The sequence below is a fragment of the Sapajus apella genome, unplaced genomic scaffold, assembly GCF_009761245.1.
Source record: "Sapajus apella isolate SASKATOON/1434 unplaced genomic scaffold, GSC_monkey_1.0 scaffold28, whole genome shotgun sequence".
NCBI classification, from domain to species: domain Eukaryota; kingdom Metazoa; phylum Chordata; class Mammalia; order Primates; family Cebidae; genus Sapajus; species Sapajus apella.
The window spans coordinates 13,302,692-13,374,780 of NW_022436968.1; the positions used below are offsets into that span (position 1 = coordinate 13,302,692).

The 72,089-nt window shown below is 38.3% G+C and overlaps 1 pseudogene; it reads right to left on the reverse strand.

Moving 5' to 3' along the window:
• Positions 1–23,748: 23,748 nt before the first annotated feature.
• Positions 23,749–23,858, reverse strand: LOC116561286 (annotated as a pseudogene).
• Between the last annotated feature and the right edge of the window lie 48,231 nt (positions 23,859–72,089).

A 72,089-nucleotide genomic window follows, 5' to 3' on the forward strand; every position in this document is an offset into this window, starting at 1 on the left:
CTTAAAGAAAAACATGTGGATCAGCGTTTGGGAAGTTAGGTGAGGTCCTGATCTTTTGCTTCTGTTTCCTTCCCCATACCCAGTTAAACCAGACAAGTAAGTTCATGGATACATGGAAAGGCAGAGTTAGGACCAGATTACTGAAATTGGTTTCTGTTTTGAATGACATATATGTCTGTTAGACTGGAGAAATTTCCATATACGAGTTATAATTTCCCCCTTTGGAGGTATCCAGTTTGACATGTATGTTTCCAGCCACAGATATCTTATTTGAGTTTCTGGCTTTTCCCCTGGAATAAATTTACTATAGTTTTGGGGGCTTGCAAGGGCAGGCATAAGGGAGTTGATCTGTAAGTGCAGAACTGACAGGAAGCCAGAAACACTGAAAGCTCCTTTATAAAGGATAAAATGGACATGATAAGGAAATTCAAACTTTATTGGATTTATTTAGTGGCTTTCCCCCAAAGAGCTAAGATACAGTTGTGACTATGTTTATTTGAAAGAAACAAAATTGTGAGTTACATAGATTGTCTTATCTTTTTAGAGTCAAAGTTAGATGTGCCTTCTTTCTCCTTACATGTATTTAACTGAGATTACTATAAAATTACTTTGTATAAAGATTCTAAGAAAATTGCAAATTGGAACAGGAAAAAAACAAGATTTACGATTTGTGCCCAGGAAAAAGGACTGTCCCTCCCTTCCCAGGAAAAATCAAACCTTTCAAATGAAACATGAGCTATGCCCTGGTCAACAGATTAGGGCTATATCTAGCAAGATAATGGGCTCTGTATGGAAACACCCCATTTCTGCTTTCACACAGTTCCTTTCTTGGAAGCCTATGCAGCAGTGTAAATACATGTTAACGCTTCAGAGAGTTCTAGCCAGCAACAAAGGTAACAGGTTTATAAATGGAACTCAGCGTTTGAATTCAGAACCACTGTGTATAGCCCACATCTGTCTGTGGCCTGCAAATTTGATCAATATTTTTTAATAAAAGAGAGATAGGAAAAAATAGTGTATTAAGGATAGTTATAATTTTGGTAAATATTCCTTGATCAGAGCCTAAATTCTGAATTTAAACATTTGTTTTCCAAATGCTTGGGGCAGTGGAACCAACAAAAGGCATTTTCAGGAAACATAATGAGGCTAATCTTCCTACAGTTACTCAATACCCAGCAAGGATGTTGAGTACTAAGGAGGTCATATGGCTTCCCCTTAAAACTTGTGGGACATGGATGCCATTTCAGCAGTGACACAAAGAAGCCAATATTAGCAACTTTTCTGAGGCCCCACAACCCAGTGTAGAGATTGTGCTGTCTCTCTTCTGATTCTTTCCTCCAAGCTATTACCAGGTTCATTTCAATTGCCTTCAATCACTTTCTAGGTTTCTTTCCCAGAAGCTGAGTTTTTACCTGCTTCCAGACCTGGACCTGGACACAGCTGGGGTTCTGTTTGTGGGTGACACTTTTCTTTCCACTTCAAAATTGCATTTTCAGTGTTAGTGCTATCCTAAAAACAAGTGGAACAAGTTTCTTAGCACTGGAAAAAAACAAATCTTAACTTAGTAGTTTCATGTACTCTCTTCTGATTTCCAAGATGACAACTAGTGGTTCCAATAAATTACACACAAAATTAAAACCAAGCCAAACCAAACAAAAATAAGAAAAAATATATATTAATATATATTGATTATTAATAGGTTTAGCGGAAGAGCGCTAGTCCTGATAGTTTTTCTTTTCTACTGACATGTTTTAATGTGAACCTCTTATAGGAACATTTTGGACACTGTCTTTTTTTTAAGTTTTATTTATGGCTTTCTAATAGGTTCTTCTTTTTTTAAAATATATATTTTATTGGGTTTTAGGTTTTGGGGTACATGTGAAGAACATGCAAGATTGTTGCATAGGTACATACATGGCAATGTGGTTTGCTGCCTCCATCCCCATCATCTGTATCTGACATTTCTCCCCATGTTATCCCTGCCCAACTCCCTACCCCCCACTGTCCCTCCCCTAGTTTCCCCCCCACAGACCCTGGTGTGTGATCCTCCCCTCCCTGTGTCCATGTGTTCTCATTGTTCAACACCCACCTATGAGTGAGAACATGCAGTGTTTGATTTTCTGTTCTTGTGTCAGTTTGCTGAAAATGATGGTTTCCAGGTTCATCCATGTCCCTGCAAAGGACACAAACTCATCATTTTTGATGGCTGCATAGTATTCCATGGCGTATGTGTGCCACATTTTCCCTGTCCAGTCTATCATTGATGGGCATTTGGGTTGGTTCCAAGTCTTTGTTATTGTAACCAGTGCCTCAATGTACATACATGTGCATGTGGACACTATGTCTTAATCCATAGAAATGTCTTAAGGGATATAAATTTTAGGTCCTTGAAGGAGACATTTTGGAGCAGGTAGATCTTGTATTGGTCTCCGTATGTAAACATTTGGCTATCTCTGTATCTGCCCACAATTAGAGCCAGTGTCTGATATTTTACAAAAGCAACATGAACCACAGGAAAAACTTCCGAATGAAGATTTGATAAAGGCACATCATGACCAATTTTTCAAAAATGTTGAGACTAAAAGGTACCTCTGAAGTTTCATAGAATGTTCATTCTGTATTCAGTTTCTGAAGGTAGCCTTGCCTGCAAGTTTTATATCCATCTTACCCTTTCAGAGTTGCACAGGAAACAAATTCATTCCATCCAAAGCTGCTACCAATACTTTCAGGGCTGTTTTACTCCTGTCATATCAATAGATACATCTGAAACTTAGTGGCCTGCCAAGATTGAGAACAATTAAGTTCTCAGATAATTTTATCTATTGTAACACATCATCAAATAGAAAGTATCAGTAATTTATCTTTGTTTTTGTATTCTTTCTCAACTCCCATTCTCAAGGAGAAATAAAGTGGAGTGTATAATAGCCATGCTGAATTTAAGAACATAGTATTTGAGATTCTCTTCACATCCTAGGAAGCATGGGCTTTGAGAATTCTCAGTCCACATACTGTACAAATTCTCTAAACAAAATGGGTCTTGACCCTGAACGGTTTCTTACAATGCTTCCATTGATAACGTAAGATGTCAACTACCAAAGCAAATGTGATGATGTCATTGCTGACAGTGTCCCACCAAATCACTTGCTCAATGAGACAAAATAAATCAGAATCACAGCACTCTGGTCAAAGAACACATTCCAGCAGTGATAAGATCAGAGGAAGTATTTAGATGCCAACCTCTGATCAAGAAGCGGCAGAGAAAACTACGTAAACTACATAAGCACCCTTCAAAGATAAATTATATTGTGGCTGAATCTTTTGGAGAAGAGAGTGTTGCTCTTATATAAGGCAGAAATGCCATGGAATGAAGCTTCAAGTTCTACCACGTGACTTAGCAGAAGGAAAAAAGTCTATTTATATTCATTCTACAATGCTCACAGTTTGAACTTGGGACATTCTCATCTTCATCAGCAATAATATATATGTACACATAATCCATGAAAGTTTCCCTAATAAAGGAATGAGCATTCCATTTTATATACCATGCCTAAAATAGGTTTCAGTAGCAGACAAGTAGGTAGATTTCCGGAAGCATGGTCATCTCTGAATACAAGAATTTCTTCCTATTTTAACCCTCAAATTCCTGAGCACAGTGTGGGGCAGTCTATGATTATTTGAACAGAAGTTAAAGGAAAACACCAAAAGTTATAAGGAGTGACAACTTTCATAGATTCCACTGAGAGACCAGCATTGAAAGAGGACAACTCCTAAGAACACCAAGTACTCAGGATACCGGGTTCTAGGATTTTTTTTTTTTTTTTAGATAGAATCTTGCTCTGTCACCCAGGCTGAAGTACAGTGGCATGATCTCAGCTCACTGCAACCTCTGCCTCCCAGGTTCAAGTGATTCTCTTGCCTCCGCCTCCCAGCCTCAGCCTCCCAAGTAGCTGGGATTACAGGCACCCACCACCACACCAGGCTAATTTTATATTTTTAGTAGAGACGGGGGTTTGCCGTGTTGGCCAGGCTGGTTTCGAGTTCATGACCTTAGGTGATCCACCTGCCTCAGCCTCCCAAAGTGCTGGGATTACAAGCATGAGCCATGCCTGGCCCAGCTCTAGGATATTTCTTTTTAACTCTACTGATGGCAGTGATACCCAAGGTGTATCAAAAATCCACAAATTTTACCATAGATTTATGTAACAACTATTAATTAGATGTGCATAGGACCATGATAAAGAATAGAGTCCTTGTCCTGAAGGTGCTAATTTATAGCTGGGGAGACATACAAGTAGACAGGCAGTTGCAGCATAGGTAGAAGAAAGACTAACATGGGTCACAGAGACACAGAAAATGGACACCTCCTTTAGTAATGGCTTCCTGAAGAAGAGCAGGCCTAACCTAATGCTGAATGATGAGTTCGAGTTAGTCATGGGAATGGCGAAGAGGACAAAAAGGCTTTCCAGGCAAAGGAGAAACATTCTATACAAAGGTACGGAAGCAACAAAACATGGCAGTTGGGAGAAATGAAAGCAATTCATAGTAGTAGGCATGTGGGAAGCTCTAGTGGAATAGCAAGAGAAACAGGCTGGAAATGTAGGCAGGAGTCAATCTTTGAAGCCTTCTTTTCCCACTTTCTTTTATTCCTATATAGACCTTGAAAGAATAGAATGTCTCAAAAATCAGGCTTTCTTTTGGTTTACATGGTTTACTTCCTTTATCATCAAAAAGAACCAAAGTTATAGAACTGATTGTGAATTTTCATAAAAATTTTTTCAATGATTCACTATCTAAAGCTCAAAAACAATAAAAAACAAAGGCAGAGATTCAGTTATAGTTGATTCTGTGAGCAGGTATGACTGAGGTTAAGTTAGAAAGGCCCTTTATTCAGAACTATGCCACATCCCTATAATCCTTCTAATTACTTGTCATGGAACCTGAAATTGTCATTAGAGATTTATTCTTTTATTCCTCTAAGAAGGAGTAAAACTAGAGTGTACCAGACAAACTTTTTGGAAAACTTTGTGCAATATATACTAATGTTGACCATATATACAACATATGACCTAGTTATTTCACTTCTAGGTATATACCTACAGAAATGAGTATATGTTCATCAAGGACATGTACATAAATAATCATGGGAGCACTATTTGTGATAGCACCAAACTGTGGAAATACCCATCACTAATAGAATCATTAAATTAAATGTGTTATATTCACACAAAGAAACACTGTATAGCTGGGTGGCTGGCAAGATGGCTGAATAGGAACAGCTCTGGTCTGCAGCTCCCAGTGAGATCAATGCAGAAGATGGGTGATTTCTGCATATCCAACTAAGGTACCGGCTCATCTCATTGGGACTGGCTGGACAGTAGGTGCAGCCCACGGAGAGTGAGCCAAAGCAGGGTGGGGTGTCACCTCACTCAGGAAGCAAAAGGGGGTCAGGGAACTCCTTCCCCTAACCAAGGGAAGCCCTGAGGGACAGTGCTGTGAGGAACAGTGCATTCTGGCCCAGATACTACACCTATTTCATGGTCTTTGCAACCCACAGACCGGGAGATTCCCTTGGGTGCTTACATCACCAGGGCCCTGGGTTTCAAGCACAAAACTGGGCAGCCATTTGGGCAGACACCAAGCTAACGGCAGCAGTATTTTTTCCTACCCCAAGGGCACCTGGAACAGCAGTGATACAGAACTGTTCACTCCCCTGGAAAGGGGGCTGAAGCCAGGAAGCTGAGTGATCTAGCTCAGCAGATTCTGTCCCCATGGAGCCCAGCAAGCTAAGATCCACTGGCTTGAAATTCTCATTGCCAGCACAGCTGTCTGAAGTCGACCTGAGATGCTTGAGCTTGGTATGGGGAGGGGCGTCCCCCATTAAGAGGATTAGTAGGTGGTTTTCCCCTCACAGTGTAAACAAAGCCACCAGAAAGTTCAAACTGGGCAGAGCCTGCCTACCACAGCTCAGCAAAGCTGCTGTAGCCAGGCTGCCTCTCTAGATTCCTCCTCCTTGGGCAGGGAATCTCTGAAAAAAAGGCAGCAGCCCCAGTCAGGGGCTTATAGGTAAAACTCCCATCTCCCTGGAACAGAGCACCTGGGGGAAGGGGCGACTGTGAGCACAGCTTCAGCAGATTTAAATGCTCCTGTTTGTTGGCCCTGAAGAGAGGAGCAGATCTCCCAGCATAGTGCTTGAGCTCTGCTAAGGATCAGACTGCCTCCTCAGATGGGTCCCTGACCCCCATGCCTCCTGACTGGGAGACACATTCCAGCAGGGGTTGATAGACACCTCATACAGAAGAGCTCTGGCTGGCATCTGGTGGGTGACCCTCTGGGATGAAGTTTCCAGAGGAAGGAACATGCAGCAATCTTTGCTGTTCTTCAGCCTCCACTGGTGATACCCAAGCAAACAGGGTCTGGAGTGGACCTCCAGCAAAATCCAGCAGACCTGCAGCAGAGGGACCTGACTGTTAGAAGAAAAACAAACAGAAAGGAATAGCATCAACATCAACAAAAACGATGCCCACACAAAAACCCCATTCAAAGTCACGAACATCAAAGACCAAAGGTAGATCAATCCACAAAGATGAGGAAAAACCAGTGAAAAAAAACTGAAAATTCCAAAAACCAGAATGCCTCTTCTTCTCTAAGGGATCACAACTCCTCGCCAGCAAGGGAACAATACTGGACGGAGAAAGAGTTTGACAATTTGGCAGAAGTAGGCTTCAGAAGGTGGGTAATAACACACTTCTCTGAGCTAAAGGAGCATGTTCTAACCCAGTGCAAGGAAGCTAAGAACCTTCAAAAAATGTTAGAGGAATTGCTAACTAGAATAACCAGTTTAGAGAAGTACATAGATGACCTGATGGAGCTGAAAAACACAGCATGAGAACTTTGTGAAGCATACATAAGTTCCAATAGCTGAATCAATCAAGTAGAAGAAAGGATATCAGATCAACTTAATGAAATAAAGCTTGAAGACAAGATTAGAGAAGAAAGAATGAAAAGGAATGAACAAAGCCTCCAAGAAATATGGGACTATGTGAAAAGAGCAAACCTACATTTGATTGGTGTACCTGAAAGTGATGGAAAGAATGGAACTAAGTTGGAAAACACTCATCAGCATATTATCCAGAAGAACTTCGCCAACCTAGCAAGACAGGCCAACATTCAAATTCAAGAAATACAGAAAACACCACAAAGATACTGCTTGAGAAGAGTAACCCCAATATATATAATTGTAAGATTCACCAAGGTTGAAATGAAGGAAAAAATGTTAACAGCCAGAAAGAAAGGTCGGATTACTCACAAAAAGAATCCCATCAGACTAACAGTGGATATCTCTGCAAAAACCCTACAAGTCAGAAAATAATTTTCAACCCAGAATTTCATATCCAGCTAAACTAAGCTTCATAAGCGAAGGAGAAATAAAATCCTTTACAGACAAGCAAACGCTTAGAGATTTTGTCACCACCAAGCCTGCCTTACAAGAGGTCCTGAAGGAAGCACTTAATATGAAAAGTAAAAACTGGTACCAGCCACTGAAAAAACATACTAAATTGTAAAGACCATCGACACTATGAAGAAACTGCATCAACTAAAAAGTAAAATAACCAACTAGCATTATAATGACAGGATCAAATTCACATATGACAATATTAACCTTAAATGTAAATGGAGTAAATGCCCTAATTAAAAGACACACACTGGAAAAATGGATAAAGAGTGAAGACCCATTGGTGCGCTGTATTCAGGAGACCAATCTCACGTGCAAAGACACATAGGCTCAAAATAAAGGGATGGAGAAATATTTACCAAGCAAAAGGAAAGCCCCCAAAAAAGGTGGGGGAGGCTTGCAATTCCAGTCTCTGATAAAACAGACTTTAAACCAACAAAGATCAAAAGAGACAAAGAAGGGCACTACATAATGGTAAAGGGATTAATGTAACAAGAAGAGCTAACTATCCTAAATATATATGCACCCAATACAGGAACACCCAGATTCATAAAGCAAGTTCTTAATGACCTACAAAGAGACTTAGACTCCCACACAATAATAATGGGAGACTTTAATACCCCATGTCAATATATGACAGATAAATGAGATAGAAAATTAACAAGGGTATTTGGGACTTGAACGCAGTTCTAAACCAAATTGACCTAATAGACATCTACAGAACTTCCCACCCCAAATCCACAGAATATACATTCTTCTCAGCACCACATTACACTTATTCTAAAATTGACCACATAATTGGAAGTAAAACATTCCTCAGAAAATGCAAAAGAACATAAATCATAACAAACAGTCTCTCAGACCACAGTGCAATTAAATAAGAACTCAGTGTTAAGAAACCCACTCAAAACTGCACAACTACATGGAAATTGAACCACCTGCTCCTGAATGACTACAGGGTAAATGATATTAAGACTGAAATAAATAAGTTCTTTGAAACCAATGAGAACAAAACACAATGTGCTGGAATCTCTGGGACACAGCTAACGCAGTGTTTAGAGGGAAATTTATAGCACTAAATGCCCACAGAAGAAGGTGGGAAAGATCTAAAATCAACACCTTAACATCACAATTTAAAGAACTAGAGTAGCAAGAGCAAACAAATTAAAAAGCTGGCAGAAGACAAGAAATAACTAAGCTCACAGGAAAACTAAAGGAGACAGAGACACAAAAAACCCTTCAAAAAACATCAATGAATCCAGGAGCTGGTTTTTTGAAAAGATTAACAAAATAGATAGACCACTAGCTAGACTAATAAAGAAGGAAAGATAAAAGAATCAAAATGACACAATAAAAAATGATAAAGGGGATAATACCACAGATCCCACAGAAATACAAACTACCATCAGAGAATACTATAAACACTTCTATACAAATAAACTAGAAAATCTAGAAGAAATGGATAAATTCCTGGACACATACACACTCCCAAGACTAAACCAGAAAGAGTTTGAACCCCTGAATAGACCAAAAACAAGGTCTGAAATTGATGCAGCAATTAATAGCCTACCAACCAAAAAAAAAAGCCCAGGACCAGATGGATTCAGAACCAAATTCTACCAGAGGTAAAAAGAGGAGCTGTTACTATTCCTTCTGAAACAATTCCAAACAATAGAAAAAGAGGGACTCCATCCTAACTCATTTTATGAGGCCAGCATCATCCTGATAACCAAAACCTGGCAGAGACACAACAAAAAAAATAAGAAAATTTCAGGCCAATATCCCTGATGAACATCGATGTGAAAATCCTCAGTAAAATACTAACAAACTGAATCCAGCAGCACATCAAAAAGCTTATCCACCACGATCAAGTTGGCTTCATCCCTGGGATGCAAGGCTAGTTCAACATACACAAATCAATAAACATCCATCACATAAACAGAACCAAGGACAAAAACTGCATGATTATCTTAATAGTTACAGAAAAGGCCTTGAATAAATTAAACACCCCTTCATGCCAAAAACTCTCAGTAAACTAGGTATTGGTGGAACATATGTCAAAATAATAAGAGCTATTTATGATAAATCCACAGCCAGTGTCATACTGAATGGGCAAAAGCTGGAAAACTGGCACAAGACAAGGATGCCCTCTCTGACCACTTCTATTCAACATAGTATTGGCAGTTCTGGCCAGGGCAATCAGGCAAGAGAAAGAAATAAAGGTAGTCAAATAGAAAGAGAGGAAGTCAGATTGTCTCTGTTTGCAGATGACATTATTATGTATTTAGAAAACCCCATCATCTCAGCCCAAAATCTCCTTACACTGATAAGCAACTTCAGCAAAGTCTCAGGATACAAAATCAATGTGCAAAAATCACAAGCATTCTTATACACCAATAATAGAGAAACAGAGAACCAAATCATGAGTGAACTCCCATTCATGATTGCTACAAAGAGAATAAAATACCACAGAATACGACTTACCAGGGATGTGAAGGACATCTTCAAGGAGAACTACAAACCACTGATCACGGAAATAAGAGAGGACACAAACAAATGGAAAAACATTTCATGCTGATGGATAGGAAGAATCAGTATTGTGAAAATGGTTGTACTGCCCAAAGTAATTTATAGATTCAATGCTATTACATGCAGCTACCACTGATTTTCTTTGCAGAATTAGAAAAAGCTACTTTAAATTTCATATGGAACCAGAAAACAGCCCATATAGCCAAGACAATCCTAAGGAAAAAGAACAAAGCCGGAGGCATAATGCTACCTGACTTCAAACTATGCTGCAAGGCTACAGTAACCAAAACATGATACTGGTACCAAAACAGATATACAGACCAATGAAACAGAAAAGAGGCCTCAGAAATAATGCCACACATCTACAACCATCCAATCTTCAACAAACCTGACAAAAGCAATGGGGAAAGAGTCCCTATTCAATAAATGGTGTTGGGAAAACTGGCTAGCCATATGCAGAAAACAGAAACTGGACCCCTTCCTTACACCCTATAAAAAAGATAACTTAAGAAGGATTAAAGACTTAAACATAAGACGTAAAACCATTAAAAAAAAGAAAAAAGAAAGAAAACTAGAAAACCTAGGCAATACCATTCAAGACATAGGCATGGGCAAAGACTTCATTTCTAAAACACCGAAAGCAATGGCAACGAAAGCCAAAATTGACAAATGGGATCTAATTAAACTAAAGAGCTTCTGCACAACAAAAGAAATTATCATCAGAGTGAACAGGCAACCTACAGAATGGGAGAAAATTGTGCAATCTACCCATCTGACAAAGTGCTAATATCAAGAATCTACAAAAAACAAAAAAAAATTAAAAAAAAAAAAAAAAAAAAAAAAAAACACAAAAAATCCCATCAAAGAGTGGGCAAAAGATATGAACAGACACTTCTCAAAAGAAGTCATTTCTGTGGCCAACAAACATGTGAAAACAAAAAGCTCATCATTACTGGTCAATAGAGAAATGCAAATCAAAACCACAATGAGATACCATCTCATGCCGGTTGTAATGGCAATCATTAAAAAGTCAGGAAACCACAGATGCTGGAGAGTATGTGGAGAAATAGGAATGCTTTTACACTGTTGGTGGGAGTGTGGACTAGTTCAACCATTGCGGTAGACAGCACAATTCCTCAAGTATCTAGAACCAGAAATACCATTTGACCCAACAATCCCATTACTGGGTATATACCCAAAGGATTATAAATCATTCTGCTATGAAGACAAATGCAGTCGTATGTTCACAATAGCAAAGACTTGGAACCAACCCAAATGCCTATCAATGATAGACTGGATAAAGAAACGGTGGCACATATACACTATGGAATACTATGCAGCCATAAAAAGGATGAGTTCATTCATGTCTTTTTCAGGGACATGGATGAAGCTGGAAACCATCATTCTCAGCAAACTAACACAGGAACCAGAAAACCAAACACCATATGTTCTCATCATAAGTGGGAATTGAACCATGAGAACACATAGACACAGGGAGGGAAATATCACACACCAGGGCTTGTTAGGAGGTGAGGGGCTAGGGGAGGATTAGCGTTAGGAGAAATACCTAATGTAGATGATGGGTTGATGGGTGCAACCACCATGGCACATGTATACCTATGTAACAAACCTGCACATTCTGCACATATATCCCAGAACTTAAAGTATAATAATAATAATAATAATAATAAAGATCAACTTTGCTGAGACTGGGAAACTAGGTTATTGTCCCAGGTATAATGGCTTGAAGAGAGCTGCCTGGCAGATAGCTTTTGACAACACTAACCTCTCAATGCAAATCATTACACACTTTCATTATCCCTATTCTTAGGCAAATTTACTTATTCTATAATAATCTTAACTTCATAAATCTAATGCCTCATTCTTTACTTCCTATAAAAATAAAATCTGCATATGTCTTTGACATAGTTCCCGGCATCCTACCTGATTTAAGAGTGGCCTCGTTTTAAACTCAATCTGCTTTTTAAAAAGTTTAATCTGAGTAGGCACTAACTCCAGGATACAAAAATAATTTGCCAACTGAGTTAGCAAGAAATAATATGAATATTTATCTGTTTTTTCCTGATTTAAAATCGATAAACAAGCAAACATATCTCCTCAGTGAAAGCCATCCAAAGGTAATTTCAAAACTCTTCAAATTGTAAAGGGAAGAAACAGCCAAGGGAATGAATTTTCAAACTCAGTTCCAGTACATATTAGAATTTCATGACATCATGACAATGATTTTCTGAACAGTTCCAAAAGCTTTGGCAACTGAAAAAATGATAAATTATACTTCATCAATATTAAAAACTTTTGCGCATCAAATGACACTATCAAGAGAGTGAACAAACAACCCACACAATGGGAAAAAATATTTGCAAATTGTATATCTGACAAGGGGTTAATTTCCAGAATATATAAAGCTCAACAACAAAACAAATCCAAACAACCCAATTAAAAAAATCAACAGCGTACTTGAATATCCATGTCTGCAAAGAAGATATACAAATGGACAATAAGCATATGAAAAGATGGGCAACATCATTAGTCATTAGGAAAGTGCAAATCAAAACCACAATGAACACCACTTCACATCCATTAGGGTAGCTATTATTTCTTAAAAAGGAAAATAATAACAAGTATTGATAAAGATGTGGAGAAATTGGAAAACACGTACTGCTGATCAGAATGTAAAATAGTTCAGCTATTGTGAAAAACAGTTTGGTGGTTCTCTAAAACATTGAACATGTACTTACTGTATAATCCAGCAATTTCACTTCTATGTATAAATCCAGATGAATTGAAAGCAGGAATGCAAACAGGTACTTGCACACTAATGTTAACAGCAGTATTGTTTACAATAACTACAGTAACCAAATAATAAAAATAGCCCAAATGTTCATCAATTGATGAATGGATAAATGAAAAGTGGTATGTACATACAATGGATGATTATTCAGCCTTATAAAAGAGCAAAATTTAGATACCGAGCTACAACATAAAAGAGCCTTGAAATAAGCCAGATGCAAAAGGACAAATATTGTATTCCACTTAAATAAGAAAACCTCAACAGCTGGGCCCAGCAGCTTCTTGTGAACAGAGCAGGCCCCATGAGTGCTCACAGTGATTGTGTGTTCACCTTAGTGGAGAATAAGAAAGCTCAGCTGATGGTGATTGCACACGACATGCATCCCATCTCACTGGTTGTCTTCTTGTCTGCCCTGGGCCGTAAAATGGGAATCCCTTACTGCATTATCAAGGGGAAGGCAAGACTGGGACGTGGAGTCCACAGGAAGACCTGCACTACTGTCGCCTTCACACAGGTTAACTCGGAAGACAAAGGCGCTTTGGCTAAGCTGATGGAAGTTGTCAGGACCAATTACAACAGATACGATGAGATCTGCTGTCACTGGGGAGGCAGTGTCCAGAGTCTCAAGTCCATGGCTTGCATCGCCAAGCTTGAAAAGGCAAAGGCTAAAGAACTTGCCACTAAACTGGGTTAAATGTACACTGTTTTCTGTACATAAAAATAATTAAATAATAGAAATTTTCCTTCAAAAAAACAAAAAGAGAGAAAACCAGAATAGGCACATTTGAGGGCTTATAATGGATGAAGCAATAGGAAGTTACTGTTTAACTGGTACAGAGTTTCTGTTGTGGAAATGGATGGTGGTGACATTTATACAAACTTGTGGATGTACTTAATGCCACTGAGTTATATACTTAAAAACAGTTAAAATTGTAAATTGTATTATGTGTTTATTTTACTACCATAAAAAGATACCAGTTAAAATAAAAACAAAATTATAAACTACCTAAGAGTAAATCTAAGAAAAGATGAAAAAATTATCAAATCAGTTGAAGATTTATAAATAATAGCTGTATAGAAAGATATACCATATCCATGATTAGAGAGAGTCAGTGCTATAAAAATGTCAGTTATTCACAAATTAATCTGAAGATTCAATGTAAATCCAATTAAAACTAAAACAAGATTTTTTGTTGTTTGTTTTGTTTTTCTTGTGAAACTAGACAAGTTGATTCTGAAACATAAATAGGAAAGTAAACGGTCAAGAACAGCCAAAGCTCAAACTGAAGAGGACATAGAAGACTGAAGCTAGACATTATGATTTATTATTATGCCATAGCAATTCAGACTGTAGGGCTCAAACAAGGATGGATATCATGCTAATAGCTAGTGGGATGTCATTGGTATGATGACTATTGATACAGCTCACTCCCTTACTTCATCTCCTACAGGTCTCATCTCAAATGCCATCTTAGTAGTGAGCAGTAAGTAATATGTAAAATAAGAATGTCTGCTCCTCCCACCCACACTACTGTCCTTATTCCCCTTGTCCATTTTAGTTTCTCTATAGCAATTTAAAACCCTTGAAAATACTCTGTATTTTACTTCTATATCTCTTTATCATATCTTACTATAGTATAAACTATACAAGGGCAGGAATTTCTTGTTGTTATTCACTACTGTGTCCTCAGAGTTTGGAACACTACCTGACAAATACAAGTATTCATTTTTTTTAAGTAAACAAATACAACAGTTTAGAATACACAGAAACAGACCCACTCATATAAGGATGTCAACTATATGGCCAAAATTGCATTACAAGTCAGAGGGGAAAGGATGAATTATTCAAGAAAGTCACTTTTTTCTTTACCCAGTTTTCAGCTTCTCTTTATTTCTAAATTTGCCTAATATTGAAAGAACTCAATTTCTACAAATAAGATTTATTTTACTCTCTCACCCTATAGATTGTTCCCCTAGTATCAAAAAGACAAAAAGTTGCAGGACAAAGTGAGACAATTAGCTATTCATATAGATTTTTTAAAAAACTATTCTTTACATCATACCTGGAAATTGATTTCAAATTGATTAAACACTTAGAGGTGAAAATGAAAATTTTTGAAATAGAAAAAAAGAATTTTTCAAACTTCCAGATAGGGAAGAACTTCTTAAGCAAGGCAAAAAAATACAGAAAATAAAGAAACTGAGGGATAATAATGTAATTTGGATGTCTGTTCCCGCTAAATCTTATGTTTGAAATGTGTTTCTCAATGTTGGGGATGGGGCCTGTTGGGAAGTAACTGAATCGGGGGTGGTTTAATACCCTTGGTGCTCCATGAGTTTTCACTCAGTGAGATCACATGATATCTGGTTGTTTAAAAGTCTAGGACCTCCTCTAACCTCACTCTCTTGCTCCCGCTCTCACCATATGACATGCTGCCTCCACTTTTGCCTTCTGCCATGACTGTGAATTTCCTGAGGCCTCACCAGAAGCAGATGCCAGCACCATGCTTCCCATAAAGCCTGCAGAACTATGAGCCAATTAAATCTCTCTTCTTTATAAATTACTCAGTTTCAAGTATTCTGTATAGCAATGTAAGAATGGTCTAATACAGATAATTTTTACTACATTAAAAAGAAGAGCATCTATTTATTATGTGTACCATTATAAAAAAAGGAAAAATACAAGTTACAAACTGGCAAAAGTATTTATAGGAACATAACCAATGGAGGATTAGAAACCAGAATATTTAAAGAAAACCTATAAGTCAATAGGAAAAGATGAATAATGTAGTAGGAAAGTGGGCAAAAAACGTAAATAAGTAATTGTTAGAAATCAAAGATATGCAAATTTGAACCACAGTGAAATACCAATTTTTTACTCTTCTGTTTGGCCACAATTTTTTAAAGTTGGAAAATTTCACATCTTGGCTGGGTTGGAGCAATAGAGCTCTTATCCATTGCTTGTGGGTGGGTAATTGGTAAAACTACTTTGGAAAAAAATACCCTCTGGCTCAGCAAATTTATTCTTAGGTATTCAGCTTAGAAAACCTGTTACACGTGTACATCTGGAGTCAAGTCCAAGAATGTTAGAGAAGTGTTACCCAGAACAACAAAATACTAGAAACAACTCAAATACACATTAACTACAGGATGGATAAATGAATGTTACTAGTCATACAGTAGAAAACTACATAACAGTGCAAAAGGATGACTCATACAGCATTTGTCAACATGAAAGAAACTGGAAACATAATACTGAGTGAAGGAAGCAAATCACAAAAGACAGCATATGAATCTACTTATATAAAGTTCAAATCTAGGCAAATTTAAAGTCATTTCTTTAGAGATTTATAAAGTGATCAAGAAAAGCAATGACCTGTTAAAAGAGAAACTGAATAAAGGGACACAACAGTTGGTATAGTTGTTTCCCCTAGCTGAGAAAAAGTAGTACGGCCATCAAGACAAACTTTTATGTACATATTTTGCCAAAAGCAGACATTCTTGTCATTTGGGGATTTTTTAAAAAAGAAAAGGAAAAATAAAAATCTTAAATTATCTTTCCTTGGCAAAATTTTTTCATGATGTTATTATTAATCAAATAAACAACAACAAAAGACATAAATTATATGTGGTTTAATTTCTGAGTTGTTTTGTGAGACGTCTTTCACAATGTGGCATATACACCACATTCTTCACAATTAAATTTCCCAAACAGTATAGAAGTTACTGTTCCTTCCTGGTGGAGGGGCTCAATTAACTCCTGGTCCTGGTGTTCAGAGTCTAAAATGACTTTGCTACCCCTCAAAGTTGTAATTGTGTCACAATTGCCTATAAAGGAAATTTATGTAATCATGTCTGGCTAGCAGGAAATTCAGCAGATAAGTGGTCAGACCATTACATAGCAGCCTTAATGGACCAGCAGCTCAGTCTGTCTCCGCCTGTCCCAAATCCCCATTTTGCTCTACAGAGTCTGGATTTTGTCATAGGATGATTTTAATATCATCATCATAGTTTAGTTATTCTTAAGTATTAGAAATGTTAAAATAATCAGTTAAAACACCTTAGCCAGGACATAAAAAGTTTTATAAAACTTGACATGTGAATTTAAAAACTTTTGTTGGCTAAAAGGTGCTAAATAACTGGAGCAAAGAACTTTCAAAACTTTCAAACAGCAGCAACAACCAAAAGCACTTTGAAAAAATGTGTTAGAAATAATAAATCTGTAACCACGGAACAAATTTATGGTCACTATGCCCTGTAGAAGGGTATGTTGTTCACCCTTACTTTATTTGAAAAGGGAAAATTTTCAGTCCACAAATGCATTAGAGTCACTGTCAAAGCTTCATAAAACACAGGGAGAACAATTTTCATATCTTTAAGCCATATAAAATTTCACTGGGTAGTTTCTATTGAGATGCACGTTAATGCAAACATAAATCATACTACATTCTACTATATCATCCCCCAGGTTAAAAATCTATCTCAGTATGCACTTATTATATATAGGCTTGGGGAATTACAATTCTTATTTTGGATGTTTTGTTTATTATTATACTTTAAGTTCTGGGGTACATGTGCAGATCGTGCAGGATTGTTACATTGGTATACAAATGCCATGGTGGTCTGCCGCATCCATCCCTCAGTCATCTACATTAGGTATTGGGGAGGGATAACATTAGGAGAAATACCTAATGGACAGGAGACTTTTAAAAGGCTTTTGGAAAAAGAGTATTTTACAATGGAGTGAACTCTTAAAGTGATAATGCTGGGCAAGGTGGCTTATCTGTAATCCCAGCACTTTGGGAGGTCGGGTGGATCACCTGTGGTCAAAAGTTCAAGACCCGCCTGGCCAACATGGTAAAACCCCAACTCTACTAAAAATACAAAAAGTTAGCCAGGTGTGGTGGCATGTGCCTATAATTCCAGCTACTCAGGAAGCTGAGGCAGGAGAATTAGTTAAACCCAGGAAGCGGAGGTTGCAGTGAGCCGAGGTTGTGCCATTGCACTCTAGCCTGAGCAACAAGAGTGAGACTCTGTCTCAAAACACACAGACACACACACACACACACACACACGATACTAAATTCTGTATGCGAGTTTTAAATTATCTGATTTTCCTTTGGGAACTTTTTTTCTTTTTACCTCTTACCTCTGCAATCCTCTGCCCTACTCACAGACCAGCATTCTGGAGAGATAAGAGTTTTGAAACAGTTAAAAGAAATTGATTAGAGAGCAAGTGTGTAGTTTTTACATAAGCATTCATTGGCCAATTAACATGCCTTCTACCCACTCACTAAACAATCTTGGGCATGTTAATTCTCCATCGTGAGTCTCTCTGGTTCTTTAAAAAATGAGAATAACAACACTGACTTGTTTTGAAGAGGAAACAGCTAACATAGCCATAAAGATTATAGTTCATCTGCGAGCCTGTGGAAAGCTAATCTCTATTATCAGTCAGTATGCAATATTCACCTGGTTGCTTCCTTTGGGGAAAACTTATGGAAACAAAATAGTACCTATTAAGAAATACAGGTTTTTCCCTTTCACAGTTGCCAAGGTTTGTTTATTTGGGGGGTTGTTCGTTATACTTTTTTTCCCCTTTTCTAATTGTTTAAGGTCGGAAATAAGATCATTATCCTCCTCGTAGGTATCTGCTGGGCAGAGGACTCTTGAAGGTCAAGATTTTTGCATGATTCATCAAAGGAAATAATGAGGCAGTAAGTAAATTTAAAGTCCAGACTCAGATTCTTTTGGAAAACAAATGGGTACTGAATTCTTTTTTTAAAAATCAGTTAAAAGATAATATTTTTGGAAAAGTATTACTAACTTTAAGGTTGGACACTTTTTAAAGGCATCATTACAAATTTATACAAATATATCAAAAATTATTATTACAAATATCATATCCAGTTTTGATAAAAATAAGTCATAAAATGAGAATGTTTCCCTTTCCCTACAGGTTTGACTGATCATGGTAATTAATTTTAACATCTGTTAAGATCACTTGCTTAGTAAAATAATAAATTATCAAATAGCAGGGCCATAAAAGAAAAGTGACAATTGCGTGTACATTGTGCACCATATGGCCCAATTCAGTACCAATATAGGCAACACCACAGGCTTGGTAAACAATAGACATAATATGGCCTGTTTTAACAAGAGTAGATTTCTATCGAGCAGTGAAATACAGTCATATGATAAATTTTGTCCTCACAAAGATTACGCTAATATCATTAGCTATTTATTGAAAAGGAAAGAAATCTTTTCAAATTAAACTCATGATGGATTTTAATCACTTGGCTAATGTTAGTACATGATTATGCCTCAAGTCATTACGATAATGATCACTATTAGCAAGAGTCTGTTTTCACAATGTTTCTAATGCTTAAAATTAATACGGAAGTCAAGAGTCATTAAATCATTTCACCTGCAGCAGAATTTAAAAGACGCACATATTTCACATAGCTGCAATTTAAAAACAAAACCTTTGAAGGCAGTGGAAAAATACACAAGAAAATCAAGCTATTAACTATAGTGCCACCAAGCGACCAACGTCAAAATTCCACATATAATCAAAAGGGCAAATACACTAAGGAAAATAGTTACATGCAGAAAGAGACCACAGCAAGAACCTCAGACGTATGCTGATTATGGACCTCAATGAATCTCAGAACTCTAAGAGGTCAACTTTTAACTATTAGAATTGACTATGTTCATCTGGGAAACTTCAGGAGTCATCAGTGGATTGCCAGAGAGCTTGCAAGTTGCTGAGTTTGAAAGCCAGATGGAGATAAGTCCTTTAAAACAGTAGCTACATTTTCAAATGTAAGAAAACAATGTACGTTTGAGTGATATAAAAGGGGTGACCATTCCACACGACACGGTGCGGTCTTCAAACACAAAGAATAAAGTGTGAACAAAAGAGAAAATTATAATAGAAAACATTTAATCATATTCCCCAGAATCACATCTAGAAAAGATTGAACATAGTCAATTCTAATAGTTAATAGTGAATAGAATGTTGGAATCAGACTAGATGATTTCTAACATCACTTACCAGGCCAGAAACTCTATGGCAAAGATCATTCAAGTCATGTGGCTCCAAAAATTTTATGTGAAACATGCACATATGTGCTGTACCAGATGACATTGTACTCTAATAGTTGAGTTGATAACACATCTCAATTGAAGTAAAACACTAACAAAAAGTAGAAAAAAATTTTAATCTTATAAATCCAGACAAAAATAGTTTGGAAATAATGTTTGAATCATTATCTTACCAGTAATGTTTGAATCATTTATTTGTTCATTTATTCATCAAGTATATCTTGAGTTCTAACTATGTGCCAGGCATATGGGCTAAGTTCTAGGGATAACAACATACCATAGGAACTATTTTCCAAGATGGGAAGGTTTCATTAATGAAAAGAACTCAGAACTAATCACATGAGGCTAAAGAAATATTGGTTGAAAAAGAATGAGAAGATAGACTGGTTTGCAAGGTATATGTAGATTCATTATAGTCTATGGAGGAAAATATCTGACCCCACCCTTATGAGCTGTCCCTGGTAATGCTGTTTTCATACTTAGGTCAAGCATCATAAAACTGACAACCAACCAACCAACAAAAATGACTAAGGGAGTGACAAGTATGAATGACTAATGGGAGAAACTTAGGAGCTAAATATAAACCATTTTACTGTATAGATTGACCAAACCAGGTCTAAATATTTTTAGAGGGGTTGATACTGTTTTCCAGTGCACAAGGAGATAACCATGGGAGTGAGCAGTAAGATAGAGTTTGGAAGAGGAAACTTCAGATAATTTCAGAAAAAATACTTCCTGTCAGAGAAAATCATCCCATTGATACAATCACTAAAGAGAAATGTTAGAAATTCCATTTGTCGATAGGCTGGGAGCCCACTAACTGAAGCTCTGGGGCATGTGTTATTCTTATCCCAGGAGTAGAATGGGCTGTTGGTGCCTCTCAGTCTCTGATTTACACTCTGCAAATGCTCAGGGCAGGAGTGGAAAATCATCAAGGAAAAGCAAATGCATTCTCTGTGGAATATGGAAATGGATTATGGCATGTTTCAAAGTTACAAACTATTCAATTAAGTCATTTCCCCCTTCACTTGTTGCTTCCCTCCTATTGGTTTCAATCAAGGAGCTAAACAGGCCCAACAGTCTACTTTCTTGAGGAGAGAACTGGAGCCCAGTCCTTATGCCACCAACTAAAAATAATATGAGAAATGTTGTTGTTATTGTTGTTTTTCTACAGAATGTCCACACTTGCCAGGCAAACAGCTCAGATTTCTTGTTCTCTTTCTCCTGTCCTGAAATAAACAAACATGCAAAAATGTCACCTGGGCAAGGTGAGTTAGTCCAAGAGTGTTCAGTGTGTCTTATTGCTGCTGACTTGTCTACACCCTCACAGTCCATTACAAGGACCTCTGGGAAATAAGAACATGTCCTGATTTTGTTGTACAGGTGCAACACTCAGTCAGCTCATACTTGGCTCTAGTCTGACCATGCCAGAGAGGGCCAGACATTAATTGTCTTCTGTTGTATTTTTAAAGAGCAGGAAACAAGAAACAACTACCTTTTGGGTTCTGTGACTAGGCACCTCTGCTCAGCTTCTATCCCCAGCTTGGGGGTTGGAGCTCAGTGGTGTTCTTCTCATAACTTCTGCCTAGTGATTTGGACCTTATCTCTTTGAGTTAACTATACGACTTCTGACTGTTTTCATTTATATATTTTCATTTCAAAAAGGCAAATATAGGAATGAAAATAGTTGCCATATTTCTAGACTGACAACTGGCTGCACCTTTGTTTCCTGATATAGTTTTCTCCCTCTCTTAGATCTGTGCTATGAAACTGATGTTGATTCATAAATCTTTGTAGTAACCTTTGATTTGATCGTGAGGAAATCTTTAAAAATTGATTAAATCTTTCAGGATGCATCTTCTCAGCTTTGCTAGTACAGAAACTTTTTCATTTCCAGACCTGTGCCTGTTTGTCATGTAAAAACAAATTATTTTTTGTCATTCCAGATATAATTGAGCAATTACAATAACAGTCATATCTCTGCTAACATAATAGATTATAGTTTAAGTTGTCCTTTAAGCTATAAGTTATTAGTAGTCACTTTTATAGGTAGTTTTTTTTTTAAGACTTGTGTCTTTTTGAGTATGTGCAGAGAATCAAGGTAGTCGAATTTGTTTTATTTTAATACAAATGGTTAGAAATACAGGTTCTAGAATAATCATACAACTGATATATCCAATTAGTTTACCAAAGCATTATCCATCACAGCTTATTGTATGTACTCTATAATTTTCTTGCATAAGTAAATTATTGTTATTTCCTTTAAGTATAGCTGGCATTCACATTTTCCTCATCTTTAATTTAGAAATTTTTATAACAGACAGGTAAATAGATGGTCTTTCTTGATGAGTTATAATTAAAGTGTCAAACACTTACTTAATGTTAGGAAATAGATGGTCTTAAAATGCACCTATGCATATACCTCAAATGGACCCACGTGACTTCAGTAGCTGAAAGTAATTATAATAGAAAATTTCAATTCTGCCCTATGGAAGAGTATAAATACTGAAGCTCCAACACTTGTAAGAAATATGCCACGATTTGCAAAATTTTTTGATTTACAGAAGTATCCATTTATTTTCACACTTGTTTTCAGCTGTTTTGAGAGAATAGGCTGACATGGACAGTATCAGTTAGCATCATTACCTGAATTCTCCTTGGTAATTGGCTTTAATTGTCAGAGCATAAGGCTAGGGAGTGGAAGATATACTATACGACTTATCTGTTCATATATCTCCCTTCTTTCCACCTTTCCCCACCTTTAGTTTGTGAGGCGTACTTCCCAGTCACACGGGTTTTAGAATTCTATCTAACCAAGGAGTTTACACCCAAGGCATAGACCACATATCAGAAGTAATCCTAATCATTTGAAATGGTGTGGAACCAAAAAGAAGAATTCTAACTTTTGCATTATCATGCTATTATTTCTATAAAACAAATAATTCTTAGAAATCAAAATAATTCTTAGAAATTCTCAGGATTTGATGTTTATCAAATCATAAACATTAGATTCTAAACCTGAATCGTAGAATCTTAGGCACTTTTGGAATTGGGATTAAATTATGCACAGTTTTGTTAATAATAATGGGTTAGATCACATGAAAGTACCATTTTTTAGTTGACAAATAATTGTGTATTTTTATGTAGTGTGTAATGTGATGGTTTGATATATTTACACAGTATAGAAAGATTCAATCAAGCTAATTAACATATCCATCACCTGACATCATTTTTTTGTGGTGAGAACATTCAAAATCTATTTTTCTAGCGATTTTGAAATGTACATTATTATTGACTGTATTAGCCATCCTTGTTTTACTATGGAGAAATATCTGAGACTGGGTAATTTATAAAGAAAAGAGGTTTAATTGGGCTTATGGTTCTGCAGGCTGTACAGGAAGCATGGCAGCATCTGCTTCCGGCAAGGCAGAAGTAGGGAACTTTCTTTTTTTTTTTTTTTTTGAGACGGAGTTTCGCTCTTGTTACCCAGGCTGGAGTGCAAGAACTTTCAATCATAGCAGAAGGCAAAGGACGAGTGAGACATCTTACAAGGCTAGAGCAGGAGGAAGAGAGACAGGGGAGTGGTGCTACATACTTTTAAACAACCAGATCTTATGATAACTCACTATTACAAGAACATCACCAAGGAGATGGTGCTAGTCTACTCCTGAGAACTCCACCCCCTTGATCCAATCACCTCCCACCAGGCCCCACCACCAGCATTGGAGATTATAAGTGAACATGAGATTTGGGTGGGGACACAGATCCAAACCATATCATTAACCATGTTCAAAGTGCAGTGCAGTAGATCACTAAAGCTTATTCTTGCAATCTAAATAGAACTTTATAAAAACAATGATTAGATTCCACAAAGTGGCAATGCCTCAGCTGTATACATGCTATTAGGCCCAAAGGCATGATAGGGGAGTGTTAACCTGTTCTTCTTTCCTGAAACATTGAAATTACAGTTTTTGTAGGTTAAGATCAAATGTTGGCAACTTCATAAGGGTTAACTGCATAAAATCAAAGTATAATAATAAATTTTATTAAACAGAGCTATGTGCTAGGCATTCTATTAGATACATTGTTATATTAGAGTTTTACAAAAACAATATTTTAAATATTAAACTCTTGCAGGATTGATGTTGTTATTCCAATTTATAGAGGAGAAAGTGATGTAATTTGACAAAGTTGGCATGGTTATTAACTTCTGGTTTAAACTTATGCCTCTTTTTTTTTTTTTTTTTTTAAGGTGGTGAAATGAAGGAGTTGTTAGCAGAGGCTCATGCTGTGAACTTTTTTCCAAGAAACAATATGGGAACTTAACAGGAAACTGAAAGAAACCACAGACCCTTTTAAAGAAGCAGCAGGCTGCAGCCTACACCATGAGCTATGAAGATAACTGTAAGTCCCCAGAATGTTCAGGGGGAGAAATTGCCTCTAGGATATACACTCCCATTGGGGAACCTGGCAACCCAGGCCTCAGAGGAGGCCCTCAACCCTACCCAGCGCTGGAGCTGATTTAGTGAGCAATGGGGAGTATATGAGAAGGAGTGGTATTGGGACATGCTTTGTTTGCACTCCCAGATGCCAGTGGGGACAAAGGGAAGCCATTTCTGATCCTACCTCACAGTGGACCTCATGGAAGTTGTCCAGCTAACTCAGGTGGTGGTCACAGAGAGAAGCTCCCAACTGAGATTCGTGATATAATCTCAAGCTAACCCTTTGGCCGTGGGCATAAAGTGTGCTGTAGCCAAAGGTGCAGAAGCTGGATGCCCCTGCTTAGGGGGAAGACTAGGAGAGGCATGACCTGAAAGCTATGGTTTCTTTCTCAGAGGGGAAGGTTTATGGTCTAGGGCACTTTGGGGTTCTGAGCACAGGCTGCCTGGAACCTAGGTAGCTGCTGCTAGTGGAACACTATGGGTGTGAGACTTGCCTTGCTAAGTGCATGGAACCTGTGTCGGGCTTACTGCCACCTGCTACTCCCCACTACCTGTGTGGATTCTTCTGTGCAGCAGAGGTAGCTGTATTTCTCCCTGAAATACTGCCCCAGAAGCCAGAGAACTTCCCTCTGGTCCCCACTGGGGCTATTACTTGTGCCCACACATGGGGAGCCAGAGCATGGGCTTGCCTGACCCAGCCCCCACCTGGCTTTGCCCCTCCACCTGTCTGGTAGCTTAACACAAAGAACAGGGACTTTGGGGAGCTCTATGGCTCTGCCCATTGCCTGAGACACTAGAATATCTCCCCTGGGTAACATAAAGTAAGCACAAATTCCACTGCTGCCACCATAGTTGATGCTTTTTTGCAAGCGCCACCTCCTTGCTGAAGGCCAGCTGACACAATCCATTACAGCATCTCCTGGTAGAAAAATACAGCACCAAGAAATAAGAAAACTTATGAGTGACCTCAGCTATCACCATTGCCTGTAACATCCTGGCTAACCAGAAGGTTTTGAGTGTGCTCATGTGACCAGTTTATTACTCTACTACAATGGGCATTTGAGAAAGCAAACACAAGTAAGGATATTTATAACCAAGAAAATCTCTCAAAATATGTTATTCTGCTGCCACCTCCATCAGAGCTGGTGCTGGTACCTGCGGCTAGTCAGGTCACATCACTGGATCCCTTTCAGACATTCCCCAGTACCAGCCTGGAGTGTGGCAGCCCCACTGGGTTGCTAGACCCAGAGAAGCAGCAGGATTCATAGTAGTCTGGCCCTCAAGGACTCCTACTCCTAGAGGAAGGGGGAGTGCTCCACATCAAGAGAGCAGGAATTCTGATATTCCACGCAGAGAGGGACAAAAGAATCCAGATGGCAAACCTTAGGTCACAGAAATGTCTACCTGTGAGAAATGTCTTTCAAAAGAGCTACAGATGCAGCGTTGGGCTCAGTAGGGAAAGTCTGCTACTCTACCCCAATAGTCAGACAGCCCTGGTGTTCATAAAGGGTCTTGGAGAAGGGGACTTCTCTCCCTTGCCCACCACTGCAGACACAGCTAGGACTTCTCCCATGGGAGCTCAGTATGGGTGCACCTGTAGATAGCCTTTGTGGGACATTTCAGGGTTACTACATTCACACAGGAGGAGTGCCCTCTGTGTTCAGGCTTGCACAAGGGATAAAGTCACAATCCATCTCTACATGGAATATCAGAATTCCTACAAATGAAAAGAGATGCCTGTCTGATCTGAATACCTAGAACACTCAGTCAGAGGAGTGTGACTGGAAGAAGGTCACTTTTCTATTGGCCCTGTAGGGAACCTGGGGTGGCTCCCTCCCTTCTCCCTGAAAAGACCCCAGTGTGTTTCCCTTCAAGCTCCCCAGCCACCACTGTCAATGCCACGACCTCTGCCCACCATTAGATATTGCATTTACTAACTGGTTTAGCTACAGCTGGCTTTTACTCATGGACATCTTCTATTGGCCTGAAACCTGAACTGCTCAAAGCAATGAATAAAATACTGGGGAAAAAATAAATATAAAAGTATACCACTGGAGAATGAGATAAGCATCATGAAACCTCTGCCATTCTAACCCCACAGACAACAGTGAACTTAACTTACACACCCAGCACATTGTTAATACAACCAGTATCTGAGAAAGCCATCATACAAAGACAAGGAAATCATAGAGAGCCTTCATCACTGAAAGCACTCAGAGCCAAATTAGGTTACAATAAACTATAAACATTAAAGTTACATCCTTGAGGGGAAAAAAAGAAAAAAAACCACAGAGTTAAATAAAAAATAAATTCAAAAATGATAAGAAGAAATATTCTATTCAAATGAGAAGGAACTAAAAAACTAATACTGGCAATATGATAAAACAGATTTCTATAACACTCACAAAAGATCACACTAGTTCTCCAGCAATGGAGCCAAATCAAGATGAAATCTTTGAAATCCCAGATAAAAATCCAAAAGGTTGACTATTAAGCTACTCAAGGAGATACAAGAGAAAGGTAAAAACCAACATTAAATAAATTTTTTAAAAACTCAGAATGTGAATGAAAAAAATTTTTAGAAAATATTTTAAAGAAAAACCAATCAGAACTTCTGGAAATGAAAGACACATTTAAGGTATAAAAAATGCATTAAAAGTAACCCAATCACACAAAGATAAAGAAATAAAAGAAAGGAACAAAGTTTTTGTAAAATATGGGATTCTGTAAAATGGCTAAACCTAAGAATCATTAGTGCTCCTGAGGGAGAAGAAACAGCAAAAATTTAGAAAACCTTTTTGAGGGAATAAATGAGAAAAAAAATTCCTATCTTTTTTAGAGATTTAGACATTCAAATACAAAAAGCTCTAAGAACTCCTGGGAGATTCATTACAAAAAGGACATCACCAAGGCATATCATCATCAGCCTATGTAAGGTCAATGTGAAAGAAAGAATTCTAGGAGTGGTGCAACAAAAGCATCTGGTAAAGTATAAAGGAAAACCTATCAGACTAATAACAGACTTCTCAGCAGAAATCTTATCAGCCAGAAGGGATTGAAGTCCCATTTTTAACCTCCTTAAACAGAATAACTTGTAATCCAAGAATTTTGAATTCAGCAAAATTAATTTTCATAAATGAAGGAGAAATAAAATGCTTTACAGACAAACAAATACTGAGGGAATTTGTCACTACCAGACTGGCCCTACAAGAAATGCTAAAAAGAGTTCTAAGTCTTGAAACAAAAGGTCTATATGCACAAGAATAGAACCTCTTAAAAGCATAAAACTCATAGGGCCTATAAAATAATAACACAATGAAGAAAACAAAGTAACTAGTAATAGTCAACGTGATGACCAGAACAGTACCTCAAATCTCAATATTAGCATTGAATGTAAATGGTGTAAATGCTCCACTTAAAAGATACTGAGCCAGGTGCGGTGGCTCAAGCCTGTAATCCCAGCACTGTGGGAGGCCGAGGCGGGTGAATCACGAGGTCAAGAGATCGAGACCATCCTGGCCAACATGGTGAAACCCCATCTGTACTAAAAATACAAAAAATTAGCTGGGCATGGTGGCGCGTGCCTGTAATCCCAGCGACTCAGGAGGCTGGGGCAGGAGAATTGCCTGAACCCGGGAGGTGGAGGTTGCGGTGAGCTGAGATCGTGCCATTGCACTCCAGCCTGGGTAACAACAGCGAAACTCCGTCTCAAAAAAAAAAAAAAAAGATACTGAATAGCAAGATAGATTTTTAAAAAATCACAAACTAAATACCTACTGTCTTCAACAGACACACATAATATGGAAGGATTCTTATAGACTCAAGGTAAAGGGATGGAAAAATATATTTCATGCAAATGAAAACCAAAAGTGAGCAAGAGTAGCTGTATTAGTCTATTCTCACACAGCTATAAAGAACGTCCTGAAGCTGGGTAATTTGTAAAGGAAAGAGGGTTAATTGACTCACAGTTTCACATGGTTGGGAAGGCCTCAGGAAACTTACAATCATGGCAGAAAGGGAAGAGGAGACAGGAACCTTCTTCACAAGGCAGCAGGAGAGAGAATGACCAAAGTAGGAACTTACAAAACACTTATATAAAACCATCAGATCTTGTGAGAACTTATTATCATTAGAACAACATGGAGGAAATCGCCCCCATGATTCACTTACCCCACTTGATCTCTCCCTTGACATGTGGAGATTATGGGGATTATGGGGATTACAATTCAAGATGAGAGTTTGAGTGGGGACACAGCCAAACCATATAGTAGCTATTCTTATGTAGATAAAAGAGACTTTAAAGCAACAACAGTTAAAAAAATTTTTTTAAGATGAAGAAGGTCATTATATAATAATAAAATAATCCCACCAGAAGATATTATAATCCTAAATATATATGCACCTAACTCTGGAACTTCCAGATTCTTAAGACAATTGCTACTAGATCTAAGAAAAGAGATAACAATACAATAATAGTGGCAGACTTTAACACTTCAATGACAGCACTAAACAGATGATCAAGCAGAAAAATCAACAAAGAAAGACTGGATTTAAACTGCACTCTAGAATAAATGGACCTAACACATATTTACAAAACATTCTACCCAAGAACTGCAGAATATACATTCTTCTGATTGGCACAAGCAACGTTCTCCAAGATAGACCAAATGATAGACCACAAAACAGTTGTCAATGAGCTTTTTAAAATCAAAATAATGTCAAGTATCTTCTCACACCATGATGGAATAAAACTAGAAATCAATTCCTAAAGGAAACCTCAGAACTATACAAGTACATGAAAATTAAACAGTCTGCTCCTGAATGGTTTTAGGATTAACAATGAAATCAAGATGGGAATTTAAAAATTCTTTGAAATGAATGATAACAATGTCACAAATTATCAAAACCTCTGGCATACAGCAAAAGCAGTGGTAAGAGGAAAGTTTATAGTGCTAAATCAAATAGTCTGAAAGATCACAAATTGACAACCTAACATCAACACTTTAAGGAACTGGAGAAATAAGAACAAACCAAACCCAAAGCTAGCAGAAGAAAAGAAATGACAAAGATCAGAGCAGAAGTAAATAAAATAGAAACAAAACAAACAAAAATACCCAAAAGACCAATGAAACAAAAAGTTGGTCTTTGAAAAGACAAACAAAATAGCTAGATGATTAGCTGGACTAACCAAGGTAAGAAGATTCAAATATGTACAATTAGCAATGAAAATGGAGACATTAACACCAACACCACAGAAATATAAAAGGTCATTTGAGACTACTGTGAATACATCTATGTATACGAACTAGAAAATCTACACGAAATTGATAAATTCCTGGAAACATACAACCCTTCTAGCTTGAATTAGGAAGAAATAGAAATCCTGAACAGGACAATAACAGTGAGATTGAAACATAATTTAAAAATTGCCAACCAAAAAAGGGCCTAGGGCCAGATAGATTTATAGCTGAACTTTACCAGATATTCAAAATAAGAGTTACAATCAATACTACTGAAACTATTCCAAAACATTGAGAAAGAGGGAATCCTTCCTAACTCACTCTATGAAGCCAGTATATCCTAATACCAAAGCCAGGAAAGACCATGAAAAAAAAAAAAAAAAAAAGAAAAAAAAAAAGAAAAAAAGAAAAAGAAAGAAAGAAACTATAGACCAATAACCCTGATGAATGTAGATGCAAAAATACTCAACAAAATATGAGCAAACCAAATTCAACAGTATGGTGAAAAGGAAATTCACCATTATAAAGTGTGTTTCATCCTGGGGATACAGGGATGGCTCAACATGGACAAGTCAATAAATGTGATTTATTACATAAACATAATTAAAAACATAAACCATATGAACATCTCATTAGATGCAGAAAAAGGATTTGATAAAATCCAGCATCATTTTATGGTAAAAACCCTCAACAAGCCTTGCATCCCTGGGATGAAGCCTACTTGATCATGATGGATAAGCTTATTGATGTGCTGTTGCAATTGGCTTGCCAGTATTTTATTGAAGATTTTTGTGTCTATGATCATCATGGATATTGGCCTGAAGTTTTCTTTTCTTGTTGAGTCTCTACCAGGTTTTGGTATCAGAATGATGTTGGTCTCATAAAATGATTTGGGAAGAATTCCCTCTTTTTGTATTGTTTGGAATAGTTTCAGAAGGAATGGTATCAGCTCCTCTTTGTATGTCTGGTAGAATTCAGCTGTGAACCCATCTGGACCTGGGCTTTTTTTGGGTGGTAAGCTTTTAATTGCTGCCTCAACTTCAGACCTTGTTATGGGTCTGTTCAGGGTTTCAGCTTCCTCCTGCTTTAGGCTTGGGAGGAGGCAAGTGTCCAGGAATTTATCCATTTTTTCCAGGTTTACTAGTTTATGTGCATAGAGTTGTTTGTAATAATCTCTGATGATGGTTTGAATTTCTGTGGAATCTGTGGTGATATCCCCTTTATCGTTTTTTATTGCATCAATTTGGTTATTCTCTCTTTTCTTTTTTTATTAATCTGGCTAGTGGTCTATTTTGTTGAACTTTTCAAAAAACCAGCTCCTGGATTTATTGATTTTTGAAAGGTTTTTTGTGTCTCTATCTCCTTCAGTTCTGCTCTGATCTTAGCTATTTCTTGCCTTCTGCTAGGTTTTGAGTTTTTTTGATCTTGCTCCTCTAGCTCTTTCAATTTTGACGATAGGGTGTCAATTTTTGATCTCTCCTTGCTTCTCATGTGAGCACTTATTGCTATATATGTTCCTCTAGATATTGCTTTAAATGTGTCCCAGAGATTCTGGTAAGTTGTGTCTTCATTCTCGTTGGTTTTGAAGAACATCTTTATTTCTGCCTTCATTTAATTGTTTATCCAGTCAACATTCAAGAGCAAGTTGTTCAGTTTCCATGAAGCTGCTCAGTTCTGGGTTAGTTTTTGAATTCTGAGTTCTAACTTAATTGCACTGTGGTCTGAGAGACTGTTATGATTTCCGTTCTGGTTTAACATACACAAGTCTATAAACGTAATTCACCACATAAACAGAACCAAAGACAAAAACCACATGATTATCTCAATTGATGCAGAGAAGGCCTTTGGCAAAATTCAACAGCCCTTTATGCTAAAAACCCTCAATAAGCTAGGTATTGACGGAATGTATCTCAAAATAATAAAAGCTATTTACAACAAACCAACAGCCAATATCATACTGAATGGGCAAAAACTGGAAGCATTCCCCTTGAAACCTGGCACTAGACAAGGATGCCCTCTCTCACCACTCCTATTCAATATAGTGCTGGAAGTTCTAGCCAGAGCAATCAGGCAAGAAAAAGAAATAAAGTGTATTCAAATAGGAAAGGAGGAAGTCAAATTGTCTCTATTTGCAGACGACATGATTGTATATCTAGAAGAACTCATTGTCTCAGCCCAAAATCTCCTGAAACTGATAAGCAACTTCAGCAAAGTCTCAGGATACAAAATCAATGTGCAAAAATCACATACATTCCTATACACCAATAACAGACTTAAAGATAGCCAAATCAAGAACGAACTTCCATTCACAATTGCCACAAAGAGAATAAAATACCTAGGAATACAACTAACAAGGAACGTAAGGGACCTCTTCAAGGAGAACTACAAGCCACTGCTCAACGAAATAAGAGAGAACACAAACAGATGGAGAAACATTCCATGTTCATGGTTAGGAAGAACCAATATTGTGAAAATGGCCATACTGCCCAAAGTAATTTACAGATTCAATGCTGTCCCCATCAAGCTACCAATGACCTTCTTCACAGAACTGGGAAAAAACACCTTAAACTTCATATGGAACCAAAAGAGAGCCCGCATAGCCAAGTCAATTCTAAGCAAAAAGAACAAAGAGGGAGGCATCACACTACCGGACTTCAAACTATACTACAAGGCCACAGTAATCAAAACAGCATGGTACTGGTACCAAAACAGAGATATAGACCAATGGAACAGAACAGAGGTCTCGGAGGCAACACAACATATCTACAACCATCTGATCTTTGACAAACCAGACAAAAACAAGCAATGGGGAAAGGATTCCCTGTTTAATAAATGGTGTTGGGAAAACTGGCTAGCCATGTGCAGAAAGCAGAAACTGGACCCCTTCCTGACACCTTACACTAAAATTAACTCCAGATGGATTAAGGACTTAAACATAAGACCTAACACCATAAAAACCCTAGAAGAAAATCTAGGCAAAACCATTCAGGACATAGGCATAGGAAAGTACTTCATGACCAAAACACCAAAAGCATTGACAACAAAAGCCAAAATAGACAAATGAGACCTAATCAAACTCCACAGCTTCTGCACAGCAAAAGAAACAGCCATTAGAGTGAATCGGCAACCAACAGAATGGGAAAAAAATTTTGCAGTTTACCCATCTGACAAAGGGCTGATATCCAGAATTTACAAAGAACTAAAACAGATTTACAAGAATAAAACAAGCCCATTCAAAAATGGGCAAAGGATATGAACAGATACTTTACAAAGAAGACATACATGAGGCCAACAAACATATGAAAAAATGCTCATCATCACTGGTCATCAGAGAAATGCAAATCAAAACTACATTGAGATACTATCTCACACCAGTTAGAATAGCGATCATTAAAAAATCTAGAGACAACAGATGCTGGAGAGGATGTGGAGAAATAGGAACACTTTTACACTGTTGGTGGGAGTATAAATTAGTTCAATCATTGTGGAAGACAGTGTGGCGATTCCTCAAGGACCTAGAAAGAGAAATTCCATTTGACCCAGCAATCCCATTAATGGGTATATATCCAAAGGATTATAAATCGTTCTACTATAAGGACACGTGCACACGAATGTTCATTGCAGCACTGTTTACAATAGCAAAGACCTGGAACCAACCCAAATGCCCATCGATGATAGACTGGACAGGGAAAATGTGGCACATATACATCATGGAATATTATGCAGCCATCAAAAACGATGAGTTTGGGTCCTTTGTAGGTACATGGATGAACCTGGAAACCATCATTCTCAGCAAACTGACAGAAGAGCAGAAGATCAAACACTACACGTTCTCACTCATAGGTGGGTGTTGAACAATGAGAACACATGGACACGGGGAGGGGAGCACTACACACTGGGGTCAGTTGGGGGGAAATAGGGGAGGGACGGTGGAGGGTGGGGAGTTGGGGAGAGATAGCAAGGGGAGAGATGCCAGAGGTAGGTGATTGGGAGGAAGGCAGCAAATCACACTGTCACGTGTGTACCTATGCAACAATCTTGCATGTTCTTCACAGGTACCCCAAAACCTAAAATGCAATAAAATAAGTAAATGGAAAATAAAAAAGTTGTTAAAACAAAACAAAACAAAATATATAAATAAATAAAAACCCTCAACAAACTAGGCATAGAAGGAATATGCCTCAAAATAATAAAAGCCATACATGACAAACCCACAGCCAACATCATACTGAATGTGGAAGACTTGAGAGCATTCCTTCTAAAAACTGGAACAAAAACTGGAAAATCCACATTCACCACTTCTATTCAATATAGTACTGGAAGTCCTAGCCAGAGCAATCAGGCAAGAGAAAGAGATAAAGGATATCCAACCTGGAAAAGGGGAAATCAAACTATCTTTGTTTGCTGATTATATGATACAGTACTGAGAAAACCCTAAAGACGTCTCCAAAAGACTCATAGATTTGATTAATGAATCCAGTAAAGTCTCAGGTTACAAAATCAATGTATGCAAATCTGTAGCACAGCTATGCACCAGCAACAAGCAAGCTGAGAATCAAATCAAGAACGCAGTTTCTTTTACAAAAGATGGAGAAAACAATACTTAGAAATATACTTAACTAAGGAAGGGAAAGATTTCTACAAGGAGAACTGTAAGACACTGCTGAATGAAATAATAGATGACATAAACAAATGAAAATACATCTCATGCTAATGATTGGAAGTATTAAATTATGAAAATAGTCATACTTCCCAAAGAAATCTAAAGATTCAATGCAATTCCTATCAAAATACCAACATTATTTTCACAGATTAAAAAAAAAAATCCTAAAGTTCATACAGAACAACAGCAACAAAAAGCTCAACTAGCCAAAGCTATCCTAAGCAAACAGAACAAATCTGGAGATGAAAGGCATTGTATTACCTGACTTCAAATTACACTGCAAGGTTTTAGTAACCAAAGCAGCATGATACTGGTGTAAAAGTGGAGACATAGACCAATGGAACAGAACAGAGAACCCAGAAATAAACTCAAATACTTACAACCAACCTATCTTCAACAAAGTACACAAAAACAGACTAGGGAAAGGTTACACTATTCAAGAAACGGTGCTGGGAAAACTGGATAGCCACATGCAGAAGAATGAAACTGGATCCCTATCTCTCACCATATACAAAAATCAACTCAACATAGATTAAAGACTTAAATCTAAGACCTGAAACCATACCAATTCTAGAAGAAAACCTAGAAAAACCTCTCTGGACATTGGCCTAGGCAAAGAATTTATGTCTAAGACTCCAAAAGCACATGCAACAAAAACAAAAATAAATGAATGAGACCTAATTAAACTAAGAAACTTCTGTACAGGAAAAGAAATAATCATCTGAATAAACAGACAACCCACAGGATGAGAGAAAATATTTACAAGCTATGCATCCAACAATGGAATAATATCTAGAATCTATGAAGAACTGAAACAACCCAGCAAGAAAAAACAAATAATCCCATCAAAAAGTGGGCAAATAACATGAATAGACAGCTCTCAAAAGAAGATATACAAATGGCTATCAAATATATGAAAATATCCTCAACATCACTAATTATCAGGGAAATGAAAACTAAAACCACAAGAGGATACCACCTTGCCCCAACTAGAATGGCCATTATTAAAATGTCAAAAAGCAATAGATGTTGACTTGGATATGGTGAAAAATGCTTATACACTTCTGGTAGAAACAAAAATTAATTACCAGAAATTGTAAATTAGTACAACCTCTATGAAAACAGTATGTGGATTTCTCAAAGAACTAAAAGTAGATCTACCACTTGATCCAGCAATCCCATTACTTAGTATCTATCCAAAGGAAAAGAAGTCATTATATGAAAAAGATATATGCACATGCATGTTTTTCATAGCACAATTCACAATTGCAAAGATAAGGAGCCAACCTAAGTGCCCATCAGCCAATGAATGGATAGAGAAAATGTGGCATATATACACCATAGACTGCTACTCAGTCATTAAAAAAAAAAAAAGAATAAAATAATGTTTACAACCTTGGATGGAGATAGAGGCCATTATTCTAAGTGAAGTAACTCAGGAGTGGAAAACCAAAAACCATATGTTCTCGCTTACAACTGGAAGCTAAGCTATGGGTACACAAAGGCATGCAAAGTGGTGTAATGGAGATTCAGAAGAGGGAGGACAGAGGGAGGGTGAAGGATTAAAAAGAAACTACATAGTGGATACGATGCACACTACTCAGTGTGACAGGTACACTCACATCTCAGACCTCATTGCTATACAATTTATCCATGTAACCAAAAACCACTTGTATCACTAAAGCTATTGGAGAAAACAAACTAAAACAAAGCAAAGACCTATGCCCTTTTCACTGTGCTATGCTGTTTCTTTGGGTAATTGCAGATGTGGTCTCTCTATTTCCCCCTACCTTGTCCATAAATTTTCTCTAAAATTTGGTCAGGTAGCCACCAAGGTTTAACTTTACATTGAACACTCATTACCTTTAGATAAAACCTATTCCAATTTTGTTTGACAAAGCTGTAGTTTTGTATAGCTTTGTCATAAACCTTTTATTTCTAGTGACTAGCAATCTGCCATGCTGTATTGCCTACTTCTTGTTTCTGAAAGAGTTTAACTGTTTATGCATTTAGCATTCTTTCAATAGATGAAGGTAACCGTGTATTGCCACATTCAACATTCCCTAATTCTTAGAAATGTTACTGTATCACAGAAAGTGTTGATCATCCAATTATGGTTTATTATGTAATAAAAAGCATGGCAGTGGTATTGCGTTACTAACTGTAAATGATTTCAGCTTTCTGCTTTTCTGGGTGGAAATACAATAGGAAAACAATTAGTGAGAAAGATATTCATGCAAGCAAGAATTGGACTTGTATACATTTATTTTCTTTTAATTTAGAATAAACACAAATGTGCATGCAAATAAGATGTATTCCTGAATACTGCCAAGTTTGGCACCTTGGAATAGGATATGTATTTGTTCTGTTTATTGATTAGAACATATAATTCTTGGTTTTGAGGCATCAGATAAGTATAAAATAAGAGACTAAGAAAAGAAATTGCCTAACTTATATGCTTCAGCATGAGAAATATCAATTTGAAAATGCTTTTCCAGTCTTGTTTCATGGTTAGGGCGTATGGTGTGAAGAGACTCTGGACTGTGGGACCCATATGGTGTAGGACCAAAATTTGACTGAAAATGGACAGTGACTGCATTACAGACACATTCCGGGGTGGACTTGAGAAACAGTGGAAAGGAAAAAAAAAAATCTTCCCATTGGGCGGAGCTAAGAACAGTGTACCTGATTATTCTTTTGATATGCAAGAAATGGTCCAAGATGAGAATATATAAAGATTCCTAGACAGTGGCAATTGATGGGGGCTTGGAAGAAAAAGGACTAGAAAATAAGATGCAAGAAATTGTCAGGAGAGGCACATGGGACATGTGGGAGCGGCACAAAATGTTTTTTTGTATTACATGTTGACAGCCACCAGAAGGCATCTACCATTGAAGTACTGAACCACAAAGTTGACAAAATGACTTGCCTGGTTGGTATTAGCTGTTCTTTCTCATTGCCCATTCAAGAACCAGCATGTGAGTACAAAGGCTGTGTACAAGTCCATCAGCATAGACTCCTATTTACAAGGCCAATGTAATTATTTCTGCCTCTGAATTTCAATACCAAGCCCCTGGCCTGGTACTGTATTTGATAAGACCAACCAGCCACTTCATATCAAATTGGCTACATTCTAGAGAGGCTGTTGGTTCATCATCATAGGAAAAGACACCTATTTCAAATATAGGTTTGCCTTTGCTGTTTACAGAGTCTTAGCCAGCTCTGCTGTCTGGGGAGGTATGAAATGCCTTGATTCATAGGCATGTATCCTACACAGCGTAGCATCCAACCAGGGGAACCACTTCAAAACAAAGGAAGTACAGGACTGGCTACAATGGATAAGATCCACTGATCTTAACATATACCACCCTACTCAGAAGGCTAGATCCATGACAAGACCATGCCATCCACTGATCTTATATAACACACATGCATAAGCTGTCAGCCTCAGTGAGTACTTGGATAACCTTCTAAGGGCATAGATGAAGCTTCAACTCAGAGGCAATTCTCTGAAAGGATATGATACCATTCTTTAGGATGCAGTAAGTGCATTAAATCAAAAACTTCTATATAGTGCTGTGTTCCTAGTAGAAAAATTGCATGGATCTGGGAACCACGGAGTAGAATCAGGATTGGTCTTACCATTCTTCCTGATGATACACTTCGGGGCTGGAGGGGAGGTGGGTGGGACAGGTCTCATATTTCCCACAATTATGAACTCTGCAAGCTTAGAAGCACTGGTCTACAAAGAGAGAACTCTCATTTGAGGAGCTAAAGAAAGGTTCATTAAACTGTAAGCTCTGGTTGCTACCAGGGCACTTTGGACTCCTTGTGTCCATGGACCAGCAGACCAGGAAAAGAATAACCTTCCTGGCAGGGTAATTTACCATGGTCAGCAGGAGGAGGTAGGGCTGCTTTTATCCAATAGGGCTGGGAAGGAATATCTGTACAAGTCAGTTGATCCAATTGGGCACCTCCTGATACCTCTTTGGCCCACTATAGTGGTTAAGAAACATGTAGAGCAACCTGGTCTGAGAAATATATTATTGCCAAAAGCCCAGACATCTTAGAAAAAAAGATTCAGATAATACCACTTGGTAAGGCAATTAATTATACATGCCAAGATGGTAGCTGAGAGTGGGGGAATTTAGAATTCATTATGGAGGAGTAAGGGGATGAGGACCAATTATAGCCCTGAGACCAACTGCAGTGACAGGGACCATGATGTATCCCACCTAAGTTCCCTCTAAGATCCAATCATGAAGGGAAGCTGATGGGAGCCATGGAGGAATTCTCTCCCAAACCTGAATGGAGAAGCAGATACACATAGTGCAAGGGGTGGACTGTGATGGTGCAGATCTACTGTGGGGAGCATAGTTGACTGATGGCCCCAATTTCTGCTCCTCTGGATCCATTACTGTGTTCACACTGAGGCCACATCTTCTGCAGGGAGCTGCCAGCCAAAGATTGAGTAGAACGAGGGTAGTATTTCCAGCCCCTTCCCACTAGACACTGAATTCCTATGACTGACCATTTTGGTTTGAGAACTCCCCAGCTTCTCAAGTCTGGCCAAAACTTTCTTTTTTTTTTAAATTATACTTTAAGTTCTGGGGTACCTGTGCAGAATGTGCAGTTTGTTACACAGGTATACATGTGCCATGCTGGTTTGCTACACCCATCAACCTGTCATTTACATTAGATATTTATTCTAATGCTATTCCTCCCCTCACCTCCCACCCCCCAACAGGTGTCAGTGTGTGATGTTCCCCTCCTGGTGTCCATAAGTTTTCATTGTTCAACTCGCACCTATGAGTGAGGACACGTGGTGTTTGGTTTTCTGTTCTTGTGTTAGTTTGCTGAGTATGATGGTTTCCTGCTTCATCCATGTCCCTGCAAAGGACATCAACTAATCCATTTTTATGGCAGCATAGTATTCCACGGTATATATGTGCCAGTTTCTTTATCCAGTCTATGGGCATTTGGATTGGTTCCAAGTTTTTGCTATTGTGAACAGTGCCACAATAAAATACGTGTGTGTGTGTCTTTATAGTAGAGTGATTTATAATCCTTGGGACATATACTGAGTAATGAGATTATTGGGTCAGATGGTATTTCTAGTTCTAGATCCTTGAGGAGTCTCCACGCTGTCTTCCACAATGGTTGAACTAAGTTTCATTCCCACCAACAGTGTAAAAGCATTCCTATTTCTCCACATCCTCTCTAGCATCTGTTGTTTCTTGACTTTTTAATGAATGCCATTCTAGCTGGCATGAGATGGTATCTTATCGTGATTTTTATTTGCATTTCTCTAATGACCAGTGATAATAAGCATTTTTTCGACTAACTGTTGGCTGCATAAATGTCTTCTTTTGAGAAGTTTCTGTTCATATTCTTTTTTTATTGTAAATTTGTGTAAGTTCTTTGTAGATTCTGGATATTAGCCCTTTGTCAAATGGATAGATTGCAAAAATTTTCTCCCACTCTGTAGGTTGCCTATTCACTCTGGTGATTTTTTTTTTTTTCTGCGCAGAAGCTCTTTAATTAGATCCCAGGACCTAAGACCATAAAAATGCTTTAGGAAAACCTAGGCAATGCCATTCAGGACATAGGCATGGGCAAAGACCTCATGACTAAAACACCAAAAGCAATGGCAATGAAACTTTCTTAAAACTACATTGCAATTTGAGACCCTTTCTACTCAATTCTTCTTTTTCTCTCTCTTTCACAAGCGTGAGACCTGCATCATAGTCTGAATGCTTTCCCTACTTTCCTGCTCCCTCCCTGCCATCCTTCATAGATTTTTCACCAAACATATCACTTGCAGGTCTACTCTCATCTTGGTGACTACTCCTCAAAAGACCTGAATGAACACAGAAACCAACTCCATTGGAACATTCCTCACTGTTGTGGCCAGAAGTGGTCAACATCACAATTTTTTCAACAGTGCTGTTACCCTGGCTCTTTCCACTAGTGACGGGAACCAGAATATCCTTCTCCAAAGGAAGCCAAAACCTATTTTCCAATCTCTCCTTATAACTCAATAATTAAAAACAGTTTATATCCTGCTAGCCTAAGGCAGCTGAAAGTGGGAGATGGAAAATAGAATTAAATGGCTAGAAATTTTAACCTAACTTTTAGCCCCAGCTAAGTTCTTCCATCTCCACAATATCTATCAGCAATGCCTTCCTTGTCTATCATCCTATCTACAGGTCTTCAACAAAGATTTCTTAAGTAAATCCTTGTATTTCTTCCCATGTCACCAATTAAGGGATTCAAAATACTTGAAGTTATATATATGCGACTGCCTCACTTCCTTCATGTTCTCGCAAAGGAGAATTCCACCAGCCAAATCCAACACTGTGCTAGGCCATTTTCTTCCATTCTATCCCCTCATTTGGGAGCCTCTGCCAAAGTGCACCATATGCTTTTCTTGGCTTGTCCTTTTCTGCATGTAAAGCATACAATGTACAGAAGTAGAGCAATTGCTCAAATGCTCCTTCTGACACGTATTCCGAAAATGTGGGCCAACCATTTTTTAACCTGAGCTTTCGTGCCCTCACTCATAAATGAACGTGATGCTGTCTCCCTCAGGTGCTTGCTAAAAGTATTAAATAAAATTACAGTCACAAATTTTAAGAGGGCACTCAAATGTTAGTTATCATTATTTATTGATTACTTTTCTCCCCCATTCAAATGGATCTTAGCCACAACTTTTTCTTCATAAACCTTTTCCAATTTGATAAAATGGAGACCAGTTTCCTCTATTCTGAACACGAATTTACTCTTTCTGTATGTGATTAATAAAACAATACCACATACCTATCTGGAAACATCCAATGCTGCTTCACTCTTCTCATCCAGTTTTCTATCTAAGTGATGTTTTCTCTCATATTTTACATTCTTCTGTGGGGAAAACATAGATGAATAACTATTTTGACACATCTAACCCAGAAATCTGAAAAATTAAGCACATAATGCATGCTTAAAATGAGAATTGCGGTAAGTTGTATTGAGGTAAAAATATTGCCACTCCCTGCCAAATCTTTCCCTTAGAGCCTGTCCCAATTACAAGATTGTAATTACTGCCCAAAGATAAAGAATTGGTCATACAGCTTGATGTGTCCAATTATTGTTGAGCACAAGTGACATATGTCATTTCTGAACAAAGACTTTAAGAGCCATTGTGGGGTTATTCTTTTTCTCCCCCTTTTTTTGAGATGAAATCTTGCTATGTTGCCCAGGTTGGTCTTAAACTCCTGGGTTCAAGCAATCCTCCCACCTCAGCCTTCTGAGGAGCTGGGATTACAGATGTGCACCATTATGCCTGACTCTTTCCCCCTTTTGTCACAAGAAAGTCAGTGTTTCAATAAAGAGGTTCTCCTTCAGCTTCAATATTCAGTAGAGAGAATCCATAGCAGACATGTAGTGTTAGAAATAACCCTTTGCTTTAACAAAGAGATTTTGGAGTTGATTGTTCCTAACGCATACCTAAGCTTACCTAAGCTGACTGATACAATCATGATAGCATAACCTCTGCATGCACTATTCAATTTTAGTGTATCTGCCCACAAACTTAGGTGTGCAAGAAAAAGTGCATGTCTTCATTTTTCCTTATATTAACTGGACTCCTTTGAGGCTTAAATTTAGGAAGCCAAATTCAGGGTGATTTATAGCCATTTATGCCTTTCATTCTAATATGTACCCCATCTCTGGTAGAACTACAGAAACTACCACTGGAGTTAATACAGAAAGGAGAGGTAAACTTGAAAATATCAGGGGTAAAAAAACCTAAAATCTCAAATCATTATTTAGCCATATTATTAAAACAGGGGCTAATATAATGGTAGAAAAGAATATAGAGCATACTGAAATCAGATCAGTGTAATTTTTTAAAATCGTGAACAATTCTTTCATTAAAGCCCTAGTACTCCTGCAGGCATACTAAAAAGAAATGTGAAAATAATATTATTACATTTTGCTTGATTTTTGGTTTTATAAACTAAAATATGCTTATAATTTCCATTATTCTACAAATTTCTACAAAATGAAAATAGAATGAAACATGTGGATGAATAAAGAAAGTTTCATTTGTTGCCAAATATCTTCTCTACCTAACATCTGGATATTAAACATCTGCATGACTGACAATTTTTCAACATTTCATCTGGATGTTTGGCAAATATGGAGAAAACGTTTCCCTTCTAAATCTAATTTTTATTCTTATCCAGTACTATTCTAATAGCATATTTGTTAATGTCTCTGTCATCCTACTCTTTTATCAAATAAAATATGGATACTATTTTGGAGCAAAACAATAAATTGTTTAATTTTGTAGTGCATGACACAGTACAAGCTATGAGAGTTAAAAAGGGAAATTTTTAGTAAATTATTTCTCCACAACAATCACTCTATTTCAAGAGAGATTAACAATAGAATATATCAAAGCACTCACTCCACATTCAATGGTCTCTATTGTGTATGCCCTTTATGTGAGACAAGAGAATTATATTCTTTGGCCAGGTGCTGATACAGTCCTATGGCATCTACATGGATGTCTGTTTGGCACTTGGAGTAAGGGAGGATATTTGATTGTACTCTTGAGGTTATGGAACATGGAGACAAGCATCATAATCGTCCTTTGCAAAAACTCCAAGGGGCTTAGTTACATGCTTTTCCCTTGTCAACATCTGTTAAGAACCACATGTCAATTACTACTCCATCTTGTCTCAGGTAATAAAGAATAGAGAAGTCCTAAAAGAGCAGTTTTTATCTTTCCAACAATATGCCCCCAGGCTTTTGCTTTTGGATCTAACCCTCATAAATTTTTGTCATTATCTGCTTACAAGGATCTTGGCAAAGAAGGAGGCTTGAATGGAAGAAAAAGGTGTTACTTCTAGTACAGCAAACCATATGTGAATGCATGGTTTTGAATGTTTAATGCAAAAAAAGGCAAGGCAAATTTAACCAAGCTGTTTCACTTTCACAAGGGGCATCCCTGTGTTTTACTGATAAAGCTTGCTGATTCCTATTCAGTCTCATAGTTTTATACTTGTACAACTTTATTATCTTTTATTATTTATTTATTGGCTTGTACACATGTGTGTGTATGCCTTACCTAGAAAAAAAATTCCCTTATAAAGCAGTGAACAATTAAGTGCTGATGCCATACTCTATAGCCAAGTTTTTCATGCTGGAGTGAACCCTGTTTGCCACCTATGCTTCAAAATAGATCATGTGAGAGCCAACATATTTTTTATGTGTACCCTAAGCAATTTTGTTTTCTCCTAAGAGACAGTCAACAAAAATGGACAATCATTTTAGCAGAATATTTTCATGGGATTGTTAGTTAATTGCACAATGTTAAATTATCACTTGCCCTAAATTTTAAATGCACCATTTTTTGTAACTTTCAGATGCAAATCAGTAGAAAGGCTCCATATTTCAGCTCAGACAAGTAGGTAAGCAGTGAGCATCTAAGATTAGGTGTGCACAGAAGTAGATAAGCCATAAAGAGATGTAGGTACATTGCCACAGTTTCTCTGTAAAGAAAATTATTGGAAGGAGTTATTTAACAAATCTCACAGGTGGTAAGCCTGAGATGTCCTGAGGGTCTAAGTTCTGTTGTGAGTGTTCTAGCTGCTTTTTCTCCCACTGAAATTTAATAGATTATGGCTTTTCTACTTTCAGTTGATCAAAATTTTTGAGACCCATTGTGTACACAAGAGCATAGTTCTAGGTATTAAGAACCAACTGCAACATCAAGAAGATCCAGATCTTGCCTTCAGGAGTTTAGTTGGATGACAGTGCCAGACATTCCTACAAATAATTCTACAAAGAATGCCATGTGGTGGATTAAAGGATGGATGGCCATAAATTCTTTGCTGCTTCTTCCACTGAGCAGTGCAGTGATGCCTCTTTCCCCACTCTTTTAATCTGAGCTAGCCTCATGACTCCTTTGACCAATAGAATGTGACACAAGTGATGCTGAGTCAGTTCTGGGCCTCACCCTAAAGAGGAGGGGGAGCCTCTATTTTCTCCCTGTTGGAAGACACCTCCATGCTGTAAGGAATTCCAGACTATTCTTTAAACATAGTGCATGTGGAGAGGTTCTGAAAGAGGAAAAGCTATGAGGAAAGACCCACATGAAGGAGAATTTAGGTATCATAGCTGATAACACTAGGGCCCCAGGTATGTGAGAGAGGCTTTCTTGGACCCTTCAGCCAGCCCAGCCAGCCATCAGTTGGATACAGCTTCATGTGTGACTCCAGCCAATCCCAAGTGAAAGAGAAAAACCATCCAGTGAACCTGCATATCTTGAGAAATAACAAGTCATTCTTTCTTTAAAGTTTGGCACTTTAAGAGTGTTTATTGCACACTAATAATTAACCAATACAGTTTACAAATCAACATACATACCAAAATTTGCAGAGAGATGTATAGGAGCATCAAATGGGTATACGCAAGGATTTCTGAATAGAGGAACGATTAGAAGTTACAAAAAACAGTAGATCCTGATGGCTTTGGGAACCAAACCTACATTTGCTTCTCTGTTCCACCTCTTACTGCCTTTATGATCTTGGGCAAGTCAGCACATTTCTTGGATTTTGATTTTCTTGGGATTCAGTATAAAATAGAAATTCAGTATATAAGATAGAAATAATAACTCCTATTTCATTAAGGTATATAGCAAAGGTAAGTAAATTAGATAATATGTATAAAGCTCTTAGCACAGTGCCTCATCCAGATTAAGAATTAACTGCTAGCTTTTATTCTTATAAAGTAATCATGAAAGAGCTTTCTGAAGAAAATGAATTTTGATTTGCATAAAAATTAATTCATAGATCTTTATTCTGTAGTAATGAGGTATACTGAGTTCAATTCTCCCTGAATCTCCAGTTACAATTCACATTTCTCTTGTTCCTAGTTGGATTACAAATTTCTATTATGGTCTCTATTTTAAAAAGCAATATAGTCATTTTATACAAAAGTCTCTGGGGCAGAGGCTAGGATCTGCTTCAAAACCCATGTCTTTTTCCTCTTGGGCACACAATTAGATGTAGTAAGATCATAAATTCTGACTAGTGGAATGTGGGTTAAAATGACAAGCAGCACTGCCACGCCCGGACTACAAAAACCTCCCGCCTGCAATATTCCATGTGATGTCCTCTCCCAGTTGGTTGGAATGGAAGTCCTCACAGGGTGACTTGTAAAATCTCCATGTGGAAGATGGTAGATCCACAAGATGGCAGAGTTTCCTTAAATGCAACGTAGGAAGAAAGTTCCCTAACCAGGAACTGCTCTATTGGACTCTAACAGAATTAGAAAATACTGTTGTGTGGAGCCACTGCTAAACTTTATGTATGATAGCAGCCAGCATTACCATAAGTAATACAATTTTAATGCCATCTTTGCAATACCCCACAATTATCTTATTTTTCTACTCCCACTATCCATCCTTTTTTCTTCAAAAGTAATCCTACTACTTTTCATTTACTTCATTATCTACCTCCTCACCTTTGTTAATTCTTGTCTTTCTTTCTTCTTTGTCTCCATTAAGACAGCCATGTTTTATATCTTCTCTTCTTAAGAGCTGTGAAGATTCTTCCCCAGTGAGCTTTCTCTAACTAAATGGAAATAGAAACTTGCTCCTTGCTTCCTTCTTAACTGCCATTTCCACTCTTTTTCAAACATATGACCTAAAATGCATAGCAGGAACTCTGGATATAGGTGATGTTTAAACCTCTGTAAAATGGTGGATTATTTTTAAATGCTTAAAAATAATAATAATTTACAACTATTAATAGCTAGTATTTATTGACTAATTATGCCGAAGGCACCACATATTTGATGTCAATTAAACTGTATAGTAGCCATAATAAATCTATGCAGTAGGAATCATTATTACCTCCATTGCACAGATGAGAAAACCAAGACTCAGAGTCTTTAGCAATTTGCCAAAATTATATGTCTGGTTCATGAAAGATGTGGAAAATCTGAAGCCAGAGCCTATACTTTTACCCATACCCTTCCTAGCTCCTCAACATGTGGTCATAGACAGTATGTCCTTTTAAGGTATATCACCTGACTGTATACAGGAAATATATAGGTTACAAAAAAAAGAATATATTAAAATCCTTGTTCATGAGCTAGACCAAATGTCGCTGGCAGTATCCAGTTCCATACTAGGTATTAGTCTAAGCCATTAGTTGCATTAGTCCCATGTTCTCTTTGACAGGAATTTTTGTTCGGTTGTAATGTAACATCCTTTTGTTCATAGGATCAGATGCTCTCCTTCTAAGTAATTGATCAACGCTGGTGATCAGTTTGTCTTTTCAGTTGACTGATTGCCTTGATTCTGACTCCAGTGGTGATAGCATTCTATGCCTTTTCAGCTGGGAGCCTCTTCGCAATGCTAACTATTTCACAGTTATAATTTTACTCATAACTTGGAAAAAACACTCAGAAAACATCACCATGCAGGCTAGCATGTATCAAGCATTTATAATATGCCAGGCATTATGCTAATTACTTTATATTTATTTCATCTAATCCTCTCAGCAACTCAATATAATTGGAATCATTTTATTATACTTTCAAAAAAGAGAAAATTGAGACAAAGATACTAAGTAATTTACCAAGTTCACACAGCAGAGAAGTGACGTAACTGAGCTTTGAACCTAGAGACTGCATTTCTAGCCAACACAATGTCTCAAAGCACAATCTCCAGGCATTTGTTCTGCAAATGGCACCTGGAATGATAGATTCTGACCCAGAGAACATTTTGCATCAAGCTCTGAATATGTCTTGGCTTCTACTGTTTGTCACTGGGCCACATTCCTGAGTTATACAGGTAGTGTGAAACCCTAAATTTGATGGCTGGCAGTTAATAGTATGTAAATAAAATTAATGCACATACCTTTTAAGGGATGTTAATATTATTGTAGTTTTCTTCAAAAGACAAAATTTTTAAGGGCACTAAACTGAGTTGGGTACATATGAATTGATCTTTATACTTCCTCCCTACAAACACACACCTAGGAAACAACTTCTCCCAGAATATCAATACCACTTGGTAGCAAACTTTTTTTATCTGAGATACAAGCACTCAATCTCCTGAATATGAATGTGCCATTTGAAGATGCTTTTTCTACATATATTCTAAGAAACAGCATTATATTTGGCCAAAAAAGGAAGCCCCCTAAATGGGGGAGAAGTGTGTTATACTCTTCAGGCTATTTTCTTTTTGAGATGGAGTCTTGCTCTGTCACCCAGGCTGCAGTGCAAAGGCACAATCTTGGCTCACTGCAACCTCTGCCTCCTGGGTTCAAGCGATTCTCCTGCCTCAGCCTCCTGAGTAGTTGGGATTACAGGTACCCACCACCACGCCCAGCTAAGTTTTATATTTTAAGTAGGGATGGGGTTTCACCATGTTGGTCAGGCTGATCTCAAACTCCTGACCTCATGATCCACCCACCTCAGCCTCCCAAAGTGCTGGGATTACAGGCATGAGCCACTGTGTCTGGTCATTCTTCAAGCTTTTTAGGACCTGAAAAGAACATGTAAAAAAAGTATCAAAATTCCAAAAAAAAAAAAAAAAAAACTATGTATGTATACAAATATACTAATATTTATATATAAATAAAATTTATGTAGCTCAGTGTGCATTTATTCCTGTCTAATAGAGACATGGAACTTTGTCTTCAGCCTAAGTATTCAGCCAACATATATGCTTTCATTTATCTTTTGTCTAGGAGTTTAGAAGATCATCAACAATCAACTTCACTGTCATTTCTAGCATCCCAGGACTTATATGTGACCAGTGAGATTATTGGGAAGTTACCATCATATCTAATTGACTTACCAAAATCAATAACATAAAAAAAGCATATAATTTGGAACATTGTTCATATCTGAATATTCACTTTCAAATGTAGGTTATCATTGTAAAAACAATCTGAAGTCTAGACCTCCTTAATGTTTTTTTGTTATTGTTACTATATTCTCATTCAATTGAAAAATCGATGTATAGATTTTTTGCCTTAATGCAACAAACGTATTTCTTGAAAAAGAGAAATGAACTCAAGTCTACAAGATTATACACTAAAAACAGTAGGGGTTATGGGCAAAATAGTATCAGGGTTAAGTCACTCTGCAATTCCACGCAAAACGTAAGAACTTTATAATTAATGTGCTAACAAAAATGATAATATTCCTAGTAAAAATGCCAGCACAGCTTTTGAAAAGTTAAATGACTAATAAATAAAGAAATACTACTGTATAAATAGGACTTTGCAAACAATAACAGCATTCCTGGCTCATTTTTAAAAAATTATTATTATTTGTAGAGACGAGGTCTCATTATGTTGACCAGGCTGGTCTTGAACTCCTGGGCTCAAGTGATCCGCTGGCATTGACCTCCCAAAGTGCTAGGATTATAGGCATGAGCCACCACACCCAGCCTTAAGCTGCTTTTAACAACATTAAATGGAAATTGAGCTGGGGTCACAGCCAAATATCACTATCCTAATAGAAACTTCTAGGACATGGGAATAAATATGAAATCTTATCTACATTTATTATAAAATCTATGATAAAAATTTTAGTACTCAAATTTCTAAAGTTTGACAGGCATGGTGATGCCCACCTGTGGTCCCAGCTACTCAGGAGGCTTAGGTGGAAAGATCACTGGAGACCAGGTGGTCGAGGCTGCAGTGAACTGTGATTGAACGGAAGTTGCACTTCAGTCTGGGCAACAAGTGAGACTCCATCTCAAAAACAAACAAACAAACAAAATCAGCTTAATATTGATTTTAACACTCAGTAATATAACTTATTTACCTCTATCCTTTAATTTAAAAATTAAGATGACTTGCAAATAATGAAACACAGCTTTAAATACTCTAAAGCTGTATTGTCTAATATGGTAGCCACTAGCCAGATGTGATTTAAATTAATTGAAATTAAATAAAAGTAAAAATGCAGTTTCTCAGTCACACCTACCACATTCATGGGCTCAGTAGCTACTTGTGACTCGTGGCTACTGTACTGTACAGTGAAGCTATAGAATATTTCTATTATCACAGAAAGTTTAACAGTTAAAAGATAGTTCTACTGACCTACAGCTCTGCCTAATTTCTGAAAAGTGCAGAGATTCATGGGTCAAAGTTACCACTAGATAGCATTAGCATACCTTTAGGAACCACCAGTCTGTACAACTTTTTATTTCCTGCCTCTACAGTGGTGTTGAAAAATTATTCTCTCCTGGTTTTGCCTTGGATTCTAGGGAGAGAGGGAGCCCACACAGGCACCCTGGGACGAATGGGCCAACCTTTGCAGCTGCTATCAGCACCCTGCCCAGTCCCTGGTTCTTTTGACTTCAGTGTGCACCAGCCACGTTCCCACTGCCAGTATTTCCGTATCTTTAGCCAAGGCCTTTTTCAGAAGCTGCTGTGAGACACTCTGCCCACACACCTGGCAGGCCAAAAGTGCCTGGGAATTGACACCCAGTAAAACAAGCCTTCTACTAGTGATGAATGGAAGTTGGTATAAAAATACTCCAGCTCCCCACCGCCGCAAGTAGAAAACCTTTGAGTTGTGCATTTTGCAGCATTTTCCAGAGTGGCCTGTCATGGTAGTCGACTTAACAGTGCACCCTACACTGGGGATCTTGCCTTTCTTATGTCACTTGTTCCCACCTCATCTGTTTATTTGCATCTCCAAATAAACCCCTTGTATGCAAATCCTTGCCTAAGGGTCTACTTTTGTGAAAACCTAAACCAAGACAAAATCCAAACTGAGGGAATGGGGGAGAATTAGAAAGGGGAGGGGCTTACAAGAATAAAGAGAACTAACATTTCCAGTGTATATCATTAGATTGCAAGCTTTTTCAGAGCAAGAACTGTTTCTTAATTTTCTATTCCTAATATGTAGCCCATGCAAAACCCTCAGTGAGTATTAAAGCTTACAGTGTTTCACACATGTGATTTCTCTGACATCCCAAAAATCCTATTTGGGAGCTATTATAGTTATTTTTCAGCTGCGTAAATTAAAGATCAAATAATTTAAATGAATTGCCCAGAGTCGTACAGTCAGTGACAGTGTTCAGCCTGGAACCAGGGTTTCAGGCTCTAAGCCCTGAGCTTGTCCCTGTTGCTGGTGCCACCCATGTGCTGGTCATCCCATTGACTTGTCTGAGGGCCTCTTAGCTGGTCTCAGCTACTCCTCCTTCAGGGGAGCATTGCAGCACCGTCCTCTGTGCTCTCACCTCTGCCTGACTGAACAGAATGAAGTATGTTATTTATTTCTGCTTCTGCTCAGTGTTGTGTGTGTGTTGTCAGCATTCTTTTCAGAGACCATGGCTCTTTATCTCTAAATTTGATCCTAAAAACAATTGTGAAGAAGACAATGGAAATTCCTGGATTCCTCCGGGCTCATCTCTGGCAGTGCCAACCTCTCCCAGATTCACTCTCTGAAGTCTCAAGGACCTGTGTTGTCACATGTGGCCCAAGCAGTTCGGAGAATCTGGAACCATCAGAAAGAACTTCTACACCCCAGGGAATCCTTCTGGGTTTGGCCCTCTGCCCGCAGTTCCAAATCTTTTGCTCTCTGAATCTTCTGCCTGAATTATTGGTTTAATTCTTGACTGGGGCTTTATTTCAGACCTGTGCCATAAGGATATTTTCCATTTAATAGGCAGTGTGAGGTTCCAATCAAGCTTGTTGGCTTGAGAGGGATAATGCCTGAGTTAGAATTGATTTCTATAACTTTACTTAAAAGGAGAGTGTGAGACCTTGAGCAAATTATTTCAAATTCTCTGTTTTTGTTTCCTCGATATGTAAAATAGAGATACTAAAAATACTCATTCATTTAAAAAGTGTACATAGGTTGTTATGAGGATTACATGAAATAACCCATGTAAAGCACCTGGTCTATTGTAAACATGTAATTACTATGAGATAGTATACCTTCTATATAAACCCTCCTTCTGCCCACCTATCATGAGCCCAATTCAGACTCTTAAAAAACCCAAATCCATCCCTGATGGGGTGGCCAGGGCCTCAATTAATATAGAAATGGAATTTAGATTAACATGTTACCTCTTTCAGGATTGAAAGGAACTCTGGGATTTAAGATTCCTCAACCCAAGACGTACATTCTAATGAGAAAAACTTTAGAAAGAAAGCCCATTTGTCAGTGAGTGCTGCAAGTTGGTAGAAAACACTTGCCTCCATGTAAAAGCCAAGCAGTTTATCTCAGTTATTCAGCAAGGCCATGCCAAATGCTCAGTGTAGGTTAAACACCACATCCAGCACAGAAGGTGGCAGAGATACTATGACAAACACGTGTGTGTGTCTTTATAGCCCAACTCTTTATAAAGAAAAGGTGGAGCTTATTCAAATGGAATAATTAAAAGCTGAGAGGATTTGAAAAACAGAAGTCATCTGGTAACCTCTGTTTGTCTTTCTTATGTGGTTAGCTATGGGTATACTATTGATTTCTTATTAACAACCTTTTATTTTTAAAATGGAGACTGTATAAATCTGTAAGGCTGCATTCCCTGAACCAAAAACTTGGGTACAAAATCTGACAAATGTTACCCCCCCCAACTTTTCCTATTCATGCATTTGTAAAGCATTGTGAGTTCTTGTAAGTTAAATTCCACGAGGCGATATATTTAAGGAAGCACCTAGTAAAGAACAGAACAAACATATATCTAAAATGGGCAAATCTGGGCTGGGCATGGTGGCTGACGCCTGTAATCCCAGCATTTTGGGAGACCGAGGCGGGTGGATCACCTGAGGTCAGGAGTTCGACTGGCCTGGAAAACACAGTGAAACGCCGCCTCTACTAAAAATACAAAAAACTAGCTGGGCATGGTGGCATGTGACTGTAAATCCCAGACACTCGGGAGGCTGAGGCAGGAGAATTGCTTGAACTCGGGAGGCGGAAGTTGCAATGAGCAGAGATCACGCCATTGCACTCCAGCCTGGGCGACAGAGAGAGACTCCATCTCATAAATACATGCATAAAATGGGAAATTCGCCAGAGAATCTGAGTACTAAGGCAGAAAACCTGAAGCGATGGTGCCTCAGTTTCTTGTTTATCCCCAAAAAGCTCATTTTCCAACTCACAGACACTTTCAAATTGGAAAGATTTTGAAGAAAATTCTGCTGCCACCTTTCCTATATCCTGTGATAAACTACAGTTCTTGTGAAGACAAAGGATTTGGTCACACAATTGAAGTTGGTGGAAACATTTTTTTCAGCTTCTTTTTACCAAACGAGATGGAGTCAGTCTCGCTGGATATAGAAAAGTGTGTTGTGAGAAACTTGCCTTTCCTCTGGTTGGTTTATAGGCTTTTAACAAACTGTCCTGGAGATGGCGCCACGTGCTTAGCTATATTTTCTACCAGTATCATTTGGTGATTTCTGAAACCACAACCTAAGGAACAGATGCACAGACTTACGGAAAGATCTGTAGGAAATACCACCTTGAAATGATATTACTGTGTTAAGTAGAAATATAAAACTAAGTCACCCAAGGAACAATCTGATTCAATTATCTCTAAATTTTCAGTTAGGGAAAGGAATTACAGAAAAAAAATACAGTCAATGCTATTTTGAATTAGATCAGTGGCATTTTCTGAAAGCCAAATTCCATCTCTAATATCCTTTGTTCCCTATTTGTAGTCAATGGCACTAGCCATACATCAAGTGGTCCGAGCCAGAAACTTGAATCACGTCTTTGATCCTTCTATTTTAACCTTGTGAACCAGCAACTTCACATACCAATCACCTAGTCCTATCTATTCTAAACCGTCAATGTCTCAATGTCTCTCAATGTCCATGTCTCTCCATTCCCAGTGCTACCAGTAAAGTCCAAAAGCCCCATTACCTCCTCCCTGCAGTACTGCACTAGTGGGTTAACTGTTTCCCCTTTAACACAGCTTGCTCCTCTCAATCTGCTCTCTTCATCTAGCGTGATCTTTCAGAAAGATAGACCTGATCATGTAATCCACCCCCATCCCTTTACAATCTTCTATGGCTCCCTAGTGCTTTCAAGTAAAATCCACACTCTTTTGTAGCTTATAAGACTTTTTGGGTTCCCCACTGTTCCCCACTCCTCTAGCTGTTCTTTTTGGGTTCCACTGTGTCCCACTAGCTGTTCCTCACTCCTCTAGCTTCATCTTGCAACACTATCTCACTTGTTCTTTAAGCTTGGTCATAAGCTTTCCAGTTCCTAGTGTTTTTGCATCCAGACTGTTTATTCTTCCTGATCCTGCTTGTGCTACAGCAGCAGCTGCAATTTATTCCTCTTCCATAGGCCCAGCCACCACACCTCCATCTATCTAACTCTGGTTCATGCTGCAGATCTCGGTAAGAACATTATTTCTTAATAGAAGGAGTTCCCTAGAACACAATAGGACTCACCACTCTGATTCTACAGCATCATATACTTTCCTAATTTTAATAGGCATCTCATCTTACCATAATTATTTTCTCCTCTATTATAAACTCTTTGAAGGCAGGGATGATGTTCCTACACATCATTCTTACAATGTCCTATAAGGCCTTTGTATTAGTCCATTCTCATGGTGCTAATAAAGACATACCAGAGACTGGGAAATTTATAAAGAAAAAGAGGTTTAATGGACTCACAGTTCCACATGGCTGAGGAGGCCTCACAATCATGGCAGAAGGCAAAGGAGGAGTAAAGGCATATCCGATGTGGCAGCAGGCAAGGGAACATGTGCAAGGGAATTCCACTTTATAAAACCATCAAATCTCGTGAGACTTATTCACTATCACTAGAACAGCATGGAAAAGACCTGCCCCCGTGATTCAAGTATCTCCAACAGGGACCCTCTGATGACATGGAGGAATTATGGGAGCTATAATTCAAGATGAGATTTGGGTGGGGACACAGCCAAACCATACCAGCCTTATATCATCTGCCTCCATCACCTTGCCTTTCTGACTTCGTCAGCTGAGACTCTCTTTTATTTCTTTGCTTCAACTTCCTTGCTTGTTTCTTCTAACTTGCTTCCTCTAGCTTGGCCTATTTGTTGCTTCTCTAACTGCCAGACATGATCCTGCCTCAAGGCTTTTGTACCTGCTATTCCTTCTACCTAAAATGCACTTCCCCAAGATTTCTGTGTGGATCTCTCCCTTACCTGCTTCATTTTTTTATTCAAATGCCACATTCAGTGCGGATATTTTCTAACCATTCCAATCTATTCCCCCTACCCACTGCCAATATTTCTATCCCTCTCCCTGTTTTGTTTTTCTCCTTAGCTCTTATTACACTTAATACATGCATTAGTCCATTTTCATGCTGCTGATAAAGACATACTGGAACTGGGAAGAAAAAGAGGTTTAATTGGACTTATGGTTCCACATGGCTGGGAAGGCCTCAGAATCATGGTGGGAGGTGAAAGGCACTTCTTACATGGCCGTATCAAGAGAAAATAAGGAAAATGCAAAACGGGAAACCCCTGATAAACCATCAGATTTCATGAGACGTATTCACTACCACAAGAACAGTAGGGGGGAAACTGCCCCCAGGATTCAAATTATCTCTCACTGGGTCCCTCCCCTCCCACAACACTTGGGAATTATGGAAGTACAAGTCAAGATGATATTTGGGTGGGGACACAGAGCTAAAACATATCATTCCACCCTTGGCCTCTCCAAATCTCATGTCCTCATATTTCAAAACCAATCATGCCTTCCCAATGGTCCTCAGAGTCTTACCTCATTTCAGCATTAACCCAAAGTCCACTGTCCAGAGTCTTATCTGAGACAAGACAAGTCCCTTCTACCTATGAGCCTGTAAAAGCAAAAGCAGGCTAGTCACTTCTTAGATACAATGGGGTACAGGTACTGGGTAAACATAGCCATTCCAAATGGGACAAACTGGGCAAAACAAAGGGGTTATAGGCCCATGCAAGCCTGAAATCCAGTGGGGCAGTCAATTCTAAAGTGCCAAAATGGTTTCCTTTGACTCAATGCCTCACATCTAGGTCATGCTGACCAAGAGGTAGGTTCCCATAGTCTTGAGCAGCTCTGCTTCTGTGGCTTTGCAGGGTACAGCCTTCCTACTGGCTGTTTGCACAGGCTAGCACTGAGTGTCTGTGGCTTTTCCAGACACAGGGCATAAGCTGTTGGTGAGTCTACCATTCTGGGGTCTGGAGTACTGAGGAGGTCTTCTCACAGCTCCATTAGGCAATGCCCTAGTAGGGACTCTGTGTGGGGGCTCCAACTCCACATTTTCTTTCTGTACTGCCCTAGCAGAGGCTCTCCATGAGGGCACCACCTCTGCAGTGAACTTTTGCCTGGGTATCCAGGCATTTCCTTACATATTCTGCAATCTAGGTGGAGGTTCCCAAACCCCAGTTATTGACTTCTCTGTACCCACAGGCTCAACACCACATGGAAGCTGCCAAAATTTGAGTCTTGCACCCTCTGAAACCATGAGTCAAGCTGTACCTTGGCCCTTTTTAGCCACAGTTGGAGCAGCTGGGATGCGGCACCAAGTTCCTAGGCTACACACAGCACAGGGACCTTGGGCCCAGCCCACAAAACCATTTGTTCCTCTTAGGCTTCTAGGTCTGTGATGGGAGGGGCTGTTGTGAAGACCTCTGACATACCGTGGAGAGATTTTCCCTATTGTCTTGGGGATTAACATTCAGCTCCTTGTTACTTATGCAAATTGCTGTAGCCAGCTTGAATTTTTCCTCAAAAAATGAGTTTTCCTTTTGTACTGCATCGTCAGGCTGCAAATTTTTTGTACTTTTATGCTGTTTCCCTTTTAAAATGGAAAGGAATGCTTTTAACAGCACCCAAATCACTTTTTTTTTTTTTTTAGATGACGTTTCTCTCTTGTTGCCCAGGCTGGAGTGCAATGGCGTAATCTCGGCTCACTGCAACCTCCACCTCCCGGGTTCAAGCTATTCTCCTACCTCAGCCTCCTGAGTAACTGAGATTACAGGTGCCTGCCACCACACCCAGCTAATTTTTTATTTTTAGTAGCAATTGGGTTTCACCATGTTGGCCAGGCTGGTCTCAAACTCCTGACCTTACATGATCTGCCTGCCTTAGCCTACCAAAGTTCTGGAATTACAAGTGTGAACCACTGCACCTAGCCCCAAGTCACCTTTTGAATGCTTTGATGCTTAGAAATTTCTTCTACCAGATACCATAAATCATCTCTCTCAAGTTCAAAGTTTCACAAATCTCTAGGGCAGTGGCAAAATGCTGCCAGCCTCTTTACTAAAACATAACAAGAGTCACCTTTGCTCCAGTTCCCAAAAAGTTCCTCATTTTCATCTGCGATCACCTCAGCCTGGACCTTATTGTCCATATCACTGTCAGCATTTTTGTCAAGGCCATTCAACAAGTCTCTGGGAGTTTCCAAACTTTTCCACATTTTTCTGTCTTCTTCTGAGCCCTCCAAACTCTGCCCAATACCGAGTTCCAAAGTTGCTTCCACTTTTTTTGGTATCTTTCAGCAATACCCCACTCTACTGGTACCAATTTACTGTATTAGTTCATTTTCATGCTTCTGATAAAGACATATCCAAGACTGGGAAGAAAAAGATTTAATTGGACTTACAGTTCCACATGGCTGGAGAGGCCTCAGCATCATGGTGGGAGGTGAAAGACACTTTCTTACATGGCAGTGAGAAGAGAAAATGAGGAAGATGCAAAAGGAGAAACCCCTGATAAATCATCAGATCTTAGGAGACTTATTCACTATCATAAGAACAGTATGGGAGAAACCACCCCATGATTCAAATTACCGACTACCACATCCCTCCCACAACACATGAAAATTATGGGAGTACAATTCAAGATGAGATTTGGATGGGGACACAGAGCCAAACCATATCAATACACTTTCATGGTTTATTGTCTGTCTCCCTCCACTAAAGTATATGCTCCATGAGGGCAGGTATTTTTGTCTCTTTGATATGTGCACCTGGAGTAGCACGAAGTAATCAGTGGAATTATCCATCCTAGCTCTGTCCTAGTAATTTCATGGACTCATTCTTTTCATCTTTCTTGGTACTAAATCATTCTAGTTTATGAGGGATAGGGGAGAATTTTATCTTCACGTGGAAAGTATTCCCTTTCTCTTATTACTTGAGTTTCCTATTTCTAGAACAATTATGTTTTTTGGAGAGTGGTGGTAGGTGGACAAATCAGAACTAAAAATAAAACTTCCCACAAAAATGTAAAAGCAGTAATTAACTGAGGCCCTGTAAGTTTTAGCTGCTTCCATATAATAAATTTCCTGAAAACTAACTGAATATGTGACATGAGGCCAAAGCTGCCAATCTTATTTAAAAATGTCTCCACCTTGTTAGTTCCAAGTGTCCCTTGTCTTTCTGTTATTTGATGAGATACTAGAGAAACTCTGATTCCCTCAAGTCACTGGGGCACCTCCTATACTGAAAGAAATGTGTTTGCCTGGCTGTATGACCAGCTTATTTGTGTAGAAATGTGAGATTTCTAAAGCCAAACCAGCTATGCATTTAGATGTAGTCCAGTTTCCTAACCAGAAAATGGCAAAGAAGAATCAGGTTAAATGACTGAAATATAGGTATGTAGTCATTTTGAAAAATTCCAACACCCTGCAATGATCTAAGGGAAAACAACACTCAGTCTTACCATATGTAAGACTGATTCATGGCTAATGATTTATCATGGATGTTTGCTTCAGCTTCCATTTTCAGAGTTGTAATATAAGCAAGCAGATGTTTACCACCCTTAATTTCAAAGAAATATATTGCAACTGCAGTTATACACAGTTTTATTGAATATGTGAATTATTGTTACAGGAGAACTGAGAGCAATAATTTATAATAAAAAATAAACATAAAAGTAAAAGTAAGACTCTTTATATACCAAAATTTAAATTTTTGATAGAAGATAAATATCTTAGTTAATTAAAGTCAAAAGGAATATCTAACGCTATGTTTAATTGGGAGTATAAGTACAAGATTTGAAAGACCAACTCATGCCTTTTCATCTTTACAAAATAATACAAGACTTAACAAAAAAATAAGGTCATGGGGTTACAATTTTAAAAGGAGATTGAAAAGGCTGCTATTTAGAGACATTTTAACAACGATGTAGATATGGGCAACAATTAGGCTGTAAATGATCAAGATAAAGTTTGAGCCATACTTATCATGTAATTTAAAATAAAGGAAAAGAATTGGAATATTCCCAACATACAGAAAAGATAAATGTTACAGGTGATGGATATCTCAGTTACCCTGATTTAGTCATTATACATTGTATGCATACATCACAATATACCTGCACCCCACAAAAATGTACAAATATTATGTATTGATAAATAAAGTTTGAGGAAAGGAACAGGAGAACAGCAGCCATCAATTGCATATTACTGGAATGAGTTCAACAGATAAGAAAATGAAAGCCTTAAATTAAAGCATTAAATTAAATGGTAATTTGATTAAAATAGCATCCAGGCCTGAAAAAATGGAGGGAAAAGAGAGAGAGAGGCGAAAACACAAAGAATGACTTCCAGAAGAATTCTTCATAATTGGAAGAGATCAGGATGGAAGGGTGGAGGCATGATCAAGGCTCAGAAGAAAGATGGAAAAAGGTGGCCAGGGGATGAAAGAAATTATGTAACTAAGGGTCTCTGAAGGCAAGGAGGATAAAGGTAAGCATGATGCTCATGCTACGTGCTGTGCCATTGTCATGTTCTTTATTTCTGACCCAGGAATCTCATGTCTTCTGCCAGCAATCCATGAAAAGGTGACAGTCCGTCTTGTTTGTTTGGAAGTAAAGTAAATTCCCTAACCCTAACAGTTACTACAAGATCTCTTATGACCTTTGCTTTGTCCTTGTGACCCTCCAAGGGATGGCACCAAGCATTTTACTTGATCATGCAAATTCATTCTCCTATACAGCAATTGCAAGTACTAAGATTTTCCAACACATACCTTAGGAATCACTGTTCTAAGAACACTGGTGCAGGCCTGGGTAGAACATGTATAAGATTTGAAAAGACCTGCTTTTCCAAATGTATTTTTCTGTGGCCTGTTATACTACCCCGAATTCCCACCATTTGAATGGCTCCTTTGGTAAAATGCATTATTTCCAGAAGGCCTGTATTATAATGCAAACTTGTTGCCTGGAGGTATAGTACAGCAGTATACATAGATTACATAAGAGGATATTCAGAGAGAGTGAGAGTTGTGCTCAGATAGAATGTAGAAAGTAGGTTCTAGGTTAGGAAATGTCCTGAAATTAAATTTGTGTGGGGGAAAAAAACAAACTGAAGCACCGCAGTGATGGATTCTCTTTTTTCTCCTCTTCAAATATAATACTTATAGCCAGGATTTATGTTCAAAGTGAATTGCAAAAATATTTTTCTTGCCTCTCTATTCTCTCTGTATTAATTGTATCTTTCTGAGTTTTTTTGTTTTGTTTTTAGAGATAAGGTTTCACTCTGTTGCCCAGGCTAGAGTGCAGTGGCATATTCATGACTCATTGCAGTTGAAATCCCAGGCTCAGGTGATTCTCCCACCTCAGCATCACAAGTAGCTGGGACCATAGGTGAGCACCACCATGCCCAGTTAATTTTCTAATTTTCTGTAGAGACGAGGTTTCTTTATGTTGCCCAGGCTGCTCTCAAACTCCTGGCCTCAAGCAATCTTCCTAACTTGGCCTCCCAAAATACTGGGATTGCAGGCAACACCACCCACCACCACAATCCACCCCCACCTCCAGTCAAGTATTCTCTTTCTGTTTGAACTGGAATGTTAATTAGTCCTTAATCCCAAGTAAGTAGTTAAAAATTTGAATATTAGCTTTGTTTTAAAAGGAGGCTTGAATCAGCATCGTTTGGGAGAGCAGGAGGAGGAACAGATAGGCCGTATGGCAGATATTTTCTTTTTTTTTTTACTGCATTTTAGGTTTTGGGGTACATGTGAAGAACATGCAAGATAGCTGCATAGGTACACACATGGCAGTGTGATTTGCTGCCTTCCTCCCCTTCACCTATATCTGGAATTTCTCCCCATGCTATCTCTCCTCAACTCCCCACCTCCCACTGTCCCTCTCCCATTTCCCCCCAACAGACCCCAGTGTGTAGTGCTTCCCTCCCTGTATCCACATGTTCTCATTGTTCAACACCTGCCTATGAGTGAGAACATGCAGTGTTTGATTTTCTGCTCTTGTGTCAGTTTGCTGAGAATGATGGTTTCCAGGTTCATCCATGTCCCTACAAAGGACACTCATTGTTTTTGATGGCTGCATAATATTCCATGGTGTATATGTGCCACATTTTCCCTGTCCAGTCTATCATCAATGGGCATTTGGGTTGGTTCCAGGTCTTTGCTATTGTAAACAGTGCTGCAATGAACATTCGTGTGTACGTGTCCTTATAGTAGAACGATTTATAATCCTTTGGATATAGACCCAGTAATGGGATTGCTGGGTTAAATGGAATTTCTATTTCTAGGTCCTTAAGGAATCGCCACACCGTCTTCCACAATGCTTGAACTAATTTACACTCCCACCAACAGTGTAAATGTGTTCCTGTTTCTCCACATCCTCTCCAGCTGGAGAGGATGGCAGATATTTTCAAAACAAACTTTTGACTCCCTTCAGGACACATTTGGAGGTGTCAAAACAGGACAAGTAAGGTGCTGAACTTAAGCCTTCTATTTCCTGACTCTGCCTAAGCTAGCCATCTGATGTTTTTACTTACATTTATTTTATTGCATTTTGGTTTAGGCTTTTTTATTAAAGCAGAAAAAGGGAGATTTATAATAGATGTGGCTCAATAATTCATTCAATTATGACAATTTCTGCTTGGAAACAATGCATATTCTAATGTTCTTACTTGAATCACAACTTTTTAGAAGCTGTTTATCACAGTTACTTAACTTGTACATGATTTTGCTATGTTATCATCACCATTTGGGAAAAGCTATTCAGAGAGAATGCACTAAGAGATTTTGTATTTTCTCTGTCTAATATAAGTTGTGTGTACTCAGCATGCAGGGCATTGGGCTACAAGGAACTAAGATTTTCCCGTTAAAAAAGAAGTCTTTCTCTAAGGTGTTTCCAATGTGTTCTGCACACATCAGGCTTTAGATCAAAGCCAGGACCACCACCATGTTATCCTACAATGGTGTTTCAAACATCACCCTGCCATATAAGCTATCATGAGAAATGTGTGAGATGTTTCAGAATAGCCAATTAAATTTCTTCAACTTTTATAGCCAGATATAACATAATATATTATCCTTCAAAGAAAGTATTCATGGATCAACCAACTTTCAGTTCTTTTGTAATGGTCAGGTTTATCTGCATTCATGGGAAGCCTCTGAAATGTCAGCAGGAAAGCCTCACCTTGGGGATAGACAGCTTATCAAATACTAGGTCATTTGAGTCTGATGTATTCTAAATCATCAGGGCACGTCTGTCATCCTTTAGCCTAGGCCTCTTTCGGATTCCTACATAGCAAAATTTCAAACTGAATGAGAAGTATGACTGCATATAGGTTATCCAGTTATTAAAAACAAACTCCACAAGCAAACTGTGAACATAAGACTGCCTGCTGAGTGTGATGGCGATGCCTCACGCCTGTAATCTCAGCTTTGGGAGGCCGAGGCAGGCAGATCACAAGGCCAGGAGAACCAGACCATCCTGGCCAACATAGTGAAACTCTCTCTCTGCTAAAAATACAAAAATTAGCCAGGTGTGGTGGTGTGTACTTGTAGTCCCAGGTACTCAGGAGGCTGAGGCAGGAGAATTGCTTGAACTCGGGAGGTGGAGGCTGCAGTGAGCTGAGATTGTGCCACTGCACTCTAGCCTGGGTGACAGAGTGAGACTCCATCAAAAAAAAAAAAAAAAAAAAAAAAAAACGGAAAAGAAAGGAAGGAAGGGAGGGAGGGAAGGAGAAAATAAGACTACTAGCAACATTTTTTCGTCTCTGATTACAGATGTGGCCCTCCTTCAGTTCCATATAATTCACATCACAATATACTAACTCTTTCAAGAATTTAACAGCATTTTCTGGCATAAAAATGTCATATAAAACATTCTAGCTCATCAATATATTGGACCTAAAATAAGTCACTCACTAACAAATTATCACAAAAATTGGAGAACTTTCATTTTAACTTCCAAAGTCTAAAAAGGATTTGTATTGAGAATTTTTCTTACACTAAAATAGATGGAGCAATTTTTTCCTTGTTTGGTCTTGGGAGGCTGTACGTGTCCATGAATGTATTTATTTCTTCTAGATTTTCTAGTTTATATGCATAGAAGTGTTCATAATATTCTCTGATGGTTATTTGTATTTCTGTGTTGTCAGCGGTAATACCACCCTTCTTGTTTCTGATTGTATTTATATGGATCTTCTCTCTTTTCTTCTTTATTAGTCTAGCTAGCAGTCCATCTATTTTTTTAATATTTTTGAAAAACAGCTTTTGGATTTATTACTCTTTTCAATGTTCTTTTGTGTCTCAATCTTCTTCAGCCCTGATTTTGGTCATTTCCTGTCTTTTGCTAGCTTTGGGATTGTTTGCTCTTGGTTCTCTAATTCTTTTAATTGTAATGTTAGGTTGTTAAATTGAGATCTTTCTTTTTGACGTGGACATTTAGTGCCATAAATTTCCCTCCTAACATTGCCTGAGCTGTGTCCCAAATATTCTGGTATGTTGTATCTTTGTTTGTTTGTTTCAAAGACAAACCCATTAAAAAGTGGGCAAAGGACATGAACAAACACTTTTCAAAAAGAAGACATACGTGTGGCCAACAAACGTAAGAAAAAAGGCTCAACATCACTGTGGTTAGGGAAATACAAATCAAAACCACAATGAGATACTGTCTCACAACAGTCAGAATGGCTACAACTAAAAAGTCAAAAAATAACAGATGCCGACGAGGTTGTGGAGAAAAGGAAATGTTTATACACTGTCAGTGGGAGCGTCAATTAGTTCAGCCATTGTGGAAGACAGTGTGGCGATTCCTTATAAACCTAAAAACAGAAATGCCATTCAACCCAACAATTCCATTACTGAGTATATACCCAAAGGAATATAAATTATTTTGTTATAAAGACACATGCACACATATGTTTATTGCAGCACTATTTGTAATAACAGACATGAAATCAACCTAAATGCCCATCAATGATAGATGAAGAAAATGTGGTACATATACACTGATATGGTTTGGCTCTGTGTCTCCACCCAAATCTCAACTAGAATTGTAATCTCCATGCATCAAGGTAGGAACCTGAAGGGAAGTGATTGGATTATGGGGGCTGTTTCTCCCATGCTTTTCTCACAATAGTGAGTGAGTTTCATGATATCTGATGGTTTTAAGAGTGGCAGTTTCTCCTGTGCTCACCCTTCACTTCTCTTGCCTGCCACCATATAAGATGTGCCTGCATTCCCTTCCATCATGGCTGTAAGTTTTCTGAGGCCTCCCCAGCCAAGCAAAACTGAATCAATTAAACCTCTTTTCTTTATAAATTACCCACTATGAGGCATTTTTTTTGTAGCTGTGAGAACATAAACTAATACAGAGAATGGGTACCAGCAGAGTGGGATACTGCTATAAAGATACCCAAAATATGGAAGCAACTTTGGAACTGGGTAACAAGCAAAAGTTGGAACAATTTAGAGTGTTCAGGAGAAGACAGTAAGATGTGGGAAAAATTGGAATTTCCTAGAGACTTTTAGAATGTCTTTGACCAAAATGCTAATAGTGATATGGACAATGAAGACCAGGCTGAGGTGGTCTCAGATGGAGATGAGGAACTTGTTGGAAACCATAACAAAGGTGCCTCTTGCTATACTTTAGCAAAGAGACTAGTGGCATTTTGCCCCTTCCCTATAGATCTGTGGAACTTTGAACTTGAGAGAGATGATTTAGGGTATCTGGTACAAAAAATTTCTAAGCAGCAAAACATTAAAGAGGTGGCCTGGTTGATTCTGAAAGCCTTCAGTTTTATGCATTCACAAAGAAATGGTTTGAAATTGAAACTTATGTTTAAAATGAAACCAGAGGATAAAGGGTTGGAAAATTTGCAGCCTGACTATGTGACAGAAAAGAAAAACTCACTTTCTGGGGAGAAATTCAAGCTGGCTCTGAATGTTGCATAAGTAACAACAAGCCAAATGTTATTATAATATGCAAGACAATAGTAAAATGTCTCCAGGGCATGTCAGATACCTTTGCAGCAAGCCCTCCCATCACAGGCCCAAGGCCTAGGAGGGAAACATGGTTTTGTGTTCCGGGCCCAGGACCCCACTGCCCTGTGCAGTCTCAGAACTTGGTACTCTGCTTCCCAGCTGCCCCAACTCTGGCTGTGGCTAAAAGGGGTCAAGGTATAGCTGGGCCATTGCTTCAGAGGGTGCAAGCCCCAAGCCTTGGAAGCTTCCACATGGTGTTGGGCCTGCAGTTGCACAGAAGACAAGAATTGAGCTTTGGGAACCTCTACCTAGATTTCAGAGGAAGCATGGAAACACCTGGATATCCAGGCCTATGTCTGCTGCAGGGGTGGAGCCTTCAAGGAGAAACTCTGCTAGGGCAGTGTGGAAGGGAAATGTGGGGTTGGACCCATCACACAGAATTCCCACTGGAGTACTGCCTAGTGGAGCTATGAGGCAACAGCCACTATCCTCCAGTCCCCAGAAAAATAGATCCACTGACAGCTCATACCTTGCACCTGGAAAAGCTGCAAACACTCAACACCAGCTCATGAGGGAGCTGCCGAAGGCCTTGGGAGCCCACCCTTTGCATTTGCATCAGAGTACCCTGGATGTGAGACATGGAGTCAAAGGAGATTATTTTGGAGCTTTAAGATTTAATGACTGCCTGGCTGGGCTTCTAACTTACATGGGGCCTGTGGCTCCTTTATTTTGGTCAATTTCTCCCATTTGGAGTGGGAACATTTACCCAATGCCTGTACCCTCATTATGTCTTGGAAGTAACCAACTTGCTTTTGATTTTAAGGCACATAGGTGGAAAGGACTTGTCTTGGGTGAGACTTTCAACTTGGTCTTTTGAGTTAATGCTGGAATGAGTTAAGAATTTGGGGGACTGTTGGGAAGTCATGATTGTGTTTTGAAATGTGAAGACATGAGATTTTGCAGAGGATAGTGGCAGAATGATATGGTTTGACTGTGTCCCCACACAAATCTCATCTTGAATTGTAATCTCCATGTGTCAAGGGAGGAACCTGATGAGAGGTGATTGGATTAGGGGGGCCGTTTCCCCCCCATACTGTTCTCATTACAGTGAATGAGCCTTATGAGATCTGATGGGTTTAAAAGTGGCAGTTTTTCCTGTGCTTGCACTTCACTTCTCTTGCCTGCTGCAATGCAGGATGTGCCTGCTTCCCATTTCGCCATGATTTTAAGTTTCCTGAGGCCTCCCCAGCCATACAGAATTAAGTCAGTTAAACCTCTTTTCTTTATAAATTATGCAGTCTCAGGCATTTATTTATAGCAGTGTCAAAACAGGCCAATACATACACCATGAAATACTATGCAGACATGAAAAAGAACAAGATCATGTCCTTTTCAGGAACATGGATGAAGCTGGAGGCCATTATTCTTAGCAAACTAACATAAAAAGAAACAGAAAATGAAGTACCACATGTTCTCACTTATAAGTGGGAGCTAAATGATGAGAACAAATGGACACAAAGAAGGGAACAGCGTACACTGGGAGGGTGGAGGGTGGGAGGAGTGATGGGATCAGGAAAAATGACTAATGATACAAGGCATAATTCCTGGGTGATGAAATAATCTGTACAATAAATCCCCATGGCACAAATTATTTCTGTAACAAACCTGCCCATGTACTGAACTTAAAAGTTAAATTTTAAAAAATTACAAGACTACTACAAGAAGAAAAATGAGATGGAGCAAAATATTTTAGCAGTGGACAGAGATTTTGGTTTCTTTGTTTCATTTTCTCTCAAGGACTGTTTTTTTTGTTTGTTTTGTTTTGGTTTTTTTTAGTGTTTCTTTATTTCAAGGAAAGAGTGTATATCATAAAAACAAACACTGTTATGACACTGAGTTTTTTTTTAAGATGAGAAAATGTACTTTTAGTCCACTGAGAATTAAGAATTAGTAGTAGTAAAGGCAGGAATTACTTTTCAAATGCCACCAAAGTTGCAGTTTGATAGCACAGTGTTTCTTAGGTCTTTTCCTGCTGGAACCCAGGACGGCTGGAATACTCTGAGTCACTGTAAACCCTTTGTTTAACTCAGAAAATATCCTTAGCTTCTGTCCCCTTTTTTGTTTCAACTCTTCTTACCTTTTTCTGATGGCCCCATTTTCATCCCGTGGCTTTCCTGGCTTTGATTATGCTCCATATCAGATGCTGTCAATAATACTCACCCATAATTTTTGGACCTTACCATTACAGTGTATGCTAGGCAGAATTTCAACTGCCAATACCAGCATCTCACTGTAGAGCCTGTTCCGCCTGTGTGCATAGGAGCAGCCTTCAGTACTGGCTAACAGAAATTGGTCTATACACAGTCCGGGTCTCTCATAGTCAGGTGGAATAACTCTGAGGCATATGTTGTATAATAGCTCTGTGATTTCTCCAGCACTATAAAGCTCCAGTTACCCAAAGAACTAATTGCCTGATAACACATCCTTTGTTAACACCCTTAATTTTCCTAAATTGGTTCTCTCCACTCCCCTACCTATAGGTACTGGGATAATTTCTCAACTGAATTTTTGTCTCAGAGCCTACTTTTAAGGAACCCAAGCCTAGATATTGCCACTGGATTTCCTTCATTTCTTACATGCTTCAAGTCTATATTCAAGTGATGTTGTATCCTATCTCAAATTAGGTAGGCAGATAACATTCCAGCTCTATATATCTTGAGGTGAGGCTGGTAATTGCATGCATATTTGTACTTGAAAGGTATGATTTTATATGCAATAGATTTTTCTTTTATTGTATCTTTCTGTCTCTAGATGAATTGATGCTAATATTATCATGTCTCCCAAATCTGTATCTCCAGGCCAGAGCTCGCTTTCAAAACTTCAAGAAGTATATCAAATGGTCCACTTGTCACCTGGATATGCACACAACCATCAAACTTAGCATAAACAGTCTTTAGCTCAACACATTTCCCATTAACCTTGCTCCACTCCCAGACTTCCCTGTACCATTTACCCAATTGCTTAAATCAGAAACCAGAGAAAACCCTTGACTACTCTCATTTAACCCAATATCAGATAGTCATATGATACCTTGCAAGTTATAGGCAACTCAATTTACAGTAGCTTAAATGATGTTGTTTTCTTTTTCTCATATAATAAGTAGGTTCAAGGTAGGTTGCTGTGGTGTTGATTTAATAACCTAAAAATGTCCAGCAACATTTCTACAATTTATGTGGTATTCCCTGATGGAATTGAGACAGAACTGCATCACCTTTATGTTCAAAAGAAACAGAAGTAGAAAGAAGCAGTCTTGTGAGTCTCTTTTACAAGGAAACACAGCTTTCCCTGAAGAGCCTCCCAGCAGACTTCTCTTTATAATTCGCTTGTCAGAATAGGCCAGATGACTACCCCAGGACAAGGGAGACTGAGAAAACAGGGAACAGGATTGTTGTAATTGGACTATTCCAATCAAGATCCATTTACTCAAGATGGATACATTAGCTCCTCGGAAAGCCAGAGTTCCTTTAGCAGGAAAAAATTGAAAATACAAAATTGATTAAATAACTTGAACTATCTGCAACAAATCCCCGCCCCTCTGCACCTTCCTTCCAACCAAATATCAAGTTGGGTCTTATCCTTTAAACATCATGAAAATATGCCCATTTCTTCACCACTGCCCCCACTTAATGTAAACTACCATCATCTGTGCTTAGAGCTACAGCTCTAAGTTAATTGTTTCTCTGGTTTAAGTGATAATTACTTTCCACCAATCTCTTTTCCAACTTCATCCACTTGTGATCCTTTATGTAGGTAAATATGAACTTGTTATTTACTGCCTTAAACCACTTCCATGACCAACACCAGGCTGTTTCTTAGCTCTGCTCACCTTCTCCCTGCTTCAACTACCTCTCCCCTCCCACTCATCCACTTTTAGTTTACGCCTACTCATTGTTCAAGATGTTCTCTCACTTTTTCCCTCCTGCTCCTTTCCTCAAGGCTGTTATGGGTGATCCTTTATGTATATTTATATTATATAATACAATATTGTGTTATTATTTCATTATATGATTGTTACCACCATCAGAAAGAGTTTCTTTATAAGTGAAGCATTTGTTTCATTCAATTTAGAGTCCTTATTACCCAGCGCAGTGCCTGACACTAAGAGTTCAATTAATACTTATAGAATGAACAGATTGATTAATTTTAAAAGAGTAATTGAATGATGAGTGTTGTTAATTGAAAAAGTTGGGTGGTAATTGTTTCTCTGGACACCTATAATAAGAGAACAAACAAGAAACAATACAACAAAGTTATTGGGAGTATAATTTCTGTATCCCCTCTACAGTATAACTCCATAGGGTCAACACTCTGACCTTGAGCCAGTTAAACATTTCTTTGAATGTATAATGTGGATAATGATACTACTTAGCTCAAAAGGTTGTTATAAGGATCAAAATAGTTAATGCTTGCAATTCCAAGTAATACATAGATTAACGCGCAACACATGGTGAATGTTATAAAAGTTTTAAAAATAAGTAAATAAGGCAGTCATGATTCCGGTCCCTACAGAATTTATAGTCTAGATCAGTGCTGTCTAATAGAAATACAAGGTAAACCACATATGTAAGCATTTCTAGTGGCTATACTAAAAAGTGGCTGAATTACAAATAAGATTGATTTGAATAGTTTATGGTAACTGCTATATCAAAAATATTATTTCAACAGATAACCTGTCTAAAAAGTTACATTCTTTATTTTGTAATAAGTCTTCAAAATTCAATGTATTTTATACTTACAGCACATCTCAATTCAGATGCTTCTTATCTGTATTTAGATCTCATAAACTTACAGTTGAAAAGTAGACTCACATATCCAAGTTGTTCCGAACATACTTTATAATTTTCCTATAACTGATTCAGATATCAGTATTAATTTACAATTTGTAACAATTGAAGTTCAGAATTCAGTTCCTCAGTCATACTATTTACAGTTATTGTCGAAGAGCTGCATAGGCTGGCATGAGACTAGAGGAATGGTGATAAGTAAGCAGACAATTACAGAGTGTGACTGACACAGAGTGCTGTGTTAGGGCAAGGATGGAGTGCTGTGGGAACACATAGTAAGCGTACTAATGAAGCTTGGCTGAGGGAATTTATCAAGGAAAATTTCCTGGAGAAAATGCTATCTTGAGATCTCAAGGATGAGCAGGAGCTGGCCAGGTGATGCGGGAGAAAAAGCATCTATCAGAAGGAATTGTGTTGGGGTTGAGGGGAAGTATAGCATTTTCACAGACCTGAACAAATTTCAGAGTGACTGATGCATAGAGTGTATATGTATATATAGTAAGTGGAGGATGGACTATAGGGGAAGAGGTGGAAAATGGAGCAGTTGAAAAGTAAGGCTAAGAAAGTTAGGGAAAAATCATGAATGAGTTTTATAAAACATGTTAAGGAGGTCAGATTATCCCGAAGTTAGTGAGGAGCTGCTGAAGGATTTAAACCTTCAGTTACATGATCATGATATGTTTACTAAAGATCATTCTGGCTACAGTATGAAAAAAGTTTAGAAGATAATCAGTGTCTGTGTCTCACATCCATAAGATGGCTACTATCAAAAAAAAGGAAAAGAAAAAGAAAAAGAAAAAAAAAAACAAAAAACAGAACAGAACAAGCATTGGTGGGTGAGAATGTGAAGAAACCAAAACCCTTATGCACTGTTGTTAATAACATAAAATGGTCCAGTCACTGTATGGCACTTCCTAAAAAAATTAAAAATAGAATTACCACATAATCCAGCAATTCCACTTCTGGCTATACACCCAGAAGAATTGAAAGAAGGATCGAATAGATATGTGTACACGCATGTTCATAACAGCGTTATTTACAATAGCTAAAACATGAAAGCTACCCAAGTTATCTACAGATAGATGAATGGGTAAGCAAAATATGATATATACATACAATAGGATATTATTCAAGCCTTAAAAAGAAAGGAAATCCTGTTACATGCTAAGTGAAATGAGCTCATCACAGAAAGACAAATACTGCTTGGTCCCACTTATATGAAGTACCTAGAATAGTAAAAATCAGAGAGGCCGAAGTAGAATAGTGGTTGCCAGGGGTAGGGAGAAGAGAAAAGGGGAATTATTGTTTAACTGGTAGAGAGTTTCAGTTTTGCAAGAGGAAAAGAGTTCTGGAAATAAATGGTGGCAATGGTTGTACAACAATGTGAATGTTCATTAATATTAGTGAACTGTACATTTAAAAATGGTTAAGATGGCAAATTTTATGTCATGTGTATTTTAACAAAACTTAAAAACCAAAAACAATGGCTGGGCATCAAGTTAAAAAGGTCATTGCTGAGATGCAGGCCAAAGATAAAGATGGTAGCTGAAATGAGACAGGAGAAATATGAATGGAGAGACATAGGTTGAGTTCAAAAATACTAGGGGTACAATTAACAAGAGTTTATTGGTGATTAAATTTAGTCTTGGGTGAGGGAAAGTAAGGAGTTAAGCTATTTTCCAGATTTCTAGTGTGAGCAACTAACGTGGATAGTGATAACATGCATTGAGATAGAAAACAAAGAGGACACATAGACTTGGTTGGGGTTGGGGGTGGAGAATATAAAAGTTTCACCTTCAAACACATTGGTTTTTAGGTATTTGTAGGGAACGCAAGGGGAGTTGTCTTGCTAGCAACTGGCAACCATAGTTCATAATTTCTGGACAGATCTTGGAGCCTTTCTCATGTGGAGGATAAAGGTATAGGAGTGAATGATCACCAAAGGTAGTTCATGGATGTTTATAGTCTGTCTGCCAACACATTCCCCTTAATTATTTTGAATATTTTACATTTCTTCACCAATAATTTGTGTGATTTGGATAGGACTCCACCCATATTTGGCCCCAAAGATAGAATATGAAACACACCCGGCCACAGTGATTGGGGTGTAAGGTTGGCAGCCTAAACTAGTAAAATAAGTGTCTGTGTAAGGATGTGTGCAGGAGTTATTGATTTAAAAATAAAAGTCTACTCCACTCAATCATATTAGACTGGAACCAGGAAAAATATGAAATTAGAGTTGTTGAAGTCATCTTGCCACCACAAGGATGAGAACAACTGGAGGCCATCACATTGAGCCTGAGAAGGAATCTAATATATAGGTTTGAGACGAAGGGCAATTGAGTTCTTTTTATGTCATTTCAGTTCTGAATCCATCCGTGCCTGAAGCAAGACCAAACCCTAGACATTTCAAATATGTGAGCCAATGATGTGCCTGCTTTTCTTACACCACAGTTGTATCCTAATGAATACGGGCAGTCCTTGCTCTGCATAGTAATGCAGGCAGGAACATAAAAAATGACTTTACAGCCAGATATGCTCACACCTATAATCTCAGCATTTCGGGAGGGTATGGCGGAGGACCATTTGAGGTCAGGAGTTTGAGACCATCCTGGCCAACATGGCAAAACGCCGTCTTTACTAAAAATACAAAAATTAGTCTGGCATGGTGGCATGCGCCTGTAGTCCCGGCTACTCAGGGAGCTGAGGTGGGAGAATCGCTTGCTCCTGGGAGGCACAAGTTGCAGTGAGCTGAGACCATGCCACTGCACTCCAGCCTGGGCAACAGAGTGAAACTCTTGTA